Consider the following 72,089-nt stretch of genomic DNA (forward strand, 5'->3'; position numbering starts at 1 on the left):
ACAGTGTTATGCCTGCATTTCATAATTAGTCTTGCATTTACAAGCACAGACTATATTGTTAAGTGTTTGGAAGTAATTTGGGTTTTCCCCCTGTAGAAAATTGTCCTAAGAACAATGTTTAGTGGCTCAATGTATTACAACAGTATTTTTAAAAGACTAAACACTTTATTGATGTAGTATACAACCAAGCACATGAGGTCAAAACACAAATGAGTCGCAGGTAATGAAGTATTAAGCATTTCTCCCAAAGAAAAGCCCATCTAAGCAAAATGCTAGCAGGCGTCTGTAGCTTCGCTAACGCTCTCTGCCTCTTTGCCCTTGTTTGGTATCCCTCAGTCGGTGCAATGACACGCGAACAAAATGGCGACGGTTGGTCGCACCAACTTGTTCCTTCTATTGCGTTGTTCAGAAACCTATGGTTGATGTCACGGATACTACGTTCATAACTTTTACACTCTATGATTTTCACCCAGAATCAGTAGAGACTCACTTAATGTTTCATCTCATCCAACATAACAACTTAAACACATAACACTTTATTTTTGATTACACAATTAGTTTTTTAAGTTTTAACAAAATGATTTTGAAAAAAAAGGAAAAAAAATGTGTATTGGACCCTTACATATATTTTTTTTTAATGTTAAACTATTATAAAAACAAGTTTTAAGATTTAACTACTAAAACAGAATCCAGAACTATTAAACACCTGAGTAAATGATTTCATAAGGCCCTACAAACCTAGACACAAGTTTCAAGGGACGGCAGGTGAATTACGCCAAGAGTGTTGGTCTGTTTTCCATGAAAACATATTGTATGGCTTCAGAAGTCAGACCCACTTTAATGGCAGTTTTTATATCACTATAAACCGTATGGAAAAATAGATTTAAGATTACTTTTTTAATAGCTTCTACTCTAAAAGGTGTAAAAATGCTATTAGTACTAGATTAAAGCACCAAATAAATTACTAAATAATCACATAAAAAAGTTCACAAGAAGAAAACGCCCTGTAAAAATGGGAATGCTACGATGTTTCATTTGTACGTCCAGCGAACACTTTTAAAGCAGTTGGATCATAGATATACTAGCAGTGCATTTGGCAGGATGTTCACATACCATGGGCGAATCGATGGAACCAGTAGTATCCCATGTCCACACCAAGAAACGCAAGCCACCAAGTCCAAGCCGAATCCCAGGGAAGCTCCAAAAAATGGAAGTTGTCCCAGATATAAATATAAGCAGACAGCTCCACACTTCTCATCATGAGCCTTGAGAAAAACAATTAAGTTATATGAAAGGAGCTCACCAGCAGATAAACATGTCATGAAATCTGTTTAACGGAAAACACATTGGTAAAACATGAAATAACATCAGTTTTGTACTTTAAAAAAATTACTTCTTTGCAACGTCAGGTTTAGGATTATCTTCTCTTTTGTTACCAACAAAATATGTTTTTTAAGACATGTCTATTTTTTTGCGATTCCGCTGTACAAATAATTGAAAGAAATTTGAGGTAAATCTGACATTTGGAAAGTTATTTCCAAATTATTTTAATTTATTAATTATTAATTTATTAATTTTCATTTTACTTTATTTAAAACTATTTTTAATGACATTTTATTGACATTTTTAATTTTATTATATTTTTTTATTTAATTTAATTGTATTTTATTTTATTTAAATGTATTTGTATTTAACTATTAATTTTATTTTATTTTATTAAACTAATTAATGTATTTTAAATTAAATATTAATTTAAATATTTTAGTTAAATATTTTTTTTAATTTTGTTTAATTTAATTGTATTTTATTTTAACAATTATTAATTTTATTTAATTTATTTAACTATGTTTATTTAACTATTTGTATTTAACTTTATTTTAGTTACCTTTATTTTATTTAAATATGTTTAATTTGATTTAATTGTACTTTTTTTTACTTATTTTTTATTCAACTTTACTTTTATTTAACTATTTCAATTTTATTTTATAATTGAATTACATTTTTATTTAACTTTACTTAGCAACACTGGCTATATTAAAATTATATAAACCTTTTTGTCCTGAAAATAGTCAACATAAAATACACACAGACACATAAAAATAAATAAATAACAAAATACAATTTTGATAATATTAACAACTTTCAAATTATAAATTACTATTAACATATTATTAAAAAAAATACTACTCCGGGATTTTCCAACAATTTTAATAATTCGATTTTGTATGAGATTGGGAAGTTGTTGTGAACTCACTGAGGCAGACGGGACATCATCCCTGCGGACAAAGACGTAATGAAGTCGTTGATCTTAATGTGAGGGCCATCTGTCTTTAACCAGCCCAACACAATCTCCAATAATATCAAGCCAATGAAATATGGCGTGGCCTACAGCACAAAAAACATGAATTCAGCAGTGAGTAAACACCAACATAACACAATTACAGTAATTTAAATAAACATTATGGTAAAACTGTACACTTTAGTATATCAGACAGAAAGTGAAGCATTACATTATAAAACATTAAGCTTTATAAGTTTTACACATGACCTTCTGTAAGAGCCCTACAATGCATGTCAAACTAAGCATAAAAATCTAATATACTAAGCGTCTGTCAGCAAATGAAGTGATTCTTTGTTTGCATAAGGATATGCATTGGTTCTGTAGCAAAGTCATGGGATAAATTCCTAGCAATGCAAGGTATACAAGCACGCATACTGTAGATGTTTACCAGAATTTTAATAGCGATCAGCTGATCTTTTATTTATGTAATGGAAGAAAATGAATGAATGTCCCGGTAATATTGTAGGACTGAGAAGTACACTGACATATGCATATTGCACCCATACACTAACATGTATACACTTTTAAACATAGTTCAAGTGCCGGTGTTGTGCAGAGAAACACACCACTGCCGTAAAATGCACCCCCTTTATGGAATTGAGATAAAGTAGGTTGTATATTCACACATTCAGACTTTCTCCTTCATAATATCATTTCAGAAAAGTATTATTTTAAAATTCTAAATAGGGAAATCATATTAGCTGCCAACAACTATCAAAGTACCACAGCAGGCACACAACATCCTAAGACATTAATATTAGGTTAGATTTATGTCAGGTAACCAAAGTCAGAGCCTAGCCAGCATCTAAGGACATGTCCAATAGCGACATCAAATTACGTTGATATTTGGTTGATTTTAGGTTGTGTTGGAAAGTGACCGAAATCCAACATCTAATAGATGTCATAGTGGTAACGTCCACACAACGTCAAGGTGTAACAGGATTAGACATTGATATTTGGTTGCTTTTAGGTTGGACTGACGACAACCTTATTTTCATTTCCAAACAAAATCTAACATTCCCACGGTGTTGGGGTATGTTGTGGTACATGTTGATGCCCTGTGCCTGCAGGGACAACATTGCTTAGAGTCAATTAAATGATGCTAATGTTGTTTTGAAGACATGGTTGCATGTGATTTCAGACCGAATATTCAATGTAGCGTGGTAAACAATATAGGGAGCATGTCACAAGTTGTAACTAAACAAATGTTCTAACGTAAACCAACTTTACCTCAATCTTTATAGACTTTCATTAGAATTCTTAGTCGACATTTAAAAGAAAATAGGGCCATAATTGATTAAAGCGTAATGATTATTATTTTGATGGATAAAGCAAAAACAAGAAATGAAACGCATTTTAAAACGCACTAGGTTTCAAAACATATTTATTATAAGAATATTAATGTAGTGTAGACTGATGTAATGAGCCGGTTAATTAGGCTTTTTGGTGGGTTTTAAACAAAAGGAAAACATAAAATTGTTGTTGTTTTCCATAAATATATACACTACATATCACATACAGACCCTGAGCATGCGTCAATATGGCCTCCATATTTGTACAGTGCTCCCAGGAGAAATGTTATTCAAACACACTAGTCAAGACTAAAGCCAATCTGTAGATGCTGGATTTTTGCGTTGCGTACAGATGTAGCAACGAGCCAACAAAAACAAACAAAAAAACAAAGCTCAAAGGCAGAACATTATCCTAGGGAAGATTTAGTTTAAGTTTTTGTTACAAATTTTTGTGCTAAACAAGTAACGTCATTGATGATAATACAGTCACTTACTGCACTGACCATAAGGCAAGAAGGCACCAACTTGCACTAAATTCTAGGCTCATGCTAGTTTTGTGGAATAAAATCAGCAAACAACGCAAACGAAATCTGATGCTGCGGTGCCGGAAACGTGCATCATTGTCAGCTAAGTGAACGAGTTGTTCATAAGAGATTCATTCACAAACGAATTGCTCCCTTCGTTTGAATTAGAAGTGAAAGTGGGAGAGGAGGTGTGTTTCTGGAGTTGGATAATACATTTCCATACTCACAAGCACTCGCTCTTTGTCAGCAATGCCTGTGTGGTCACTTATCCATCAATGTAGAAAAGTGATGTCAAATAATAATTTTCATAATTTAGTTAAAATACTTGCATACTAATCACCGGGAAATCTCCAATAATATATATATATACATATCTCTGGCTCTGGATGGCCAGTCCTCCACTGCACCTTGGTCCGGCATTCATTTCAAAGAAGCACTACCCTGTATTAAAATGACAGCTCTATTGACGCATTCCTTCCAATAGACAACAACACGGTAGGCGACATCAAATGTAAATATCTATAGTTGTTTTCAACTAAACCACACATTAAACAATTCACTTCACTTAATCACATGGTTATTGTATTTAAAGTCAATTTATTTATTTATTTAAATATACATCTTCTGTAAGGGTAGGGTTCCATTCATGAAGTTCACCTCAGTCGCTCTCATTATTTGTTTTATCAATTTAAGTTAATAGATGCACATTTCAGAGGGGGTGCATTTTAAGGCAGGAGTGCGTTTACAACACCATCACAACTAATGAGAGTGACTAAGGTGAACTTCATTATTGGAACACTACCCTTACAGAAGATATAGATTTAAATAAATAAATTGATAGACTTTAAATACAATAACAATCAATGGGATTAAGTTAAGTGAATTGTTAAATGTGATTTTTAGTTGAAAACAACAATTTTTTGCTTTCCGTTTGTTTAAAACCCACTAAAAGGCCTAATTTTAGAAACCGGCTCATTACATCAGTCTACACTTATTTATTTGTAAACCTAGTGCATTTGCAAATGTGTTTCACTTCTTGTTCTTGCTTGATCTATCAAAATAATAATGTTAGTTAGTTTATATATATATAGCACATTTTTTATAAGACACCGATGCCCAAAGTGCTGAACACTAATAATAAACAAAACAAGCCCTACATCACATACATAACAATTAAAACACAAGGCAAACCCCTCAACATTAAAAAGGCTCAAATGCTAAGAAAGAACAGAGATGCAGTTTCAGAAGCTTTTAAAAAACAGATAGAGTTGGAGCGCGTCTAATGTGGGGTGACCATTCAAAAAAAAAAAAAAAAACTAATACTACTAATACTTCCCTTCTTAGACTTTACAGACCTGAAACTTGCCTTTAGTACTTATTCATTGTTGCTCTTAGTTGTGTAAATTGCTTCCTTGTCCTCATTTGTAAGTCGCTTTGGATAAAAGCGTCTGCTAAATGACTAAATGTAAATGTAAATGTCATGTGTGGGGTTGCTTCTCATGCAAGGGAGTAGGCTCACTCACATCTTTGCCCAAAAACACAGCCATGAATAAAGAATGGTACCAGAACATCTCCAACAGCAACTTCTTCCAACAATCCAACAACAGTTTGGTTAAGAACAATGCATTTTCCAGCATGATGGAGCACCGTGTCATAAGGCAAAAGTGATATCTAAGTGGTTTGGGACCAAAATGTTGAAATTTGGGGTCCATGGCCTGGAAACTCCCCAGATCTTAATCCCATTGAGAACTTGTGGTCAATCCTCAAAAGGCAGTTGAACTATCAAAAACCCGCTAATTCTGACAAACTCCAAGAACTGATTATGAAAGAATGGAGTGCTATCAGTCAGGATTTGGCCCAGAAGTTGATTGAGAGCATGTCCAGTCGAATTGCAGAGGTCCTGAAAAAGAAGGGCCAATACTGCAAATACTGACTCTTTGCATAAATGTCATGTAATTGTTGATAAAAGCCTTTGAAACGTATGAAGTGCTTGTAATTATATTTCAGTACATCATAGAAACAACTGAAACAAGGATCTAAAAGCAGTTTAGCAGCAAACTTTGTGAAAACTAATATTTGTGTCATTCTCAAAACTTTTGGCCACGACTGTATTGTGCATGTGTATTTGTTTAATGTCAATAAGTTTTTATTTCTTTTGTCTACTGTCTAAGGTTATCAGGGTGTGTATGTACCATTTCAATTCAAAACCAACTCAAACAATATCCTATATCATCTTTCCATACACCCTGAAATAACCACAGACCCATGCTCCTTTAAACATCATTTATTAATAAAAATAAACCATACAAAGTTTACATACACTCACCAGTATCCACTCCTCAGAACCAAACCTGTTCTTAATGAAACCTAGGACATTTAACCAGTGTTTCACACCATCCATTCAGAGCGGCCATTTTGGGGTGACATCATCAGGGTCACGACCTCATGGCTGGTGATAAAACTCATTGTCTGTTGTTTATATATAAATTAGTTGCTGGTTGTGTTGTATTTTGAGTTAAGTGTGCATACGTATTTACTCCGTTAATTTATATTTTGTTTAATGTCTTTTATATGTATATTCGTCTACCTATTCCCACACCAAACTATTAAATGGTATAGTCCATGGGCGGAGCCAGTTATATTAAATGGCTCCCAAACACTCACTCTGAGTGGGTAGTTGCAGGAGTAGTCTGGAGAAAGTCTGTTTTGGCAGATTGTGGTCAAAGCTGCTGATTTAGTGGGACATGCCTGTAAATATTGAATACTTTATTTTTCTTTTTTCTTATTATGTCACTTTCACCCTATTCAGTGGCTTCTGTGTCACATTTGCCTATCATCCCTGGTGTTCAATTCTAACAGTCCCATATTCTGTATTCTAGGTATAATTACAGTATGTGTCTTACATATAATATTTAACTACAAAAATACTTAACTAAATCTATAAATGCCTAAATAACTAAAAATGCAATGTATTGGGTCAAAATTATTGACTTCTATGTCTAAAATCTTATTTGATTTATTTATTTCGAAACAGAAAAATCAAACACCAAACAATTCTTTAAACAAAATACATTTAAACATGTTTGAAATGAAGTGGGATGAAGCACAAGCTTAAAATCCTCATAATGATGAAGTAAAGATCATGTTCCATAGAGATATTTTCTACATTTTCTACCATTTATATGTCAAAGCTTAATTTCAAAGAGTTTTTTTTTTTCATCATTTAGATGTTTTTTTAAACAGTCGATTTGTCCTACCTTGTCAGAATGTCCTAGCTGATTTTCAAAACCTAGGTAGCAAATTTTGATGATGAAATACACTACCCATCAGATTGTGCTACCTGCATAAATTTTGATGTGGATTGGTGTGATATGAGGTCGTAAAATCACCCTAAACCACCCCAATTTCTAACCCCAACCTCAGAACCAGTCGGTCAGTGCAATACAGTGATGGTAGCATAATCTGACAGGTAGAATAAAATATTAGGACACCCCACATATTGCAGATTTTCAAACAGTCATTTCTCTGCTAAATATTCACTTGTCCTGCACAAACAATACATCACTGGAAAGTTAATTTATTCAGCTTTTATGTCTTGTATAAATCTTAATATAAAACAAAAATTACACTTATAACGGGTTTAGTGGTCCAGGGTCACATGTTGTACAAATTCTATAAAGCCTAAATAAATTACACATACAGTATATATTTGAAGTAGGCATGGCACGATAACCGTTTTTCAAGGTTTACCGCGGTTTGAAAAAGTCAAGGTTTTAAAACCGCCAAAATATTCTACAATACCATTCCTAAGGTATGTGTAAGAGTTTTTATTTACTTTTTGTTGTTGTTGTTTTAGGACAACAGTATCTCCAGCAGAAAAGATATCCAAAGAGGCTGTTTTAAATAGTACAGAAATCTATATTTTTGAAAAAAATGAAGACAGCAGAAGTTTTATTTTGATTATTCAGCCTGACATTTACTGTTCCAAAATATTACAAATGTATTTCTAAACATTTTAATGTAAAAATCACGTTTAACAAAAAGACATGTGGTACAGGTGAATTGGGTAGGCTAAATTTGTCCGTAGTATATAAGTGTGTGCGTGTGTGTGTGTGAATGTGTGGATGTTTCCCAGAGATGAGTTGCAGCTGGAAGGGCATCCGCTGCGTAAAAACTTGCTGGATAAGTTGGCGGTTCATTCCGCTGTGGCGACCCCAGATTATAGTTATAAGTTATATAGTATATATATATATTTTGACTGTCTACAGAACAAATCACTGTTATACAATGACATTCCTACAGTAATTACCCTAACCTGCCGAGTTAACCTAATTAATCTAGTTAAGCCTTTAAAAATATGTAGTAAAATACTATGTCATGTCATCTTGGCAAAGATATAATAAATCAGTTATTAGAAATAAGTTATTAAAATTATTATGTTTAGAAATATGTTGGAAAAATCTTCTTTCTGTTATACAGAAATCGGGGGGAAAATATCCCTTGGGTATAAATAATTTTGGCCTAACTGTATATACTGTATTCGTACTGTATACTGTCTATGAATAGATTGCATTTTGCATAAAAAAATGTCTGTAAAATGCATAAACTTCAATGCAAAACATATGATGTATTTGGACTATATATGAAATGTATTCAAGCTGGATTCTCTAAGCAGTCAATGAACATGGCTGTTGACTAATCATCCCGTAATCGTGGATATCATAACTCAAATGCGGCATTTAACTTTGGAGGTTAAAGAGGGATTTTCAGGATTTCTTACTCTTGGATTAGCCATCAAAACCTAGAGCAAATCACAAAAGGCCAATTAAAAACTTAACAGACGTGGTGCTGGCAGTGCTCTGGGTCACTCTTTGCAGTGTGAAACCCGAGAATCACTTTCTCAAATGCAAACACACACGCACACACACTCTCACACACATGCGTACACTGAACTGAACAACAGAGTAGATCTACAGGTGGAATGGGACACGTGTGTTTGAGTGTTTAAGTGTGTGCGAGTGTGTGTGTGTGTGTGTGTGTGTGTATACACATGTGTGAACTGAGGCACGGGTGACCACTAGGGAACTCCTATCACACGCAAACCTGGACACATCTGGCTGCCGAATACAGTAAACCACGATCTGCCAGTGCTATGAAAACATTTAAAACCTACAAGCTAGCATTAATGTATAAGAAATTCAACCTGATTAGATAATTAATGACAGTACTTTCAATAACAAGTGTGCATCAATTTTAAAATAAAGCTTGAAAAATACTTTATCACCACGTTTTAACTATACAAACGCAAAAACAAAATGAAAACGACACTATTAGCCTATGGAGTAACATATTTCAAGCTCACTAAAAATGCTGAAGGGCTCTTTAATAGTTGTATATAAAAGCTGTGATTGTGGACTCAGATCTCACCATGGAAGAGAAAAAATACATTTGTGAAGCAGATGTGGGTATTTGGGGGTTTTTTCAACAGCTTTCTTGGGCACATTCTGGACGGTTCATGTAACTTTACACAGAAAACACAAAACAATCAAATCCCTTTATTACAAATCTACTGTCGACTAGACTGTTGTCATAAACATTTCTATACAGTAAAATGAGTGTGTGTTTGTTACATTCGTTTTCTTTCGGCTTTGTCCCTTATTTATCAGAAATCACCACAGCGGAATGAACCCCCAACTATTCCAGCATATGTTTCAAGCAGCAGATGCCCTCCCAGACACAACCCAGCTGCCATTGTTAGTTACATGTATCTCTTAATATGTTTTTAGGGGGGTCTGAATTCAAAAAGTAGGCAACCATTTTAGTTTCACATTTTAGTGTCATGTTTATGGACACACATTCATATTACATACAGTACAATGAAGTTTAAGTGGTTGCAATATCATTTTTAAAGGATATGTCTCCCAAAAATGAACATTTCCTCAAGTTACTAAACTTTTATGAATTCTTTTCTTCTGTTAAACCCAAAACAAGATATTCTAAAGAACGCAAAAAAAAAAAAAAATGCTGCCACTGACATCTAATACCAAGCTTTACAAGACAATGGCACTTTTTTCAACATTTTTAAAAATATCTAAAAATATATTCAGTATATTAATTCATTTTCCTGCAGCGTAGAACCTTATTTATCAGGGGTCACCACAGCAGAATGAACCGCCGATTATTCCAGCATATGTATTATGCAGCGGATGCCCTTTCAGCCTCAACTCTTACTGAAACAACCATACACTCTCACATTCATTTCCACAGGATACAGCCAATTTAGTTTCTCCAATTTCCCTATACCGCATGTTTTTGGACTGTGGGAGAAACCAGAGAACCCGGAGGAAACCCACGCGAACACAGAAAGAACATGCAAACTTCAAACAGATATGCCACCGGAGCCAGCCGGGACTCGAACCTGCAACCTGCTTTGAGACGATAGTATTTATCACTGTGTGGAGTCTGCATGTTCTCCCTGCGTTCGCGTGGGTTTCCTCTGGGTGCTCCAAAGACTGGAAGTCCAAAAGACATGTGGTACAAATGTATTGTGTAAGCTAAATTTTCCATAGTGTATCAGTGTGAATGAGTGTGTGTGGATGTTTCCCAGAGATGGGTTATGGCTGGAAGGTCATCCGCTGTGTAAAAACATGCTGGATAAGTTTGCGGTTCATTCCACTGTGGCGACCCTGGATTAATAGAGGGTTAAGCCGATATGAAAATAAATAAATGAATGAACTTAAAAGATTTATTCAAAAACAAATGAATACGTTTGTTTATTTTAAAAATATTATTATCTTATATAATACCCCCCAAAAAAACACTGCAATATTTTTGGCTTCCATGACACATTTTAGCGAGTTAAGTTAAGTTAAGTTAAGTTAAGTTAAGTTAAGTTAAAATACTCATTGGCCATAGTGAGTTCGTGTGTATGGGTGTTTCCCAGTACTGAGTTGCAGCTGGAAGGACATCTGCCGCATAAAACATGCTGGAATAGTTGGCAGTGAAGATTTAATTTAATTTAATTTAATTTAATTTAATTTAATTTAATTTAATTTAATTTAATTTAATTTAATTTAATTTAATTTTATTTTATTTTATTTTCAAACTGAGCAACTCAATAGTCAGTTTACTTATTGTTCAAAGCAACTTCGAAATAGTATATAATCACAGGATACAATTTTAAATTGAAGAAAATTCTGAAAATATTGAACTGAAATTTTAAATTAATGCCTAATCAGAAAAGTTATTGTTTTAATAAACTTTTAATCAACACACACCACGATGACAGTTTTAATTATGGCAAATTCAAAAAAACTATTTCTAAAATGCTGAAACACAAATCTGTATACTGTGCGAGACCAGAAAGCACTGAGAATTTCTATTGTCTGCTGCACCCACACACACATCAAGCGACAGAAACTTCAAATAAACTTGCGCAGAATGTTAAGGGAGGCAATTTAACAAGTGTGTGTTTGTGACAGAATTACAACAATTAGGATTCCTGCTGTGTGGTTAATTGCTATTTCTCTATTCATGTGTTTATGGAGGCCTGTAAAAATGTGAGTGTTTTACCTCAAATAACAAACATGTGTTGATTTGAGTGCAGCCAAACCCAAAAGAACACACATGGGTCTGTTAAAACGAGAGGAGTGAGCACCGCGCTGCAGGGCATAAAAACCTGAGCAGGTGGCAGACTTATTTACTTAATGTTTTCAGGCATGGTGTTCACTGTTTTTACACCTCTATGAAAATTAAGAAAACCACACAATTAAAGGTGAAAAATGCACTTACTTAAATGCTTAGATTTAGACTTGTTAGAAAACATGGGAGGAGTCACCATTAAAGTCAGAAAAAAGAGCATCATGTCAGAGTATATTAAAAACATGTATAATGAGTATTATCAATACTGAAGAAGCCCTGAAGATTACAAAATTATGCCTTATAAATGGCATAAAATAATAATATTATCCATATTTTCATAAATATAATTAATAGACTATATAATGTATATAGTATTCAATGTGTAATTCTATTCATTTTATTGTCTAACATATAAGTTAGGTGTATTTACATATTTATGTAGTGTACGGTTTAAGTAAAAGTGCTTGTCTTGTGGTATATACATTGTAAAAAAAAATATGATCAATTAGTCATGACATCATAAGCTTTTAGTTAATTGTAACATATTAAACTAAGTTAATCATGTTCTAACTTAATTTTATAAGTTACGCAAGCCATTAAGTAAGTTTAATACAAGTTCAAATGACTTAAAAGGTTCATTTGATTCGGCTTATAAATTTAAGGCGACCAGTATTTGTTTACAGTGTACTGGCTTAATATACAGTAGTGTGCAAAAGTCTTTAGCACTATAGCAGCATTGTTGACCTAAGACTTTTGCACAATATAAAACCAATCAGTCTCTGTATTAAAAACAAACAGAAAATATAGAAAATTTGTACGAAAAAACAAAAACAGCACATTATTTCCTCTTCAAACTAAGTCTACAGTATGCTTAATGTGGCTTCCCTTGGCACCAAGCACAGCTTGAACTGTTTTGTTCTAATCGTCCTGACATTTTCTGAAATAATGTGCTGTGTAATACTAGGCTTGTTTTAGCACTTTCCAGAGTTTTTCTTTAAGGCTTAGAGTGTCATATCTTTGTTTTTCTGTACATGTGATCCTTATAATATTCAGGTCCGGACCCTGTGGAAGCCATTTCATGACTGTCTTTATTTCATCAGCTGTATTCTTTCTCCAAATAGAATTTCACTGCAATTAGCAGATCATTATCATGCAGAAAATAAAAACTATTACCACTGAAGTCCTTTCCAGAAGGAATACAATTTATGGTTTAAATGGTTAAAAACCTATCTGTGCTTTTTTTGCATTTACAATTCCATCAATTCAGACAACAACAACACTGGCAGAAATGCAGCTCAAACCAGGACAAACAGCCTCTCTTCAACATTGTCTTTCACATGTCTTAAACAATTACACCAAAATAATTCAAACTCTAACCGAACCTAACTCTTATCCTAACCAACCATACATCAGCCAGTATAAATCTAATATTTGTTTTTAAATTGATAAAAAAATTACACTTATGGCTGGTTTCGTGGTTAATGGTCACACATATCCATTATACCATCAGTAAAACAACAGATCTAATGTTGGCCTAAAACTCGTGTATTATACAGTAATATACAGTACTTTTCTTTATAATTCATTTATTCAGTCATTTCACTTTTTGACTTTATTAATCTGGGGTCGCCACAGCGGAATGAACCAATAACTTATCCATCATATGTTTTACGCAGCAGATGCCCTTCCACCTGCAACCCATCTCTGGGAAACATCCATACACTTCCATTCACCACACATACACTACAGAAAATTTAGCCTACCCAAGTCACCTATACCACATGTCTTTGGACCTGAGGGGGAAACCAGAGCACCTGAAGGAAACCCACGCGAACATGAGTAGAACATGCAAATTCCACATAGAAACGCCAACTGACCCAGCCTAGGCTCAAACCAGCGATCTTCTTGCAGTGAGGCGAACTCGTTACCCACTGTGCAACTGTGCAGCCTTTTCTTTTTAATGCAATGAGATATTACATAACAGAAGGTGTTTTTACAGAAGTTGATTTTAACAATTTCAACACAAAGAAAACTGCCACAGGCATTAAAACAGCAGTTATGGTGAAGCTTATAATAATATACAATGGTTTAAATATCAATTTTAATAGAATCGTCTAAATTTATCTGTGCGTGTACTTGCTTAGTTTTTATTTTCTGCAGTAAACAAAGGTCTAAAGATCGACTTGGAATCCTTTTGTGAAACAAAAATGTATGAACCTATCATCTTGTGTCTATTATCAATATATAATATCTAGATTTATCTGTGTAATTGATTAGTATATCATTTATTTTCTGCAATGAAAGAAAACAGGCCTATAGATCTGTATTGTATAACCATCAAATGACTTGTGCTTACATGTACTGCTCATATAACACAGAGATCTGTACTTTGCACTGCAAAATGTCACATTATACTTTTTGCAAGTCATGCATGCATGATACATGTGCTTTTAACAGTCATTTTAGCAAACAAAAAAAGTGGCATGTATGAATTAATTGTATAAGGATTCAAGCTTCAACACTAAATGTTCTTCTTAGAGAAATTATTGTTTTTTAATGTTGACAACACATTGATGATCATGTTTTATAGTGTGTGATCTGTTGGTAAGGGAATGTTTCTGAGGCTCATAGGAGGTCACTGGGGAAGGTGGTAACAACAGCCAATAAGTTGTAGGGAATAAAACTAAGTAGGATTGATAGTATATACAAACCAAAAATCTTAAATAAGGCTATCATGATTGTCAATGATGAGAGGCATCCTTTATCACATGCCTTCAGGTTGTTACCATCAGGTAGTCGATATTGTGTTGCCAGATGTGTAAGAAATGGGACAAAAGTATCATTTATACCTCAAGCTATATAGTTTTTTAATTCCTCCAGTAGCAGTTGATGGCCACTATAGTGGATATTTATTTACAGCAGGGGTTCCAAGAAACTGTCAGATGTCTCTCTGAGTGTATTCTGCAAATGAAATTTCTCTACGGGGACAGATAAAGTATACTTGTCACCTTAAAATTATAAGGTTCTATCTGACATTTCTGTCAAAATTGAGTTGTTGACATTTTCTTATTAAATGACAACTTATTTACATTATGGAATGTTTTTTTTATAAGTTGTTTACATTTTAAGACTTTTTATTTTAAAATAAATGTTACACATACTGTTTGCTAAAAGGAATTCAAAAACTTTGAAGCTCAATATCTCAAAATTATTCAGAACGCAGATAGAAATTATTATTCCAAGGTGACGACTAACGAACTAACTAACTTAAAAACTATGAATATCTAATTTAATTGTGTTTGTTACTGATGTAATGTCGATACCATATTTATTGGTTTTATTTTTCAGCAATAACAAAGGCCTTTGGATCAGTATTGCATAATTTTAGCAAGCGAACGTGCTTGTCATCATGCGTATCCAGTTTATGGAGCACAGAATTAAAGGGATAGTTCTTCAGCCAAAAATGAAAATTACCTCATCATTACCTCATTTACTCTTCCTCATGTGGTTTTAAACCTGTATGACCTTTCTTTATTCTGTTGAGCACAAAAGAAGATATTTTTAAGAATGTTGGCTGACCCAGTTAATTTGCATAGTAGGGGAAAAAATACTATGGAAGTCAATGGGTACAATCAACCAGCATTCTTCAAAATATCTTCTTTTGTGCTTAACAGAAGTTAAATCAAATGTGGTAAATCATGTGAGGGTGAGTAAATGATAACAGATTTTTGTTCTTTTAGGTGGACTATGCCTTTAACAGTTTATTTTTTGTTACTGTATAATGTAATACAGTATACAACTGCATTTCTTAAAGGATAATCATTTTTACACAATGTCTGCTGGATTAGGAGTCATGGATTATTTTTTTGTGAAATTAGGCTATACTATGAGTGTAAATAATTGAATTGTGCTTATTATCAGCATATTATTCGTGTAAAACGGCTGTGATTTTCTGCAACAAAACGAAACAAGCTATCAATGGATGCTGTATGTGAGTGACAGTTGTGATGCCGCCCAACAGTACAATACATACAGTACAGATCATATAACACAAACTTTCACTGTATAAAGACATGGCATATTGCGTTGTAAGGCATTGTTTGTGTTTTTAACAATGAATCTAACAGTTTTTGGAGCTGCTGCGCGTGATAAAACAGAAAAAGGAGGACATATGTGGTCGATAAAAAGACGTAAACATCCCATAAAGCTCTGCGTGTGTGAGCACTTCAGCTAAACAAACAAACACTTGTGTTGCTGTCATGAATCCTAAACTTTCCTAAGCTCTGCAATGACGTCACGCTTACCTGATTGACATATTTCGGCACCTCTTCTACAGTCGCGAATGACGATTCCTCAGGCGTCATCAGACTGAACAGCATCCGAAAGCCCTGAGAAACAGTCACATTGTTTGCTTCCACTTGCGCCATTGTGTTTGTTTGTGAAGCTGGAGCTACTCTCAGCATTACTTGGATGTTGTTTATGAACACCTACAAGCGCTCGGACCTTTGAACTTCACCATGACGAGGAGAGCGTATGAAGATGGATGACGGGATCACGTGACGCCAGACGAGCACTTTTACTTACTGAGATTATACAACTTTAACTATTGGCCTGCGTCTGGCTTACTGCACAAAGTTGGAGAGTTTACAGATACACATAGTAGATAATAGCTATATTGATAAGAGACGCAAGGAAAATATTACAACTACAGTCGCACGTTTTGCTTAATATTACAAAATTACGTCACTTCAAAGGATTTTATTTATGTTAGATTTTTGTTCACCATTTACCCCAAATGAATCACTAAATCGTTTATCTTGGAAGTGCACTTACTGTAAAGTGTTTTGGGTTGACATTTCCAATTTTATTACCAGATTCGTATTTGCAAACTTGTGTGTAGGCATATCCCTTGAACTTTTAATCTTCATTACTCTCTAAACGTAGACCCCTCTCATTGTAAATATATTATCAATTTATTGATTTTTATGGCTAAATTTTACACCCATAAATGTACATTTTCAAAGAAACAACCTAACTTTTTATTTTTAGAAAGGGTTTTTATTTGTACGTGAACTCCTTAAAAGACTCTCTATAATGATTATATTGCATGTAAAACTCTTTCTTGATGTAAGTCTTTTAAAATTGTATAATTTGCTGGGATATATTTATGTAACCTTTTTGTCTTTTTGTTCATATTGTGTCTTTGGCATTTTTTTCTTGCATATTTACAAAAAAAGTTGGATTTTTAGTCGTTTTTACCCTTATTTTTGATACCTCATATATTTTAATCTTCTTGATACCTTATACATTGTAATCTCAATATTTCTTATCAGTTATGACAGAAGTCAAAACTTTTTGTTTTACTTTTCAAAAGTTGTGTTTAGTTTGTTAATAACAGGCTTGTTCTAATTTGTTTTATTAAAAAATGAGTCAACATGCCTTTATGAACATGCGTACTTAGTTTTATATAAAGAAGTTAAATTAATTAGTAAAGCTACAGTCAATAGGCTTATTAAATGAACAAAGACATGAATCTACATTCGTTTTTTTTACTCATATTCGGGTAATGTGTTGTACCACTCAATGTTTAAGTATTTGTTTATTTTTATTGAATCTTAACCTAACCTTTGACATTTATTTATTCATAAATGTTTTTTTTTTTTTTCGGCTCAGTCCCTTTATTAATCTGGCGTCACCACAGCGGAATGAACCGCCAACTTATTCAGCACGTTTTTATGCAGCGGATTCCCTTCCAGCCACAAACCATCTCTAGGAAACATCCACATACACACTCATTCACATACACTGCGGAAAATTTAGCCTACCCAATTCACCTGTACCGCATGTCTTTGGAATGTGGGGGAAACCGGAGCACCCGGAGGAAACCCACGCAAACTTGGGGAGAACACACAAACTCCACACAGAAATGCCAACTGACCCAGCCGAGGCTCGAACCAGCGACCTTCTTGCTGTGAGGCGACAGCACTACTGCGCCATTGGGTTGCCGTACCTTTGACATAAACAACTTTTTTTCATTCTTCGGTTAAAACTATCCAGCATTTTTAGATCAATGCTTAATTATTTTCATATTTTCTGTGTTTGTATCATTTTAAATTATAAAGTATCCTCTAGACAGAAAATGCTGAATAGTTTCAACCCAAATTTTTGGGTTATTAAAAACAAAGAGTTTTTAATAAAGGAAATTCAATTAATTAGTATATTTCTACAGAGAATAGGCTTATTACAAAAACAAAGACATGACTAAATTTATTTTAACTCAAGCTTGGGTGAAATGTGGTACCATTCATTGTTTAGTTTTTTGTTTTTTTAAATTGAATCTTAACCTGACCTTTGACTTAGTCCATATTTTTCACGTTTAGGTTAAAACAACCCTGCATTTTTAGATCAATACTTAATTATATTCGTCTTTTCTATGTTTGTAACATTTTACATTATAAAGAATCCTCTGCAAAATATTTTTTAATAAAGGAAATTCAATTAATAAGTAAAGCTACAGAGAATAGGCTTATTAAATGAACAAATACATGAATCTACGTTTGTTTTGTTGTTTTTTTTACTTAAATTCGGGTTATGTGGTACCACTCAAAATTTGAGTATTTATTTTTTTTATTGAATATTAACCCAACCTTTGATATATACAACTTTTTTATACTTTGGTTAAAACAACCCAGCATTTTTAGATCAACATTTAATTATTTTTGTATTTTATGTGTATGTATCCACTTACATTATAAAGCATCCTCTAGAAAATACCAGAGAGTCTCAAGCCGAATTTTTTAACCCCCAAGCGTGTTAGTGTCATAATAAGTAAGTAATGTGTATTTATATAGCGCATTTATTGTGTATGGCCATACACCCAAAGCGCTTCACAATCATGAGGGGGGGGGTCTCTCCACACCACCACCAGTGTGCAGCATCCACTTGGATGATGCGACGGCAGCCACAGAACAACAACGCCAGTGCGCTCACCACACACCAGCTATAGGTGAAGTGGAGAGACAGTGATAGAGCCAATTCGGTGGATGGGGATGACCGTAAGGGCCGATAAAGAGAATTTGGCCAGGACACCGGGGTTACACCCCTACTATTTTACGAAAATGCCATGGGATTTTTAATGACCACAGAGAGTAAGAGCCTCGGTTTAACATCTCATCTGAAAGTCATAGAGTATTAGATCATTCTGGTGGTGGTGGTGTAAGGATGTTGGGGATATTTTCTTGGCACACTTTGGGCCCATTAGTACCAATTAAGCATTGTGTCAAAGCCACAGCCTACCTGAGTATTGTTGCCGACCATGTCCATCCCTTAATGACTACAGTGTATCCTTCTTCTGATGGCTACTTTCAGGAGGATCACACACCATGTCATAAATTGCAAATCATCTCAGACTGGTTTCTTAAACATAACAATGAGTTCACTGTACTCAAATGGCCTTCACAGTCACCAGATCTCAATCCAACAGAGCACCTTTGGGATGTGGTGGAACAGGAGATTCGCATCATGGATGTGCAGCCAATAAATCTGCTGCAACTGCATGATGCTATCATGTCAATGTGGAGCAAAATCTCAGAGGAATCTATCCCACAAAGGATTAAGGCAGTTGTAAAGGCAAAAGGGGGTCCATCCCGGTACTAGTAAGCTGTACCCAATAAAGTGGCCAGAGAGAGTATATTTTAAATTACTTAAAGAAACAGACAAGCTCTTCAGATGGAAAAAGCTGCACCAACTCAACTGTAAATGTAACAATATGTTGGAAAAAGCTTGTAGTAACTGCTTTTGTTTTTGTGTCTCCGACTACATCTAAAACAATGTAGCTTTTCCTGTCCAGCAGAAGGAACCCAAGGAGTCAAAGTGCAGAGAAAGTCTCAGATGTGAAGCCGAGAGTAGCATGACTTTGTGTGTGACCTCTCTATTCCATTGTGCAGCAAGTCTCCTTGGTGATACGAAAACATTCAAACAAAATATCTTTTTGCGGTTTCTTCCGTCAAAAGTAGTTGAAGCGAAGACTGACTCTTTTGGCAGGACCCTCAGAATCGCAGGTCCTGGTGGGCAAACGTGTCTCCATTCTGCTGGCTTGCGTTACGAATTAGCATGCAGGCTCACTCTGTGGCGACACGAGACAATCTTTCAGACCTGATTTTGTAATATAATATGATCCCTTTCCTCAGCCACCTCTCAGACTTAAGGTAGAAGTCCTGACCCTGCCTGGAGGAGAAACTGAATTTTAATATATTCCCCTGCTTCTTCCTTAATAACGTATTCATGTAAGCTTCTCGCTCGGCCTTAGCATACGTTTGGCCTCATAATCACGGTGATGAGTCGCAGACCCTCGCTGGGTTTCTCTATAGGAACATTCAGCTTAAGGCATTTGAAGTTGCTGAGGGTTAGAAAAATGTTCTTGACAAATTAGAGCCACAGCTGAATACACAACAACGCCTGTGTATCGGTACATAAGGTCCAGGCCAGTTGTGTGCAATTAAGACGCACAATTTCAGCTTCTGTAAGGAGGTCACTATTGGTCAATGTCAGTTATTACGGGGCCACAATTTGCTGGCTTTTGTGCTGTTTCTGTATGAAAAAAATTGCAAAAATAAAATTATTTAATAAACATATTAAGAGTTTGGATGCAAAAACCTCAAAATGTCATCTGGAATTTTTTTCTAAAATGAGCATTTTTCACAAGATCCTGTATGTATGTTCAGTAAACCCACTTTTATGGCAAACAATAAGTTATTTTTTGTTGCCTTTAAAGTGAAATAACTGAAAAAAAAACATTGGAGGCTAAGAAAAATGTTTATTTTCAAAGACAATTTCAGAGGTTTTTGCATATTAACTCTTTATACGTAGATTTATGGTTGTTTTGAGAGTATATAAGGTGAAAACTTTACAAATAAATGTAACCCACCGGTTCCTAGGAGGCTAAAGACCATGGCCTCTAACGTCTGTCACTAGAGCACCTTTAGAGGCCAGAGGCGTGAGGTTTACCTGCATAGCACTTCACTAGCTGGCCTCCGTTACACTCACCCCCTAAACCTCACTCCCATCCCGGATGAGCCCCCACATGTAACCCACCGGTCCAACTGCACACAGCCCAGTCTGAGCTGGAATCGAACCAGCGATTCTTTGCATGGGAGTCGGTTGCTCTAACAAGGAAGTTAAAGACCATTGTCACTAGCATCTGTCACTAGAGCACCTTTTAAGGTAAGAGGAGTGAGATTTACCTGGATAGCACTTCACTAGCTGGCCTGTGTTACATAAAAATAAACTTTCATTTCAAGAGTTCACACTTAGCTGATGATTGATAGTAAAGCCAGTTTGGCGTGCTGTCCCGGGAGAGAGCCCTGAGCTTATAAGATCCTCGAGCCCTGGGCTCCCTCCCGTTGCAAGGCGAGAGGGGAGTTTGAGCTCAGGTAGATCTCGATGACTCCCCTTCTTGCTTATTGTAGCTAAGTGTCGGATATGTATGCTGAAAGGTGTACTCAGAGTTTAGCTAATGTATTTTGATTAATTGTTTAGAGTGCTTGTTTTTGAACTGTGGGAGGAAACAGGAGGACCCGGGGAAAACCCACGCGACCACGGGGAGAACGAGCAAACTCCGCACAGAAATGCCGTCTGGTTTGGAAAGGAATTAAACCAGGGGCATTCTTGCTGTGAGGCAAAAGCGCTAATCGCTGGCCACCGTGACGCCCGTTTGAAAGGAGGGAAAGTAGGGTTGGGTGGGGGGGTTTCTTCAAGACGAAGATATTGAGATGAGAAAAGTCTGGTTATTTATAGTGAGTTAAGAATCGTCTGATAGGATAATCAGTCATTAGCTAAAGTTGGAACAGCTGTGAACAATCATAAGCACATGATCCTCTCGAAATTTGTTTATGAATAAACTTCACTTAAGGTTTACAATAAAAATCCAATTAGATTTACAGTTCTTTAGTTAACAAAGCTACAGTAGATCTGTCATATAATACATTCAATAAGACATGTAGGGATATAATGCTTTACAAACTGTATTGTATGCATTGTACATATTGTAACATTTGAATATTTTTCATAATATAACAAAATATAACGAATAAATATATACAGTTGAAGTCTGTTTCAAGTCTTGTCAGTTTAACTTCTGATATAAGATTTGCTGAGTACACAAACACAGAACATAACAGAAAGACGGTCCATGTCGTGCGAGTATAAAAACTTTTAAATTATTTCAGTATTAAAGTATTACATTTACGGATTAAAGTAAGTTCTCTGCTATATACCTCTAATTATACAGAAACTTACTGTATGTGAAGTACATGATCTAAACAGTATACATGTTTTTAATATTTTTTAGATTTTATTAAAAAACTAAAAAGCCTGTTAGATGGGAAGATTTTAGTATAGCATAAAATAGAAATAGAAAATGTAATAAAGGTTAAGTCATAAATGGGAAAAGCTAACCACTGGGTTAAAAAGAGTTATTTAATTTTAATTAAAACACAAAATTACCTGTGCATTGGGTTTGTCATTGTTTATTAATTTAGCTTTTCCTAGTACTGAGTTGCGACTGCGTATATGAGGAGTAGTTAGTTCATTCCTTAGCTCTCGGCGAAGGTGGTCACACTTTTTTCCTCTCCCTCCCATATCTCTCCTGGCTGGCTCCTCTTGCCTCATCTTATTCTATCTCCGAGGCTCTCATTGCCCTGCTCTCCAAATGAATAAGGAATTATGGACTTGATCAACTGGTCTCTGAACGCAATTGACACCATCTTCTCAATGAGAAGTTTGGGTTCGGAAGAACCCAACTGTCCTGTGGAGATGTTTGCAGCTGGATACGTGATGGACGGCTGCGAGAAGTGGCCATCATGTGCCTGGCTGCTCTGTCCCTTGGAGGATATTGAAGATATCTATCTATTCAGAACTGAATGGAAAATCATACAAGGCAACATATGAAAGTTTATTGTTGAAGCATGTGTTATTGTGTGCACATGATACAGCTGTCGAGATTTATATGTACATGACATAATGTTTGACTCTCCTGCATGCTTAATTGATCGTCATTTACGATCACAAATTGAAATTGTACAAAAACATCAGTATCAATAAAGGCACAATCAGTGCAAAACTAAAACATACAGTTTTTCAATCCAACGGAATGTCATTAGGCCAGATTTGACCAATCGTTTTTTGTTTTTTAAGACTGCTACATTTTATTTTCAAGTAAAAGAGCAGAAAAATACTACTTTGAAGGTGCTGCGGGTGACTTTTTTATGGAACTGCATGCAGGAAATACCCATAAGACCTGACCAGAAGCCCCAGACCCTAGGAAAAATTGGCTTTGCTGGCATGTCAGATTTTGAAAACACCTCTAATGCTTTTAAAGGGAGTTCTACCAACAGTCTACCAGTATCCAAAATGCTTTAAAGGTGACATCGGATAAAAAAAAAAAGTGTTTTGTATTTAATTAGGTTTCTGTCTTGTCTTCCAGCTCAGACAAGTTGAAATGAAAGTATGTTTTTCATTACTTGTTTTTTTATTCATAAACTGTATGAGTGTATTTATGTATCATAACTGACCTTCTTAAATTTCGTACTGGTTTTCCCAATGCTATTTGGAATTTGTACAATTTTATCCGTACATTTGATTACGATTTGCTCCTTGATGATGGCTGGGTTTAGGTATGGGGTTTAGTGACATGCCTCATATTTAAAGTCCAACATTTTTATACGTCTGAACTGAATTTGTATGAATTAGCCACGAAAGTGACAAAATTGAATATAGTAATATTTCATCGTGAGATCAGACTACACTCAGAAAAGAAAAAAATTGCCACTTGTTCAAACTACATATTTAATATGAGCTAAACAACACAATTTTTAAGTCTTTTTGGGGGGGACAACTTAATTGTTTTATGTTCAATCCACTAAAATTTATAAAACCGAATTAGATAACTTAATTTTTTCATGTTGTCCCAACACAAATCAGCGATGGAACCCCACATGTTTTTACACTGTTGTTTAACTGTTACTTCCCATCAACAAAACTACGGACTATGTGTCCTCCTCCACTCCTCTTTTTGCAAACAGACAGCAAAGCGATTAACGTTAATGCCTTTTGTTTCTTTGCTTTTGCGATTCTGACATTTAAAATATATAAATTATGTTTGGTTCATTCTGTCATTATCAAACCCCAGCTTCAGTTCACTCGTGTTTAAAATCCTATCATTATTCTTCATGTGCAGAGCTGTGATGTCAGTGTGTGGTGCTGTACTTTTCACATTGACCAGCTGAGCGTTAGTGATGGGAAGTTGGATCGTTTTACAGACTCAGATCTTTGAGTCTTGTTCATTTTGTTCAATTTGCCAAAATATTGAAAAATGTTACGAGTTGCTTGCAAACTCATCTACAACTACACCAAATGTTGATCACACTACAAGCAAGTCATAACCAGAATGCTATAAGAAAGAGAAAATCATTTATTGTTTACCTGGTCTTTTGTCTTTGATTATGTTAGCTCACCTCTTCTGACAGGTTTTCAAATTTGAGTGGTTCGTTCACGTGACACTGACAGTCCCATATAACCTTAACCAATACACACAGTCACAGCCGAAAACACAGATGATTAGTCCACCTTTCAAGTCTTCTGGTTTTTGAGTCATTCCTTCATCATGTGACAGCATGTAAAGAGAGATGACTCAAACCCAAGGACTCGAGAAATGAACGGATCAAATCTTTTTCCGGCTCTGCCTGTATATGATTGACTTCTGTCTTTCACTTGATGAATGAAGGACTCTAACCGAGGACTCGAGAAACGAACGCATCAAATCTTTTTCTAGCTCTGACTGTATATGATTGACTTCTGTCTTTTACTTGATGAACGAACGACTCAACCCGAGGACTCGAAAGATGAACGAATCAAATTTTTTTCCAGCTCTGACTGTACATGATTGACTTCTGTCTTTCACTTGATGAACGAACGACTCAACCCGAGGACTCGAAAGATGAACGAATCAAATTTTTTTCCAGCTCTGACTGTACATGATTGACTTCTGTCTTTCACTTGATGAACGAACGACTCAACCCGAGGACTCGAGAGATGAACGAATCAAATTTTTTTCCAGCTCTGACTGTACATGATTGACTTCTGTCTTTCACTTGATGAATGAAGGACTCAAACTGAGAACTCGAGAGATGAACGAATCTTATCTTTTTTTTAGGCTCTGACCGTATATGATTGGCTTCTGTCTTTCATAAAACCAAAGAATGACTCAAACCGAGGACTCAAGAAATGAACGGATCAAATCTTTTTCCAGCTCTGACTGCATATGACTGACTTCTGTCTTTCATGTGATGAACGAACGACTCAAAAAAAGAAACTAATATTCTACTCCACCTAAACGATGAAAAATAAACAAATTAATCTCTGAGAGGACTCATCGTTCTTGAGTCATACAAAAGATTTGTTCAAAATGAACGAATTGTTCAAGAATGACCCATCACTACTGAGCATTTGTTAAATACAGTTGCGTCATTTTTCATATGTACAGATGTTTGTTTGAATACATTTTACATGGATAACGGCTGGCTGCAATGTCAAGCACTTATAAATTATACACGAGGAAGAAAACGCCAGTGTGGGGTTCTCACATTTTGTCAATCATACAGACAAAAGTCAGCAGAAGCTCAAGGTTTGGTGAACAGCAGCTCATTAGCATTTAATGAGCCACGAAGTGAAACGACTCACTGTGGACCAAGGTAAGTTTTGACTGTGTAAAAAGTGTTTATTTACTCTACCATTGAGAAATTTTTTACCAAAGTTATAGATTTTCATTAAGACATATCAACTTTTGTAAAATGGGTATCTGTTGTCACCTTTAAAGGAACACGATTATTTTACAAATCACCTAGAGATAAACAGTAAAATTGTACCATTTTTGCATGCATTCAAGCCAATCTCCGAACTTTGCAATCGTACTATGGTTGCAGCAGGCACAATGATATTATGCCGGACCAAAAAATAATACTAGTGTAATATGATTGTGCTTGCTACAGCAGCAAATTCCTTCATTATTACACCGGAATGAGAGAATACTGTAGTTCCTAGCCATAGCCTGAAAAAACCGTCGGTCTGTACACAATGTAACTACAGAGGAGTCAAGGTTTAAATAGGAAAACTATCGAAATTATTTTTTTAATTTTTTAAGTGAGACGCTAACGGTCTAATCAGATACAATGTATAGGCTAAGCTAAGCTAAAAGTGCTTCTTCTAGACCCAAAGATTGGCTGAATGGATTCACAAATGGTCAAACTCAACATCTCTAACTCTAGGGGAGTGGTAAAATGAGCCTATTCTCAAAATAAAGTGGGGTGTTGCTTTAAAATACAAACTTTCAAGATGATTTCAAACCATTTAAGGGCGAGCAAATGAGTAAATGTTTTGGTTGAACCTTCCCTTTAACGATATTTTCGAACGTGTAAACATTTCCATCAAACTAGCAAAACATCTTTACATTGTAAATTGACACCTAAGTATGAGAAAGACGCTGCATCATTCAAAGGCACAACAGTATATCAGTCGTGTATAGATTTTTTTACAAGTTTAGCGAGGACTGACACTATTTGCGGCGCAACAGGAACTGTCCTCATTGGCACCTGTTGTGCAGTATTCGTGTACTTTCAGTCTGTACTTTCAGTCTGTACTTAACTTGATCTTGACCTCAGATAAGTTGTTAGTATCATAAGTGAGCGTGTTCAGAGCTCTGGTCGCTGTCTTGACTGTCCTCGTTGTTGAGAAGTGAGTCTGGCGTATGGAGTCCAGCAATGCCCGAAAACTCTGAGGGAAGCAACGTTCCCTTCTTTACATTGACAAGCTCTTTTTCTCGGGCTACTGCCCCCTGCTGACCTCCTTTAACCCGCTTCCACTTCATCCGTCTGTTCTGAAACCACACTTTCACCTGGTGGGACAGAAAGATACACAAGTTATTTGCTGCAGTCCTAAAAATGATGTTTATGCTTCTGTGAGGTTTAATCAGCCAAAAAATCTTTCCACTGCGCAAGTGGAAAATGGACTTCAGATTATTACTCATTATTGTTCAGATTCTTCACACTGTAAAAAGTGTTTTTATTTTTGAGGAACACAAAATGGTGTGTGTTTCACCTTAACATAAAATAAATAAAATGGTGGTTGGGAATTGCAATTACAATTGAGGCTGACAATTTGACAATTGACAATTCTCATCCTTATTATTGTTTCTCACAATTTCTCAAAAAAAAATTCAGAAAATGGAGATCATTTTCTGAGGAAAAAAGACAACGTAAAAGTTAACCATTTCTAATTCCAACACTCCTTTATAAGGAAAACTAGCCTTATTATATTACATATTTTAAATTATATTACCTTTTTTACATGTAAACTCTGGATTAAAAAAACATTAAAAGAGATGTAAACTTCTAGTAACATTAAATGAATGGCATTAGAATGCTGAGATGAAAAGTTGCAATTGCCTTATTTTATTCAATAAGAGAAAAAAAACAGATTTATAATCGACTGATACTTTTTAAAAAATTCCATGGCAGAAAAATCAATCTGGATGGCGAGATAAATAAATAAATAAATAAATAAAATAAAAATGTAACAGTAAGACATACTGTAAACTCAAAATTTCAAGATATAAACAATTGTAAAAAAAAAAAAAAAAAAAAAACTTAAAATTCAGAGTTCCCCTTACAGCTCCAAAATGGAAGAGGAATTTTATTATTTGGAGTTGTAAGGGGAACTCTCACAATATTTTTTTTCTTTTTTTTACTACAAATTAATATTACAGTTCAGAAAAAAATGTAGTAGGGTTAAAAAAGTCAAAGTTGTACCATTTAGGCTCCAAATTGTAAGAGGAATTTTTTTTAAGTTAATTATTTTTAAGAATGACAACTTTCATTTTTCATAGCCCATGAGTAAAATAAAAAATTACTCAAGCAATTGTGAGTTTTTATTTTTACAATTGCAAACTCACAATTAGATCTTATTATTTCCAGACGCATCATACAATTCAGAAAAAGAAATGTGGCAGAGTAAAAAAGTCAAAGTTGCAATGTTTAAACTCAAAATTAAGGAGAATTGTTTAAAGTAATTTTTTATAATGACAATTTTTATTTTTCATATACCATAAACTAAACATTTTAAAAAGACTCAAGCAATTGTGAGTTTTTGTTTTACAACTGCAAGTTGTAGACTCAACAGTTCATCTTATAATTCAGAAAAAAAGAAATGTAGTAGGGTAAAAAAAAGTCAGTTGTGAGGTGAATTATTTTTTAAGCTAATTATATTTAGCATTCCAGTTTTCATTTTTCATATCCCATAACCAAAATAAAAAAGACTCTAGCAATTAGAAAACTAATTAGTAAACTCACACAATTAGATATTTTTTTCTTCTCAAATTGTAAGGGGAGTTGTATTATTTTTCATATCCCATGACCAAATAAAAAAAAAAGTCTAGCAATTTTGAGTTTTTATTTTGCAAATGCAAGTTGTAAACTCTCACAATTACATCCTTTTTTCTCCAAATTCATCTTACAGTTCTGAAAAAGAAATGCGTTAAATTCAAAATGCGGTAAAAAAAAAGTTGTAATGTTTAAACTCTACAATTAGGTATTTTTTTCTTTAAATTTATCTTACAATTCAGAAAAAATATATAGAATTGCTAGTTTACAACTTCTAAAATGTGAACTCACAATTTTGAGTGGAAAAAAGTCAGAATTGTGAGACAAGAATTACATCTTTTATTTTTTGCAGCCTTTCTTTTTAAGCAGGTAATTTGTCTTCATCAAAGTTTGCTTGTTGGCCCGCTGGTGCAGATGATCTGTTTACTGTGTGTGTGTTGGCAGAGTGATTGGAGAGCTGGATCAACCCATGACTCACCAAACTCCAGTAAACCAATATGCCTCCATCAGGTGCAAATGTGCTATTCTGAGGCCTGAGCCGCAAACTTTGGAATTATGTTTCTCTGACCAAGTCTGAAAAATAACATGCGCATATTTGCCAGTTATTTCAAGATCGGCAATAATAAGAGCCCATCTGTAATGTGGCATCAGACAATTTCTGTCTTTTCCCTTTGCAAGTCAGAGCCCGCTTTTACGTTTCCCAGAATGATGATTTAGCTGTTTCTTAAACGGTCACCAGTGAGGCTCGCTGAGGGACCGGGCCACCATACACTAACATTTATTTCTGGCGAGGCATAATGTTAGAGATGGTCACGTGGAATAGACGCTAATTCTTCATATGCAATCAGACTTGACGAACACCAGGCCCAAATCAGCTAAATGATGTCATTTGAAGTATGTTTTTCCCCTCTAAACGGCTATCAAACGTGATGGTTAAGATCAAAAGCACATTTGACATTCTAATTAGAGACACAATGATTCGTTTGGCTTATGTTTCAAGGAATATTTTGGGGATTTTAAGACGCTGCAGGCAAAACAGGCTTGCCATAAAGTGACTTTTAATTCAGTCTAATGTAAAGAAAATATCCAAAACACACGTTAAGCATTTTTTTTGTCAGACTTTAGCAATTTGTGTCTGTACATTTCCATTACAGTATCTATATTCAAAGGCCATTTTCTCTAAATACCATGGTGTAGTCCTTACTATACGCATGTATACTCAGTATACCTACTTTTTTCCACTGTGTGTATTACCACTTCTGAGGATCGATAATTGCGTATACTCACTTGTTTTGGGGATTAGACTTCCCTAATTTATGTATTCAATTTCACGTCTCCTTTAACTGTATACCAAATGTTTTTTTTTAACTTGCATCTTTGCAATTGGTGCATTTTTGTTTAATTTGCAGCATTCCCCACCCCTGACGAGCGCAGCAGCTGCGAGAACATTTCGTGAGTTATTCGAAGATCACAACAAATTAACTGAATGATGTCAAGCATCGTCGTCGCTTTAGCCCTCATATATTTCCATTCAGCCCCCTAAAACGTTTGCGATTACCTCATGAAGTGTGTACTGTACTTATCTGCATACATCTGAGTGACATCAGAGTGAAACATCATTTGTTGTATCGTGTTTAAAATGATTTCCTATTATGACTTATATTACGATAGGGAAATATGTAAATTAGCCTGTACGTTTTTAATTAGTTTATATTTATGCCATTATGAATTTAAAAAATGGTGGTTTTATTTAATACATGGAAAGTACATGTACTTGAGTATAGGCTAGTATTTGGGGTTTTGAAGAAGTGTGCTTTGCTTTTGTTTTCTAGATTAAAAATAATAATTAAAAAAATAATAATAATAATAATATATGCTCATATACATTTAAATACAGCTCAATATACTCAGCCAGTCTCCAGGTCAGCTGGGGTCACTATTAGCTAAGCATAAATCATTGAATTAGGATAAAAATGAATAAATTTGTTTTTATATTTTTCCTTTTTAAATGGATAGTTCACACAAAAAAAAAAAGAAAATTTGTATCAATTACTCAACCTTTACTTGTTCTAAACTGGTTTGTCTTTTTTTATTCTCTTGAACACAAAAGAAGATATTTCCAAAAAAGCTAGACACCTGTAACCATTGACTTCCATAGTATTTGTTTTTTCTTTTGTGGAAGTCAATAGTTACAGGTAACTGATATTTAGTGTATATATATATTATCTAATAAATCAAAGAAACATTGACTTTCATCGTTTTTTTTTTCTTTTTTTTTTTTGCCTACTTTTAAAATTTGGATTAGGTGGGTAATAGTACACCACCTTTTTTAGCACTACACCACTGCTAAATACATTTTTTTTTTTTTGCACTGAGCCATAAATCTCCACTTCAGCAGCTCTTTCATACACTAACCTTCACATATTAATTTATATTTACTGTATATTTTGATGATTTTTAAAGAGGTATTTGTTCGTAAATAATATGCCTAAGTACAGTATGTACAATGTTTTATTCTATAAAAAAATCCTGGCTCTTCATAGTTTTTTCTGAATTATAGAGTGAACAGGCTCATTTTTGGCTTGTCATGAAGTGACTTTTAATTCAGTCTAATGTACAGAAATTACAAAAAACACACTTTAAGCATTTTTCGCTGTACTTTAGCAATTTGCGTCCATACATTCCCATTACAGTACCTATTTTTAAAGGCCATTTTCTCTAAATTACTTTTTTTTTTCTTGGATAACCCATAAATCTCCACTTTAGCAGCTCTTTCATACACCAACCTTCACAGTTTTATTCATATCTACTGTATATTTTTGTAGATTTTTAAAGAGGAATTTGTTCATAAAAATATGCCTGAGTACAGTGTGTGCAACATTTTATTCTATAAAAATACTGGCTCTTAATAGTATTTTCTATATTTTAGAGTGAACAGGTCCATTTTTGTTTTGTCTTTTTAATTCAGTTTAATGTACAGAAAATATACAAAACACACTTTAAGCATTTTTTTGTCATACTTTAGCAATTTGTGTCCATAAATTCCCATTACAGTACCTATTTTTAAAGGCCATTTTCTCTTCTTTTACTGAGCCATACATCTCTATTTTACTCTTTCATACTGTACACCAACCTTCACGGTTTTATTCACATCTACTGTATATTTTTGAAGATTTGTAAAGAGGGATTTGTTTGTACACAATGTGCCTAATTATATACAACAATTTATTTTAAAAATAAAATAAAATTCATAGTCTCTTCATAGTATTTTCTGAATTATGGAGTGATAAAAAAGATTCCCCAAATGCCCTTTGTAAAAACGCTGTCTTTAACATGTCAAAAATATTATTTTAATATGTGAAAAATAAATAAATAATAAATTAATTAATTAAAAATTAAACCTGACCCAATCCAATGTTCAGATTTTTGTTTAGACATGTACGCAAATTAGCTCATATATATTGAAATTATGCCTCATTTGCATATTTAAATGTGATATTTTTGAAATCCTGTAATCAGTGTTGGGGAAAGTGACTTTTAAAAGTATTTTTTCTAATGTAACTTAGGGCTCATACACCCGTCGCAATAAGGTGCAAGACGTGTTTGGCACGATGTCTTGCTATTTTCAGACCAGCGCAACCCTAATTTTCCCGTTTTGCACCACGTTGTTTAAATAGCAAATCCATTTGCACCACTTTGTGGACTCATGAGTATTACAGTCTAGAAAAGAGGTGTGTTAAAGTGCAAATGGCGTGTTGCTATTTTGAAGAATTAAAATAAACTGTGCAATAGACCAGCTTAAAGTCCAGTGTAGTTGTGTGCTTTAAACGCTCACACATTGTTTAATACACAAAGGTTGTACAGCCATTCACAAATATCTTTACAAATGGAAAAAAATAATAAAGGATTAAAATGTTACCAAAATTATTATTTCCTACATAAATATAAAAACCACTGGCTGCATGCCTTCTTCATCTCGGCGGGCTTTCCTCAGTTTATTCATGACAACCTGCATTTGTATAATGTCATTATTGTTGTTATTATTATTATTATTATTATTATTATTATCATCATCATTATTTATATACATATTTATATTTGTTTTATTAAAAACAAGCTTATAGATTTGTCCACCTGTCAGGTTTTGGACCATATGGGGCATAGGACGTGTGTTTGGATATACAGTAACTCAGTTTTTTGACCACACTTCATTATTATTGTTCATTTATTCATTTGCTGGAAATTAGAACTGAATGTAGAAACAAAATTAAATATATAGGCTGATGGATGTCTTTATTGGAGTGCGTACAACACTGTTTACTTATCCACGAAAGAGAGAAAGAGAACGTAAACAGGCCGAATGGAGGAGGCTCTTTTTTCTCGCTAGTGAAGCGTTCAGTTTTTCCACTTACAAAGTCGCCATGTAAATACACAATGCGCCATGGCAAGACACAACTGGCATAAAGGGAATGGGAGATGAGACTCCCATCTCATAACTTGTTTAATGCACCTCATGCTCAAAACACACCCATAAATCATTAAGAGAATAAGCACAAGCCTGTTAGACCATACGTCATGGCGCAATGCATATTTTTACGTTTTTAAAATAGTAAAAGTGAATTTGGACACATCCTTAATGCTTTTGCACCCTGCGCTTTAGACTCTGCGCCTAGATCGTTAAAATAGAGCACTAAGTGTGTTACTTAGTTACTTTTCATCTAAAGAAATTTGTTTTTTTGTGTGTGTGTGTGTGTGTGTGTGTGTGTGTGTGTGTGTGTGTGTGTGTGTGTGTGTGTGTGTGTTTATGTATGTTTGTTTGTTTGTTTCTTTCTTTCTTTGTTTAATCTCAGCTGATTTTAAGATTTTGTAAAAATATGATTTCAATATGTTAAAAAAATATATTTTTAAAACTTGACCCAATTTAATGTTCAGATTTTTGTTCTAGAAATGTATTCAAATTAGCTTATATTGATTGAAATTAAGCCTCATGTTATTATTGTTATTGTTATTATGCCTTATGATATTATTGAAACCCTTTAATCAGTGTTGGGGAAAGTTACTTCTAAAGTAATATATCATCCAAAAATGTGTTACTTATTTACTTTTTAACGAAAGTAATGTGTTGTTTGTGTGTTTGTTTGTTTGTTTGTTTGTTTGTTTGTTTGTTTGTTTGTTTGTTTGTGTGTTTGTTTGTTTGTTTGTTTGTTTGTTTGTTTGTTTGTTTGTTTGTTTGTTTGTTTGTTTGTTTGTTTGTGTGTTTGTTTGTTTGTTTGTTTGTTTAATCTTGGCTGGGTTTAAGATTATGTTAAAATATGATTTCAATATGTAAAAAGAAAAAAAAAAATTAAACTTGACCAAATCCAATGTTAAGATTTTTGTTCAAGAAATGTATGCACATTTACTCATATTTATTAAAATCATTCCTCATATGAAATATGTAAATGTGAGAATTTAGAAATCCTGTAATCAGTGTTAAGGAAAGTTATTTAAAAAAATAATATATTACTAATAAATTACTAATATATTTTTTAAGTAACTAACTGTTACTTAGTTACTTCTTAAGGAAATTACTGCCGTTTTTGTGTTTGTGTTGTGTTTTTTGTGTTTTCATTTTCCTTATTCACCTGCAGTGTCTTGCCTTCAGGTCTTCTATCAACAACATACTGAATCAGCCACCCAAGTTCATTACTGTCAGCACTGTAAGACTGACACTCTTAAAATATATCTGCAGCGTTTGCAATTCTCCTCTTAACTTGAAAACGTCCTGTAAGATACTGTGTGCGCCGGTTCGTGCACGTCATTATACAGAAAATAGGCAAAATATAAAAAGGGCACATGTATTTCATAAAAATATCATCACTCGCATGGCGCCGTTGGGATAAATTTGAAGCTGAAGACTGGTTGTGTGTAAATGAAATCAGAGCCACGTTGCAGTTGTCATAAAACTCAGCACACATCTTGATTCCTTCAGGTTGGTAGATTACTTTTGGTTGCGTTTTTAATGGAAAAAAATTAATGAGAAATTCTAATGTTAATTTTTTTTGTCTTGAATGGAGTTTGTATGTTAAAAGGCTAAATAAACTGCTTCTAAACCGTTTGAGCTTTAAATTGTCCGTGCTAAACAATATTTTATGGGAGACGTTCTCGAAATTTTCAGCCCACGACGACTCCTAAAATAACATCTCCAGTGACTAGCGACCCCAACTATGCTCGGAGGTGGATATAAACATACAAATATTGCACACAATGGTGCACACACCAATAGGAACTGTATAAACATGAGCATATTCACAACACAAAAAAGTTGCACAGTTTAACAACCATATCATTTTTTATAATCATTATTCACCTGATTAATTTACTATCAACCTCATGAGAATGGTGGGCACAATGTTTACAGCACAAGACTCTTCTTGGTTTAATTTTGACACCCTCACTTGGAGATTATCCTGAATGTTCAGTCGTGGGCTTTATTTTTAATATATGTGAGTGCCATAAAGGTGTCAAAGTTTAACATTGTGCTGTAAAATCAATCTTCTGCAACTAACGCTATTGCTGTGACATTAATCTAGCATGATAACCCTAGGGGTCACAATCTAATGGAAAAAATATTTGAAAGGCTGATGAATTTTTATTTGCATGTTGTTGTTGTTTTATGTAACTATTAAGTATATATTAAATATATTATAAGTTAAAACTATTTGTATCTTCTGTAGGTTATGGATAAAATATGATAATTCTAATGGTTTAATAACATATATGAGGTTTTTGGAAATCACCAAGCGACCCCCACTTTAAAAAAACACTGTTTTATGGATAAACTGTGAGTTGGTAAAATGTTTACACTTAAAATTTCTTAAAACGATCACATTTAGAAACAAACCATTTTAAATTCTATATCAAATTGTATTTAAATAAATAAATAATAGTTGTTACATATTTGGACAAATTTAAATTAAACATTATATATGAATATTAGATAATAAATGGGAGAATTAATTTACCAAATGAAATATAAAAATAAGAAAAAAAGTAAAGTTCAGACTGACTTTAGGAATAATATTAAGCCCTTGAATATTGAAGAATAAAACATTTTGAAAGCAACGTTCATTTAAAGTTTGATGTTTATTATTTAAAAAAAATGAATGTGATATTTTTTTTTGTTTTTAAGATGCTGCTCGGACTGCCTTTAGAAATAGCTAGTTTTTTAGCCATTAATAATTGAATTATTGAATCAATTAAATATTTTTTTTACTATTTATATTTTCTTTATATAAAATAAATAGATAGAAAAATATATAAATAAATAAACATATAAAATGTGCAATAAACTATTAAAAACAGAAATATATATAATTAACATTATATATAGAAATAAATGGCAACATATACAGTTGAACAAAAAATTGGCCTCCTGTGAAATATAAATTATTTTTTAAATATTTACCAAGTGATGTTTAAGATTTTTTCAAGACATTTTAAAGATAATAATTTTGAAAACCGATTTCAAATAACAAATTTTTTTGTCTTTGCCTAGATGGCAGCACATATTTTTTTGTTATTTTGTAAGACACTAATAATCAGATTAAAGTTCTAATTTAAAGGCCTAACTAGGTTAATTAGTGTAACCAGGCAAGTTATGTTAATTAAGCAAGTGAATTCCAGTGAATGCAAATAATTATTTTTCATGAGTCTAACATCCATGTGTAAGAAAACATACAATATGACAAAAGTCATCTGACAAAAGTCAGAAAGATGAAGTCATCAGAAAAAAATAGCAATAAAAAAATTTGAAGCACCAAAAGCAGCCCATAATAACGTCAATTTGAATACTAATTAGGCTATTTTTGCTATCCATGAACTTTAAAAATGTTTTGTTTGTTTTTTTATAACAAAAACTTTAATTTCTTATGTATTTTTTAAATAAGTATTTTTTCATATTATTCTACATATTTAGCAAATCTTTTTGGTACCTCAAAAAGTGTGGTTATGATGACCATCCGACAAGCTAATCCAGCTAAAAATAGAGCTTTAAATGTCACTAAAATGCAGTATTTACAACTGCAAAAAGGTTCACTCTTTAAGACAAAGAACCACCCTTATAAGTAGAAAACTAATATAATAGGAAACACTGTGAAAAAATTCCATGCTCTGTGAAACATAACTTGGGAAATATTTTAAAAAGAAGGAGCTATAATACCAATAATAATTATGACTTCAACTGTACACCCCTAAAAACATTTAGCGTTATCAATAGAATGCTGCGCTAAACTCAATCAAAGATAGTTTTAATTAGCCAGTGCAACATTATCATTAGTATTCATTTATCATGTGCAGAGCAGCGGTGGCCCTTCAGTCACAGTCAAGAGCTCCAGCAGGTTCACACAGAGATCACGTTGCAGGAGACGGATCTGTTTACTTGTCGTGTGGCAAGGTTTTTAATTCTAAGCCTTGGGAATGAATCCCCAGAGAATAAAGCATAATTTCAGGCCACAGATGCCACTTGCTTATCTAAAAGGCAAAATACTGCAACGTGTTGAGGTCAGAATTATTAGCCCTCCTGGTAACTTTGAGTTCTTTTAGATTTATTCCTCAATTTCTGTTTAATGGAGAGAAGATTGTTATCAACACATTTCTGAACATGATAGTTTTAATAACTCATTTCCAGAGTTGGGTCTAATGCATTCCACGGTAACATGTTACTGTATTCTAAATACATTTTTGAGGAACACAGTAATGTAATGAATTATATTTTAAATTTGTCTAATCTGATTACTGTTACTAAAGTCAACGTAGTTGCGTTACTTAAGATACATATATAGATATATAGTTTTTGGAAGAAAAAACATGCTTCTTTTAGATAACTTTTTCTCCTGCAACATCAGTTAATAAGCATGCGCTTTTAAATAGCTGAAGAACGCGAGCTGCTGCTGTTGAGAGTGATTGCTTCTTCAAGTGGAAATACAGACATTACTTTGATTTCATTGAGCGTAAAAATACAAATATTGCTGTGAAATGCTGTCTAAAGAACTTTTGACTGCTTTTCAAGAGTTCACACTTAGCTGATGACTGATTATTAAGCTTGTTTGCTGTCCCGGTAGAGAGCCCGTTTGCAGGGCGAGAGTGAAGTTTGAGCTCAGGTAGATCTCGAGAACTAATGAACAGATAGTGATTGCTCTTAAAGGATAACTATTAATTAGAAGCATGTCTATAGTGCCGATTTGGATTAGTCAATTAACTTAGGTTGCATGTTTTTTGACGGTGGGAGGAAACCGGAGAACCCGGGGGAAAACCATGTGAGCACGAGGAGAACATGTAAACTCCGCACAGAAACGTTGGCTGGCCTGGTAAAGTCTAGAACCAGTGATGTTTTTGCTGTGAGGCAACAGTGCTAACCACTGGGCAACCGTGCCATCTAGGAAAGGAAAGGAGGAAAAGTAGGGGTGGAAGGAGGGATTCTTCAAAACGAAGATGGCTGTCATATGGAACTTAGGGTATTTATAGTGGCTTAGGAATCGTTTGGTAAATCATAAATTGAATAATGCAGGGCCAACTGCAAGCAATCGTAAGCCCGTGATCCTCTCGAAATTAGTTAATAAATAAACTTCACTTAACCAGCAACTTGTTCAAGCACTTGAACAGAAAGCATTCTACGAAATACTCATAACCAAGGAGGACATCGGCGCCCAAAAACATGGCGGCCCAACTCAGCCTAAATTCAATTTATGTGCAGGACACGTTTTCTGAAGAGTTGCATGTAATTTTAGATGACTTTAACTGCAGTTCGGCAGCTTCACTTTCACTTATGAACATATCAGTCATGCCCCTGTGACAAACTGGGCAATTAGACACAAATAAGGAGTTAGGACTGGTGGAAGAGTGTTGTTTGAATGGAATTTAATAACGCACGCCTAATGGAAAGAAAAAAACTTCAGCATTTCGCGATGTATGTGTGTGCGGTCTTTTACTGACAGCCACGTGTGTGGATCTTGTCGAGAAATATGGCGGAAAGTCCTACATGGCAGTAATAGTTTGACTGCGATGTTTACTTCAATAATGCCACTAATAAAGGCATACTCCACATGTCCTAATTCCATTTCTGTTTAGTTCAGCTATGACTTTAGTGGGATTAATCAAAAATCGCTATTTACATGGTGACTCTTAATCAAAGTATTGTCTTAATTGTATTAAAATATATCAAAGTATTAGCGTCCCATGTATATGTACTCAATGTTCGACTCAACCACACCGTCAGGGCTCTGCGAACTTGGCTTTGTGAAGCAGCATTTTCTGTATGCACGTACATCAAAAGCAATTATGCTATGGCCAGTGTTGCCAGACGTACGATAATTATGGTATTGGTACGATAATTTCGACATCAGTAAGATGTACGGTCAGTAATGAAAAAAAAATCCAATAGTGTACAATAATTAAAAAATTTCATGGCATTTAAAATGAATTTCATTGTAATCTTAGGACTTATTTACTTATTGATCTAGCTGCATCTTTTGTCTACTCTCTGTGAAGAGAATGTGGGTTTACGCACGTTTTCTTTCTCACTTATGTTTCATTTTATCAGCCAATCAACGTGGAGAATGGCTCTCTCTCGTAAGTTAACGTTTCTGCCGTGCGCGTCCGTGCTTAAGTCAGTCATTTTTAGGTTGAGGTTGATCGTTTACGCAATAAAGTTTTAAAAAGTAGTGCTGAAAAGGAAGGTGAGAAGGACAGGAGAGTTTGCACTTGGTGTTCTTGTTTTTCCCCCATTCTAATTCCTCATGTGAACGTGTTTTTCCAAAGTTAATCTCATCAGAACAAAGCCACGAAATCGGCTCATTAGAGATACTCTGAATAGGCTCGTGCACACCTCAGAGTGCGTTAAAAAATCGGGAAGGTGCACTGCTATCATGCCAACCAGCACTATGTTGGGGTCCCTGACGGCATCCGATTTGTACCCCAAAACAAATCCCTTAACATCCGGTTGTTGTTGGGTTGGGGGCTTAAGTGAAATTAGCCAATCTTTGGGGGGGGTCCTAAAAGGTTGAAAACCCCTAATCATAAGGCTAATCATTTTGACCTTAAAATTGTTTTAAACAGTTTAAAAACTGATCTTATTTGAGCCGAAATAAAACAAATAAGACTTTCTCCAGAAGAAAAAATATTATTCGCAAATACTGTGAAAAATTCCTTTCTCTGTTAAACATCATTTAGGAAACATTCGGAAAAACAAAACAATTCACAGAAGGGCTCATAATGTTGACTTCAACTGTATATAACGCACTCGCATGGCTCATTGAGCAGTTAAAAATGCTATGAATGACCTGCCAATGATGTCATTTCCAAAACAGCAGGCATTATGTCATCTTATTTATGTCTGCGAGAGTCAATAAACTTCAATGGTTTAATAAGATTACATCGCTGTTTGGTTAAAACATCAAATAACTACAACAAGCCATATTTCTCGGGCTCCAAATAAAGCGTCATGTGCTATTTATTTCACATGTGGCCGCAGGAAGCGACTTCCCACGCACAGACCAATTTGTTAGATGGAACGGCAAGGGCGGAAGTGGACAAAAACTTCCTTCGCCTCTCCTGTTACTTCACTGCAGCCAGAAAAACAGAGCTTGCAGAAACATCTGGAATACAATAGTCCCACTCCATAGCCACAGCTGGACAGAAAACCACCGAACACAGGAGGGGAAAAAGCAGCGGTAGCTTCTGACAGAATGATTGATGAACAGGTAGGAGGTCGCGGTCGGTCTTCTCACCTGCCTTTCCGTGAGATCCAGGTTTACTGCGATTTCGTAACGCCTCAATCTGGTCAAATAGTTGTGATGGGCGAATTCGGCCTCCAGTTCCCGAATCTGCTCTTTGGTGAAGGCCGTGCGCTCTTTCCTTGGCTTGCTGCTCACGTCCGATTTGTAATTCCCATCTTGGGACTCTTAAAAGAAACAACAAGAAGAGAACAGTTGATGGATGCCGATGGCTTTGAAATACCATCAGTTCATGTCTACTAGGGGTGAAGGATATTCGGGAAAAACTGACATTGCGATAATTTGTATATTTATATAGTTAAAGTCAGAATTATTAGCCCTCCTGTATATTTTTCCCCAATTTCTGTTTAACGAAGAGAAGATTTTTTCAACACATTTCTAAACATAATAGTTTTATTAACTCATTTCTAATAACTGATTTATTTTATCTTTGCCATGAAGACAGTAAATAATAATAATAATTTAATATTTTCATGATACTAGTATACAACTTAAAGTGCATTTTAAAGGCTTAACTAGGTTAATTAGGTTAACTAGGCAAGTTAGGGTAATTAGGCAAGTCATTGTATAACTGCGGTTTGTTCTGTAGACAATCGAAAACAAATATTGCTTAAGGGGGCTAATAATTTTGTTCTTAAAATGGTTTTAAAAAAAAATATAAAACTTCTTTTATTCTAGACGAAATAAAACAAATAAGACTTTCTCCAGAAGGAAAAAATATTATAGTAATTACTGTAGAAAAACTTGCTCTGTTAAACATCATTTGAGAAATATATTTTTAAAAAAATCACAGAGACAAATAATTTTGACTTCAACTGTACATTGCAATATGAATATACTATTACAAGATGACTTAAGTAAGTCTATTTGGAAAGAATTCATCATTTTACATTGACTGGGATGATTTTGTAGGGGAAATGCATGTGCATAAAATACGTAATATTACACAAAAATATACATGATATAATAAATTAAAGCAGAGCATTGGGAGCAGAAAGAGGGGAAGGATCGGTAGGGGAGTGCAGGGCACAAAGTAACCTGGGGTCAATGTAACAGATTTTAAGGTGTTTGCTCAGGGTTAACCATGGCATTCTTCCAAGGTTTTCACCACAGTGTCAGCAGACGTCTTCCTGCCAATTATTGAAAAAGTTTGGCGAAATTCGGATGGGGAACACAGAAGAAACCATTTATACAGCATAAAAGTTTTTATTATAGTAAATATTTTTTTTTATTTAAAAAAAATCTGTGAAAGTATGAACATAATATCTTATATTGTTGTGATCACCGTCTTCAAGGCTAAAAGATGAAACCATTTTGAAAGATGTAAAAAACACACAGTGACTGCTAGCCTGTTTTGAGGAAAACACGACACAGCGGGGTTAGTTCTAACAGGGTGTTACAATTATGCCACACACTGTTGGACACCAATAAACAAAATAATTGTTTGAATTTTGAGTGTAATGCCGAGAAATTTTGAAATAAAATGTTTTTAACAGAAAATATTTTATTGCTAATAATGCAAACAAATGCATTGTATAATAATGGATAATAATGCAAATAGACTCAAATGTGTTTATCCAATAAACAAATGAATAAACATACTGTGCTATGTATAATAAAAAAGAAATAAGCCAGTATACTGAGGAAATATAGCTGCTATTTAAAGTAAACTGAATTTAAATTAATTGTGTGAAATCTGCCTTTGTAAGCATGTGTTACAACTAACCCCCTGTCTGTTACAACTTGCCCCACAGGTAGGGTAAATAGTAACATTTTTACTCCTGGCACTTTTGGCAATACTGCACAGAACCCATAGGTCTGGTGATCATAATTTCTGTGCTCATTTGTAGGAGAGGCTTGTGTGTTATTGGTAAAAATATGGTTTGTCTATTACTTTGTTTATTATTTGACCAAAACCAAAAAGTGTTACTTTGTGACCCGCTCTCCCCTATAGGGAATTTAGCAGGTTGATTTAGCAGGTTGGCATGAGCAACATAGTGCCATATGTTGGCACACTTAACCCCTTTGGTTTCATTTGTTCATCTTCTTTTCTGCTTAGTGCCTTTATTATTCTAAGATCGCCACAGCAGAATAAACCGCCACTCATTCGCCATTCAGTGCCCTTCCAGCCACTGGGAAACATCCATACACTTTTATTCACACTCATACACTACAGACAATTTAGCTTGCCCAATTCACCTGTACCACATGTTTTTTGACCGTGGAGGAAACCGGAGCACCTAGAGGAAACCCACATGAACACGAGGAGAAACATGCAAACTCCACACAGAAACGCCAACTGACCCAGCTGAGGCTCGAACCAGCGACCTTCTTGCTGTGAGGCAATTGTGTTACCCACTGCGCCACCGCATCACCCCCACTTTAGTTTAATAGTTTCAATTTGCTTAAAATCTTACAGTCAAAGGCCTTAAAAGCACATCCAAAGCAAAATCTTTCAAACTATTTGATTGGAGTTCAACTGTGACACCACAGACCACATGTTTTGAACTAGCTCCTGGTTAATCATAATCCCAGCTTGACATTTCAGATCCTGCGATATGACTATTGCAGGTTTGCACATTTTACATTCAAATTTGATTTGTCACATAAACAGTCATATACTGTAGATTATGCTATATGCTTACACGACCACTCGTGACATTAAAATAATAACAATGACAAAAACAATAATAATAATAATAATAATAATAATACCTATCTTAATCATGGAGAAATCGAAGTTACACAATATAAAACAAATGCAAGTATAAAATATTTAAAGACTTTAGATATAGAGCCATGTTTCTCAACCATGTTCCTGGAGGACCACCAACACTACATGTTTTGGATGTCTCATTTGTCACTGCCAGCCATTACAGGTCTAGTCTCTGCTAATGAGTTGATGATCTGAATCAGGTGAGTTTAGTTAAGGAGACATGGAAAATATGCAGAGCTAGTGGTCCTCCAGGAACGTGGTTGAGAAACACTCATGTAAAATATGTGTCAGTAGAAAAAAAGTACAAAGTATAAAAATATAAAAGAGCTTTCTGTACAAGTGTAAACATAGAAGTGTTTCTAACAAAGTGCCTAGTGCATTAGCAAGGATGGAGTGTATCCTTCGATATCATACAACCCGATAGCAATGCTGAAAGGATAAGCCCAAATTTCAACGCAACCCATTCATTTTTCTTCATCTTAGTCCCTTTGTTCATCAGGGGTCGCCACAGAGGAGTGAACCACCAACTTATCCAATATATATTTTACACAGCAGATGTCCTTCTAGCTGCAACCCAGTACTGGGAAACACCCATACACACTCATTCACACACATACACTACGGCAATACACATTTAGTTTATTCAGTTAACCTATACTGAATGTCTTTGGACTGTGGAGAAAGCCAGAGGACCCGGAGAAAACCCATGTGAACATGCAAACTCCACATAGAAATGCTAACTGATCCAGCCAGAACTTGAACCAGCAACCTTCTTGCTGTGAGGCAACAGTGCTAACCACTGAGCCACCATTCCGCCCTCAACGCAACCCAATTAAAACCAATCACTGTAGGGTTGACATGGCAGAAATGTCAGATATAATACAGGAGAATGAGGAATACCGCCAGTCATATTTTGTTTTTACGATGGCGCGATCGTTCATGCCAGCTGTTTGTAAAAGCCAGCCCCAGCCGTGAGTTTTCATAAACCGCCACATCGATTCTCACAATGAGCTCTTTCCAAAGGCTTCGTTTTGACTCACTGTTAATGGAATCCGCTGCCCTTGTAGTTTTAATATGGAACAAAACAGCACCGGAGGATGTGTAAAAATATATTTCCTTAGTTTTTATTTACCTCAAAATTTTTACGAGCGTCTTCCACTCGCGGCTCGCGGGCTGCCAACTCGCTTACAATTTTCAGTGGACTGTTTCTTATTCCCTTCCTCGCTCTTTTGCTGTCAATTACAGTCAATTGCTTTCCCAAGTTTCAGATGTTTTTTTTTTTTTTTTTGGAGTGACAGAACATGAGCGCATAAAAGCACATAAATATACAATTACATGTGGTTCTTGCAAGAGCTCAATTACGTCAAGTCTAATCTCAAATGGGAAACACAAAAGGTCAGCGAGGAAATGTCAGATTACACCGGCAATCAATCCTAGCAAAGACACATGAAGTTCTGTTGCTTTGATGCAGAAGAAATGAAATTTTCTTCTTTTTTTTCTTAATGTAGGTTTTTTATGGTAACTGCAAGCTGCTGTGACTCACTTGCGAAGCTTTCTGCTTCACTTACAGTATCTATGGGTGTGGAGTGAGCGCTAATCCAACTAGCAATCCAAAACCAAAGCTGTAAATAGAGTCTGTTTAATGAAATCTTATCAGCGAGTGGTAAGGCCTGTTATGCCACTTCAACAGATATTTCAAATACATTTCATCTTAGTTGACTCAAAAATTTAAATTCACAGTGCTCACTGTAAAGCTGTCATAAAATTCTGTCACTCATTAGACAAAAAACATCTTATTATCTTTTTTCTTTCTTGTATAGATGAAGCAAATCAACAGATTTGTAATTTCCAATCAACTTCCATTGGTCAGCAAAAAATACAGCCCCGCCTCCAAGCCTACACCATTGGTTAAGACAGTGTTCATGTGTCAGGCTGGTTGAATTCTCAAGCAAATCTAACAATGTCACTGTGACTCATTTGGGGTTGTTGCTAGATGAGATACGGTTGCGGCCAGAAATTAACCAGAATTATTTATATCATTTATTAAATTAAACATTAATTATATTTTATTAAAGTCTCCCTAAACCCCACGTCACAGTAGTTATTTATAAATTTACCCATTAAATTACATTTTATTAACATCTACCCAATACCCCAACCCTAAACCCAACCCCCACAGTACTGTAAAAACTACTTCCCGAGCATTATTTATATTATTTATTAAATTACCCATTAAATTGTAATTTATTAGCATCTACCCTATACCCCAAACCCTAAACCCAACCCCCACAGTACTGTAAAAACTACTTCCCGAGCATTATTCATATAAGTATTTATTAAATTACCCATTAAATTGTAATTTATTAACGTATACCCTACCCCAAGCCTAAACCCAACCCCCACAGTACTGTAAAAACCGAAATTACACAGAATATTTTCCATGTTATTTATTGAATGACCAATCAAATAGTACTTTATTAATGTCTACCCAAACCCTAAACCCCACCTTCACAATAATATAAAAACCATAATTGTACCAGATATTTTTGTTATTTAATAAATTACCCAAAAATGGTATTTTATTAACATCTACTCCTACCCAAACCTAAATCCAACCATCACAGTACTGTAAAAACAGTAGTTCCAGAGTATTATTTATTAAATTTCCCATTAAATTGTATTTTATTAACGTCTACCCCAACCCAAACCCTATACCCAACCATCACAGTACTTTAAAACAGCAATTATACAGAGCATTTATTATATTATTTATTAAATTACCTATTAAATTGTATTTTATTAATGTCTACCCCTACCCAAACCCTAAACCCCACCTTCACAATAATATAAAAACCATAATTGCACCAAATATTTTTGTTATTTGATAAATTACCTAATAATTTGTATTTTTTTAACATCTACCCCTACCCAAACCCTAAATCCAATCATCACAGTACTGTAAAAACAGTAATTCCTAAGTATTATTTATTAAATTACTCAAAAAATTGTATTTTATCAACGTCTACCCCTACCCCAACCCTGAACCCAATCATCACAGTACTGTAAAACAGTAATTATACAGAGTATTTATCATATTATTTATTAAATTACCCATTAAATTGTAATTGATTAATGTTCACCCCTACCCAAACCCTAAACCCCACCTTCACAATAATATAAAAACCATAATTGCACCAAATATTTTTGTTATTTGATAAATTACCTAATAAATTGTATTTTATCAACGTCTACCCCTACCCAAACCCTAACAGTAATGTAAAAATATTAATTATTGTTGTACAGTTCACGAAAATGATGCAATATTGATATGAGTTGTATCCCATCTATACTTTACACTCATTTTGGAAAGGACATCTCAAGCTTTTTTTGATAGAGAAAGTACATTATCAGACTTTTATTTTTAATTTCAAACTGATTTTTACAAAAGTTCCTGTCAACCGCCATTGGTCTGCCAGATGGGATGCAGCTGTGGATACTCACTTCAATATTTCATTATTTTTGCGACACTTTACCACAGTAATTATAATTTTTACATTACCGTGAGGGTTGGGTTTAGGATTTAGGTAGGGGTATATGTTAATAAAATACAATTTAATTGTTAAATTAATAAATAATATGGGTAACACTTGGTATAATGACTGTTTTTACAGTAATGGTTGGGTTTAGTGTTTGGGTAGGGGTATTTTAATAAAAGACAATTTAATTGAGTAATTTAATAAATATTATAAATAATACTCTGTATAATTACTGTTTTGACAGTACTGTGAGGGTTGGGTTTAGTGTTGTGGTAGGGGTAGATGTTAATAAAAGACAATTTAATGGGTAATTTAATAAATAATTTGAATAATACTCTGTTTAATTAATGTTTCTACAGTACTGTGATGGTTGGGTTTAGGGTTGGAATTGGGGTAGACGTTAATTAAATACAATTAATGGGTAATTTGATAGATAATATAAATAATTCTCGTTAACTTACGGCAACAGCTGTATCCCTTCTAGCAACAACCCCATGTCAGGCTGGTCGATTTATCAAACATAACAATGTTGTCATGACTGAACTGGAAAAGGCAAAGCTGCTCTCATTTATTCATTTTCTCAACAGTTTTAACAACAATCACTGAAAACATGTTGTTTTGACTCAAAAGGAAGGCAATTTAATCATTATTTCCACCTTTTCTTTCTTTCTTTTTTTTAAGAAATGTGCATTTATTGTGACCACAAGTTGCTGTGACTCACTTGCAAAGCTTTTTGCTTTATTTACAGTATCTATGGGTGTGGAGTGAGCACTAATCCAACTAGCAATCCAAAACCAAAGTTGTAAAGCAAACAGAGTATACTTTAATGAGATACTATTCGCAAGTGGAGAGACCTGCTCTGACATTAGGGCACAAATTGCATTGTTTTTCAATGTACTTTTGTACCTTGTATCTTAAAGGGCCAGTTCATCCAATAGTAAAAATTGAGAAATATTTACTCACCCTTCATACGGATATGAAACTTGACAAAAAGGACATTTTTTGGTCCATTCAATGTAAGAAAATAGCTGCAATTCCACCTAAAGTAATTAAATGCACTTGTATAAAGTGTGAGAGAATAAAATTATAAAATCGTCACTTCTGAGGAAATGAATGTGATATAATTAATAATAAAATTAAAGTTTATGCAATTAGGGAAACCCCTGTTACTTTTTTCCCTTTCAAAATAAATGAGTCACCATCATAGATAATGCACATATATTCTGAATCAAATTAAGAAGTGAATCACAACATTATACACTTTGTTTTGAAGCAAATACAATATGAATATTAAAAAATTTACTAAAAAATAAAGGTATACGATAGTATATCTTTAATGAGACAAAGAACTACAATCCCATGAATCACCGTCAATGACAATCATGTCAACCGAGAAACATTAAAATGTAAACCTTTAAGTAAAGTTGTTATTTTCATTATTTTATAGTAACAATATAGCTAAATATTATTTGTTTGCATCAGTTACAGTGATGTAAAGTAGTGGGCGGAGCTAAACATATATTTTGGCACACGTTGCAAATTACGGCTCTCTGATTGGTGGAATTTTTTATACCTGGCATTACGGGTGATGTAGTTTTTCTGCATATACTCCAGTTTAATTTACATTAATGCAAGCAGATGGATTCAACAAGGACAAATACAACTCATAACATTAATGAATGAATTCCCCTATAGAGAAAATGAATGCGGTTTTCTCCATTCTATGGGTTGCCATGTCAGGTCAGACTCTCAAACAACCAATGAACAAAATACTTTCACTATCTCTGCATGACAAACTGGCATAGAGCGAAGCATTTAAAACGATTATAGTTTTAATATACCCATCGCCTGCAAGGTCTCAATGTGTGTGAATGTTCAGATGAAGTGTCAAATCTCTGCTGCGTCACGACGGCTATAAACACATGCCAGACGTGTTATTTACAGGTCGAGAACTGCAGAGGCTAAAGAATCAGGAATGCTTTGAGCGATGATGATTTTGCAGTTTAGTGACTCATTCTGAAGAATTCATTAAAAAAATGGTAATGGTGTAAATTCTAGCAACCCCATACATAAATCTGATACATGGAAAATATGCAAATTACATATATGACATAGAGGATGATATTTGGAATTTATTGGAATATTGTAAAAATTTTGCTTCATATTTATTTTTTCAACCATTGGGAGTTTAAATATGTACATATATGTTCAAATATATTAGATTTCACATGAACACATTTAGTAAAGTCCTAAATTATTCATACCCCTAGCAAAATCTGACTTGTTTTGTTTAAATGTAGATTTTTCCACAATGATCCCTCTAGTACATCGTCTTAGTAAGCCTGTGTCAAAAAAAAATATGTTGAATAAAAACTGAATAAAAGCTTGAATACAAGTAATTTTAAGTCTGAATTTGCCAGGGGTATGAATAATTTTGATCTTGACTGTATAAAACATTAAAGCTAGTGTGCTTTATTTTAACGACCTAGATGCAAAGTCTAAAGCACATGATGCAAAAGCATTAAAGGTGTGTCCGAATCCACCTTTGCTATTTTAAGAAGGTAAAAATACGCATGGCGCCCCGCGCATGGTCTAACACGGCTGTGCTAATGTACATTAAACAAATCAGAGTCTCATCTCACATTCCCTTTAAGAGTCGGGCCATAGCGCATGTGCTTTTTACATTGCAGACTTTGTAAGTGTTCAAATTGAATGCTTTAATAGTGAGAAAACAGTTAAACAGACCATCTGCAGCGTGATGATAAAGAACGAGCCATTTCCGTTCAGCCTCTTTACTTTCGCTTTACTTTTACTCCTTTACTTTTGTGGATAGGGAAACAGTGTTGTACGCACTCCACTGAAGACATCCAGTAGTCTACATAATTAATTTTGTTTGTTAGGCACAAAGATTTGTTTCAAAACTATTTTTAAATTCAGTTCTAATTTCCAACAAATTAATAAATGAACAGTAATAACAAAAGGTGGTCAAAAAACTTCCAAACACACGTTATATCCAAACACACGCCCTATTCTTATGCCCTAAATGGTAACACAGACGTCTCCTAACTCAAAACTTGTTTTTATTAAAACAAATACAAATATGCATATAATAAATAATACTGCTAATAATTATAACATTATATAAAAGCAAACTGTCATTAATAAACAAAAAAAAAAGTTTTATATTTATTTGAAATCTAAAGATTTTTGTGTATTGCTGTACATATTGTGTGTACTAAGCAATGTGTAAGTGTTTGGACCAGCATAGGTGCATATCTAACATGCTCTGCACTGAACTTTAGAGCTGCTTTTACTTGGTCAATGGCGTGGGTTTATTTCAGTTCTTTAAAATAGCAACGTATTATGTGCTTTAACACGCCACCTTTTTAGACCAGAACACCCATGAGTCCACAAAGTAACGCAAATGGATTTGCCATTTAAACGACGAGGCACAAATTGTGAAAATTAGGGTTGCGCTGGTCTGAAAATAGCAACAAATCGCAAAAAAAAAACATCTTTTGCCTTATTGCACTGGGTGTATGATTGAGTCCTACATATTTAAACATTTATGTTTAAATGATTTTTTCCAATATTCCAAAATATATGTTGTATATATGAAACACACAAATGTACAATTCACATGTAAGTTTGTATGTCCAACTATGCAATTTGCATAAATTGTCAGACATCATATTTCTATGTGGGACAGTTCATCAAACTGGCAATGACTGAACCAGTTTTTGGTGATTTCACCAGATGTTTCTTAAAGAGTTTGGCTGAATGTGGCTCTGATTAAAACAAGCGCAGAAAGGCACATTTACAGCGGCCATAGTGGAGTGAGAAAAACCAACATGAGCTGTGTTTTGCGAATTGAGCTGCTCCGAGTTAAAGCAACTTTTCCCGGCTTCCCGACAAGGCGGTTACACCACAGCAATTAGGCCTGCGCCTTAACTTTTATCTCTTCTTTAAAAAAAGAAAAAGCACTGGGGAAAAAGCTGAAGGCCTGAGCTTTCAAGGATGATTTTAAAAACTACAGCTACAATGAAAATGTAGACATCTCCTTTAATATTCTAGCTGGGACTGAGCTTTATTGGTGGAAAAAAAAGAGAACCCAAAATGAATATCATGCAAAGCCACATGACAAAATACACGCTAGACTGCTGTCCTGCATCCAAACCAGGCATGTGCTGTTTTATTACAACAGCCACACATGTTTTGAATAAATCAAACAATATATCCTAAAACGAACATGTGTTTAAATTCATTTTAAAATACGCTGACATTTTGATTATTAAATCAGCCCTTGTTGCACTGATTGGTGCTCATTATAAAGATTCTATAAAGCAAATGTGCTTTTAGCATTTGCCTGCAAATGAGGAAGTTATTAAGATGAGTCCTAAAAAAAACATTAAAATATTTAAAAACAACACAAAGACATCTTCACCTGAGATGCCCAAACTAGGGATCGTGGGCCAAAGTTGGCCCTGGTAATCTTTGATTTGGCCCGCTATCCCATCTGAGAAAAACGAATGCTGGGTTTGCTTTAGAGATTGTCATTTAAAATTTAATGTAACCTTTGGTTTGCTTGTTTTATTGTTAAGCTACAAAATAAAACTGATATTAAACGTTTAATTCAATTTAAATACTGTAATTTAGATTAAAATTTACAATCTGTCACCTGACGGATTGGGCTTTGGTGAGCAAATCAAGGCAAAGGCAGATTCTGCTTGACTGGTGTATTCAGCATTACAATCCTCTGTGCTATAAATGTAATTGTTTTTATTGCAATAAGTTGTCATTTATATAGTCATTTTAAATATTATGAAATAAATTAGTAATTTACAAATGGAACCTTTAATTTTTGTATGGTACAGTATATTTAATTTTGGTAGTTTGGTATATTTATCTTTGGCCCATGGCTCTCAATGATATTTGGGTTTTGGTTCTTCATATGAAAACGTTTGGGTACCCCTGATTTAAACACTTCAATAAGAATTACTAAATAACTTTTGTGTGTCGATTAAAAAAAAGTTACACACCATGAAGGACCAAAGAGTAATTAATGATGATAAAAAACATCATCAATGTAGACTTGTGGCCTTCCTTTTGACAAATTTTTTACAAAGCCAAATGTAAATGTACGTGGACGAAATGATGCAGATGCTGTCAGGTTTTATTTATGTTCTACTGAAGTTTTTTTTATTGTCTTTGTTTATATGTACACATTGTTTGTTTGTTTGTATGTTGTGTTGTTAGGTATGTTGATTAGTAAATGTATGTTTTACTATTTAAATAAATACAAAAGGGAAAAACATCATCAATGTAATGTATAATATTAAAAAGTATTTTAGACGTTTTTTAGATTTGAACAAAACAGATTTATTAAACATAAATGTTTATAAAAATTATATTTTAGTCACAGAACATCTTCAGAAATGTAAGGATAATACAATTAAATTCATGAAAAATGTTGCAAACAAAATTACAAACTACAACATTCCAACAAAATGTTATAGATTTTTTGTTTCTCTTGATTTTTGCTGTTTTTGAAATTTTTATTTAATATTTTTTCCTAACATATAAATTTAGGCTAAAAAATTTTAAAGCTTTATTGTAAGTTATTTTGTTAGATTAGCTCAGCCCAGATTTGGCATTACTGATTAAACTAATACATATGCACAAATATAATATTGTAAAGCATCCTATAGAAAATATTCATTTAAATGAGAGATTTGTGTGGGTGTACTCATATATGCTGAGCACTGTATATAATACCGTTGTCTTTCAAAAATATAACATTATTTTCCATATACTAAAAATAAAGCAGCTTTTTCTTTAATAAAAAAGTAGAAAATAAAAAAAATAATGTTACACATTTAAATAAAAAAAATAATAACAATTTTGAAGTCTTGCAAACCAAAATGAATGTATGGCTTAGAAAATTGTCCAAATGTGTTTCAGTTTTTGTCTTGATTGTCCTGGAAGAAACTAGCTTTTAAACAAGATATGAGGGTGAAATAAATGTTATAAGTTTAATGAAACACCTTTACGCTAAAAATAAACTTCCAATAATTCCAATATTGTTTAATTGTTTATTAGTAAATGTCATTTGCAACTTAAAAATAACCCACAACTGACAGCATTTGTGCGAGTTTGTATTTGTGCTCAATCATTTTCCATATTTCCTATTCTAGAAGATACACACAATCATTTTTATAGATATAACCAGTGCAGTTGTTCACTTTGTATAGAGATTTCCAGTAGTGGAGCAAGTGTATTTATATTCTGTTAATTTATAACTATTCCAGCATATGTTTTACACAGCGGATGCCCTTCCAGCCGCAACCCAGTACTGGGAAACATCCATACACACTCATTCACAAACACTATGGACAATTTAGTTTATTTTATTCATTGATTGCGCATGTCTTAGGACTGTTGGGGAAACCGAAGCACCCGGAGAAAACCCATGTGAACACAGGGAGAACATGCAAACTGCACATTGAAATGCCAACTGACCCAGCCAGAACTCAAACCAGCAACTTTCTTGTTTTGAGGCGACAGTGCTAACCACTGAGCCACTGTGCCACCTTACTCCAGTTTAATTTAAATTAATTCAAACATATGGGCTTAAGACACCGTTTTGCCAAAATACATTTCCGATAATTCAGATAATTAATTGTTTATTAGTAAATCTCATTTACATTGCATCTGAAAAAAACAACAACAACCCATGTCTGAGCTGTTGTGTGAGTTTGTATTTGTGCTCAAGCAAATGTCATGCATATATAAAATTTTATTCATATTTCATATTCTAGAACACACACACACACACACACACACACACACACACACACACACACACACACACACACACACACACACACACACACACACACACACACACACACACACACACACACACACACACAGTAGTGGAACAAGTGTATTTATATTATGTTAATTTCGGGTTGGCGTAATTGCGAAGAAATCTCCATCTGCAGGGCTTTGCCTCTTGTGCGTCGACCTGAACTTTGTTTTAAAGGGCAGAAAGTAGTTAAAACTCCCTTTGAAGTGACAAGATTGTAAAAAAAATAGATTTTATGATCTATTTTATGCAGTGTTAAATTGTTTTTTGTTTTTTTTAACTGGAGCACCGACTATTCCAGACAAACCAATGATGCTCATGAACGTCTTTCGCAAAGTCCTCAATTTCCTTCATATCGTTTTACCCATCAGCAAATCTAAAAATAAAGTAACAGTATATTCCCGTTCTGATTGCAATGTGCGAACGAATTATATTGAAAGAGAAAGCTGCTTAAAACACTCCTGTCATCTAGCGCTCGGTTTGGAGTGTTAAATGCCAGCACAGGCGTCCCTGTTCTCTTTCTCAGACTATGGCATTAGTTGCTTTACCACAAGCCTTATTTTCTGCTTGCCAAGAAAGTGAGGAGATGAAACAGATGAGACTGAACGTGAATCATGCGTGCCGTTAAATGCCCACACAAGACTTACAATCTGCCCTCTGCTAGCCGAAATAATTGCTTCTGTGCGTGTCAGCCAAATCCTAAAAAACCCTCGCGCACAAAAAACACGGCTCCACGAGTCCAAAGCTTTCTTAACAACACACGCACTACTGCAGCAACAATCAAACACACTAACTATATTAACTTCATGACAAAAGAAGTGATACTCTTGAAAATAATACTGATTTGATCAAAGGGCATGGTGGGATAGTTTATTTCAATATGCAATAAGAATAAAATGTCAGGCTTCTATATACGAACAACAGCCTATATATATATATATATATATATATATATATATATATATATATATATATATATATATATATATATATATATATATATATATAGCCTATATATATATATATATATAGCCTATATATATATATATATATATATATATATATATATATATATATATATATATATATATATATATATATATATTTCTAATTAGATATTAAAATTATATATATATATATATATATATATATATATATATATATATATATATATATATATATATATATATATATATATATATATATATATATTCACAGTTGAAGTATTACCGCCCTTTTTCCCTAATTTCTGATTTTTTAAGACATTTATAACCATAATAGTTTTGTTAACTCATTTCTAATAACTGATTTATTTTATAATTGCCATGATGACAGTAAATAATATTTGACTAGATTTTTTCAAGACACTTTTATACAGCTTAAAGTGACATTTAAGATTGAAAATAATTCATATATCTGTTGCTCTCGCGTTCCTGTTTGTTTGTTTGTTTGTTTGTTTGAATGCCTTTTATTTTGCTATTCTAAAAAATGTTGATTACAAAAAAATGAATAAATACTACACAGAAATGTACATAGAAACAACGCAGTTGAAATCGGAATTATTAAACCCCCTTTGATTTTTTTCTTTTTTAAATATTTCCCAAATTATGTTTAACAGAGCAAGGAAATGTTCACAGTATGACTGATAATATTTTTTTCTTCTGGAGAAAGTCTTATTTGTTTTATTACGGCTAGAATAAAAACTTTTTTTTACTTTTTGTTTTTAATTTTTTAGAAAACATTTTAAATTAGTATCCCCTTTAAGCTATTTTATTTTTGATAGTCTACAGAACAAACTATTATGTTTAGAAATGTGTTGAAAAAAATCTTCTCTCCGTTAAACAGAAATTGGGAGAAAAAATAAACAGGTGGGCTAATAATTCTGACTTCAGCTGTATATAATGTTATATAATATATAAATAATTCAGTATTATGGTGGTTTAAATTAGGGTTTGTCAATGTATCAATATTAAATTAATAACATCAATTAACAACATTTTATATACTAGAATACCAAATAAATTAGCAATTTTGCAAGAATAAAAAAAACAATTGCAAGACACAATCAGAATATTACTTGCATTAACTTACTTAAAAAAAAAAAAAACTTTAATTTTTTAATTTAAGAACAAGTTAAAAAAGTTACAAACAAATAAAAAAGAGCTTCATTCCTACCAGAGCTGTCGCTTCTCCTTTTACTATTCCTTTTCTCAGCCTCAGCCGGGGACATCGTATGCCGTCCGAAATCTCCTCCAGGGACACAAGAGGCACCTGAGGGCACTCCTGCACCGAGACTCGGGGTGCTCGCGCAGAGACTGGGGCCTCCGGGACCCACATCTGAAGAGCCCGAATCAGGGCCTGAGATGCCCAATCCCAGACGAACGCCTGCAGCAGATGGTGAAGCGCTGGATGACTGTGGTAAATGCCATCCGCCCTGCTGCGCCAAATGATGATGATGATGATGGTGATGATGCTGCTGCTGGGACACAGACAGCCCTCGCTGGTGCCCTCCAAAAAGACCACCATCCTCTCCGGGATACCCGCTTACGATGCAAGTGGATGGAGGAGAGGAGCTGGAGAGATCCGGGTATGAGGAGAGGTGCTCGGGACGTCCATGAAGAGCGAATGCGGGGTGCACGGCCTGTGGAGGAGCATGAGGGCTGCGCAAACAGCCGAAAAGAGTGTGATCCATCACACACACCTAATAAAAAAAAGACTAAAAAGTTAAGAAACACCAAAAAATCCTTTGCTTCTCCTTGGAAAAATACACAAGAAGTGTGTCCGTATGCATGTGTTTGTGTGGTAATCCCATGCAGGAACTGTTAAATCTGATTTAAAATGGACTGGTGATGATGATAATGATGAGAGATGAAGCTCGGCTGACAGTCGGGCAAATACTGCGGGCCGGCTGAGAGGGAAAGGTGCTTCCTAACAGTGGTTTTTTGGGTTGGGACTGAAGGAGGGGTGGGAGATGTTATAAATAGGGTTGTAATCTGAGAGGGAGGCTGGGTCACTGAAACACCCATCGCCACACACACACACACCCACTGTCCACTCACTGCAGCCTGTCCAGCTCTCAGATCTGGGAGTTTGCTGGTGATTTGTGTTTTTAATGATGAGTTTGTGGAGGTCGGAGCAGGTCAGAGGGGTTACGAGTGTTAACAGGATGTTGATCTTTCTGCTTCTCTTCTTTTAAGGGGATGATTTAGAGTACGGTGGTTCAGTGCTGAATCGCTGTTAAGAAGAAGATCTTGTCCTGTTGCAGGGGTGGCTACTGTACGGGAACAGTTTGTGTTGGTACAGTTTGGTTTTTGTTACAGTTCTTCTTCAAAAATAAATAAAATAAATAAAGCCACAACGCCAACATACAAAAGCAGGACATTTCCAGTAATATATATATATATATATATATATATATATATATATATATATATATATATATATATATATATATATATATATATATATATATATATATTTTATATATATATATATATATAATTTTAATATCTAATTAAAAATTGTATTATTAGAATATAATATTTTTCAATAAATATTTAGAAAGATATATTTAGCATTTTTGTAATTTTATATCTTTGTTTATAATTTATTTTATATTTATTATATATATTGTGGTCAGAATTATTAGCCCCCCTTTGATTTTTTTTTCTCTTTTTTAAATATTTCCCAAATTATGTTTTATAGAGCCAGGACATTTTCACAGTATGTCTGATAATATTTTCTCTTCTGGAGAAAGTCTTAATTGTTTTATCTGGCGAGAATAAAAGCAGTTCTTAATTTTTTAAACACCATTTTAAGGTCAAAATTATTAGCCCCTTTAGGCTATTTTTTTTTTTTTTGATAGTCTACAGAACAAACAATGGTTATACAATAACTTGCCTAATTACCCTAACCTGCCTAGTTAACCTAATTAACCTAGTTACGCCTTAATTATCATTTTTGGCTGTTTAGAAGTGTCTAGAAAAATATCTAGTCAAATATTATTTACTGTCATCATGGCAAAGATAAAATAAATCGATTATTAGAAATATGTTATTAAAAATATTATGTTTAGAAATGTGTTGAAGAAATCTTCTCTCTGTTAAACAGGGGGACTGATAATTCAGGGGGGCTAATAATTCTGACTGTATATACGTGTACATACACACAACTCACACAAATGATTTCTAAATGGATGAATTACTGGCACTGTATATATAAATAAATATGATGAACTGAAGAATGAAGATTTAAAATTAAAATACAGAAATTGTAATTATTTCTAAATGTTTGAAGTAGAAGCTGTACAGTACTGTTTGTTAAGTGTGAAGTTAGTATAAAGTCTGTTTCTGCATTTAAAAATTGTGTCAAACATGAAGAATAATGTAAACTATTATAATTAACATTACTGTATGTATAATCATATAATATTCGTTCATTCATTTTCCTTCCGTTTAGTCCCTTTATTCATCAGGAGTCGCCACAGCAAAAGGAACTTATCCAGCATATGTTTTAAACAGCTAATGCCTCTCAAGCTGCAACTCAGTACTAGGAAACGTCCACACACACTCATACACTACGGCCAGTTTAGCTTATTCAATTCACCTATAGCACATGTCTTTGGACTGTGGGGGAAACCAGAGAACCCGGAGGGTTATATTACATTATATTATATTATATTATATTATATTATATCATATTATATTATATTATATTATATTATATTATATTATATTATATTATATTATATTATATTATATCGTATTATATCATATCATATCATATTATATTATATTATATTATATTATATTATATTATATTATATTATATTATATTATATTATATTATATTATATTGTATTGTATTGTATTGTATTGTATTGAATTGTATTATATTACTCTTAATTTGTTTATTATTAAAAATGCTAAAAACTTTGGTGCCTAATATTTTAGTGAAAACGACACATTTTTTTGATAAACCAAAAGTTAAAAAATAACATTAATTTAAAGCTAAAATCTTTTTCAACATAACAAACGTCTTTGGAGTTACTTAAATTTTATAGCCACTAAGAATTATAAACTAATTCCTGCACAATAAAAGTAATTATTTTATATTTTATTATATTTTTATATTTTATTTTATTTAAAATACATTTCATTTTTACCACACCAAATGTTATTATATTTTAAAAGATTAAAAACTTCTTTAAAAGCAGGTACAGCTTGACAATTTTGAACAAGAGTGCCACAGTATGAAGACATACAGTAAATGGACAATTTATTATTAATTTAATCCCATTTTGACAGCGTCTTTCAAAACACCATCAACTGATTATTAAATATGGCTAACAAGACTTTTAGTACATAACTACATTTTAATGAATGTCTTCTGTAAATCCTGGTAAAAACTAATAGTTATTATTTCCAGCTTATTTAAACAGAACACACTCTAATGCACTGAAAAAATAAAGCTAAATTACACTTATAGTCTAAATCCTTGAAAACCCCTTTATCGTCTTACATACACACTTACAGTCTACAATACCAGTTATCTGGTATATTGTATAATCATTTTAATACAATGATTTCTGACGGATTATGTGATACTAAAGACCTAGATAAGAGAGTTAAGGTAATTAATAACCTTAAATTTTCCTAAATTTTATTGTAATGCAATAATGTGCACCTTTTGCAAAGCTGCTTTGAAACAATAATTTTGTAAAAAGCACTACACAAATAAACTTGAATTGAATTAAGACTGTGGTAGTAATGATGTTGAAAATTCAGCACTAAATCACAGGAAAAATAAATAAATTTTAAACTATATTTATTAAGAAAAGCTTGATTAAATTGTAAAAAAAAATCTGCATTTAACTGTATTTTAACTAAATTTGGAAATGCGTGCTGATCCCAATCTTTTGACCACAGATATTCAGTATATATATCATACATAAATTCTATGTAATAAAATCTGTAAATATCTCACTTAAATTCTATGCAAAAAAATTTTCAGTAAATATCCCCATAAATTCTATGTAAACACAAAAATATTCAGTAAGTATCCCACTTAAACTATATATAAAATACTAAGGTAATATCCCCGCAAATTCTATGTAAAAAAAAAAAAATATATATATATATATATATATATATATATATACAGTAAATATCCCCCTGTAAATTCCTCATAAACCGCTATCCACTAAAAAGGAATAAAGGATATTTCATGGAATATCCATCAGCTGCAATTTGCGTTGGTGACCGTGTATCATGGTTTTAATCAGAAAAAGCAGTGCTCATCGCCGGCCTGCAGAAATAACAGCACCACCATTCAACACGTCCCAAAGGCTTCAGATACAGACGCACAACAAGACCTTTCTCAGCTCACGGGGAAGAGACGCAGAGGAAATCAGATGCCTTGTTGAGGGAAATCACTTTAGCAGATGGAGAAAAAAAAAAAGATTCGAGGCCTTATTTAGTGAGAAGGGAAGACGAGCGACGATCAGATTCAACTCTACAATCGCAGAGACTCGGTGAGTAGCACTTCCTCTCTGTTTGTTGTTAATTAACACGCCGTTAATTGTAGCATTTAAATAATTAATAAATTGTTTGTCCATTTGTACCATTTAAAGTCAATTTGCTAGTTTTTTCCCACTTGAGTAGTGAAACTGATCTGTGAACTGAAAAAAGCATTGAAAAAATATTTTGAACTTAAATACAAGCATAGGAATAAACAACATGTGTTATATGACTGTCGATTTGTACAGATTGACTTTATTAAATATCTTAAATTTCCCAAATAACTTAATTTAAACGTTTATCCGGTTTGTTTGCAGTGAAATCAACTGTTTATTTCCTCCCTTGGCTTGTGAAACTCAGATTAAAGCTGGTCTGTGCCATTTTTAATTCTTAGTTTGTAAAATTCAGCTTTAAAAAGGAGATAAAACTAAAAAAAATTTTTTTTTACTTAAATTGAAATGACTATTAGGTTTGTTTTTCACCAAAATCGCTGTAATTTTTTTTGGATGGGGGGGGGGGGATTCATCTTTAACCTAAATAAAAGCATTGACACTAAATGTAAACTTAAATACACGCATATGAATAAATGTGTTATTTAACTGTCGATTTTGTACAAATTGACTTTTTGAAAAACCTTCATTTAAATGTCTATTTGTTTTTAGTGAAATTAACTTTCTCCCTTGGGTTGTGAAATATTGTGCCACTTTTAATTCTTGGTTTGTAAAATTCAGCTTCTAAAGGGTGATAAACTTCATTTAATTTTTTTTTTACTCAACTTAAAATGATTATCTGTTTTTTTCAAAATCTGTATTTTTTGTTTTGTTTTAATCTTTGAATCATCTTTAACCTATAAAAGCATTGACACTAAATGTAAACTAAAATACAAGGATACAAATGAACAATATGTGTTATTTCACTGTCGATTTGTACAGATTGACTTCATTGCATATTTAAACTTTCTGAAATAACTTTATTTGGTTTGGTGTAAGTGAAACTAACTATTTTATTCCCTCCCTTGGCTCATGAAACTCAGATTAAAGCTGGTCTGTGCCACTTTTAATGCTTGGTTTGTAAAATTCAGCTTTAAAAGGGTTTGAACTAATTGAAAAACTTGAATTATTATATGGTTTGTTTTTAGTAAAAACTAATAATAATAATAAAAGACTTTTTAATGTCCCAATCGTTAATTAACGTTGAAAGAGCAAACGTTAAAGATTTAAATTTAAATGTTTTAATTAAACAATATATATTGTATTATACATCTATATGTAATTCGAGTTAACCTTTTTTTATCATTGATTTCGAAAATTAACTTTGAAAACCTTTGAACATTTGAACTTAAAGTGTTAAGCTGTTGACTTGAACTAAATAAATAAATAAATACGTACATTTCATCTTCTGTAATTCAGCTGTAGAAATGATTTGGAAAAGCCTCCATCTGATATACACTATAAAGCGTGGCTCATATTATGCAAAAGACAGAAGCTCACTGTGAGCTTTATGAGCCTTTTTATAAGAATAATTTCCCCACAGGGCACAGAAGATTTACAAACAGCTGAAAAGCAAGAATGAGTTTGTATACAGTCAACGCTAATGTCAGCAGCTGTTGAGCAAACACACGCTCAAAAGTAGATTTTGAAAGCATGTCAAAATCATATGGACATATAGACATTCTTTTAAGATTTATCTGATTTCTTAGAGATGACAGTAGATTCACACAATTAATTACGATGACTTTAATTTAAATTGATTTAAGAATGAGCAGAATGCAACTATTATGGTATTTTTGTAGCTTTAGCTTTTGTTGAAAAATCAAACATATATTTTTGAATATAATTTAAATCTAAACTGCAATTTTGTATTTTATTTTTCTAAATGAGTACATAAATATGTAATTAAGTATTTAATTTATTAAAAAATATTTAGGGATTTATAAATGCAATTAATAATTGTTCTCTTGTCACTCTTTAAAAATCATTTTTTTAACATCAAATCTCACAAACTTTTGAACCTGCTGCTTTTGGTTAAACATGCAATTATTTGTTATTGTAATGTAGTTTAAGTGTAATAAAAAGCTAATTTAAATAACTCTTAAGATATTAAATATAGATAATATTGCAAAAAGTGAATTAAATTATTAAATCATTTTAGTTTAATACAGTTTTTCTCTATTGGTTTGGATCATTCCTAAAACAGGAATTACATTCTCAAAACAACATGGACAAACCTCCAAACTACTTGGCAATTGTTCACAACAGATTTGAGTTTCTCATTCATTTCATCAAATTGCAAATGTCTAAGTAAATCTTTGCAAATGATTAAGAACAGGTAGCCGACATTTAGCACAATTTTCAAGTGAATAGATCTAGTTGATCTGAACTGACTGATGATTCTCAGTTCAATGGTTGTTCTCTTCAAAATATGACAGCGTCATTTCATTGTATAAGTCATCACATGCGCAATAGTCTGTTCAATTGTCAAAATTAGTCAAGAACTGACAGTCAGGTGAAACTAGAACTTGACTAAAAAAGGAGGAATTTCATACATCTCAGATGATCAATCAAGCACTGTAGGCTGCATATCATTTTCATTGTTTTTTGTTTGTGTGTTTTTATGACAGTATATTTTGTTTTATTCTGATGTATGGAAATTACTTTATGTGTGTAATTGATAAGGGTTACAATTTCCTTGGCAGTATGAGTGCAATGTGAGATGTCAAACCTTAGAGGCTACTTATTTTATTTAGGTTTTTACACAATTGCATTCTGTCAAAAGACAAAAAAAACAGTAGAGTAACCATTTTCAAAAACTGGGCTAAGACTGAAAGGTGGACATGAGGGATATTTCAATGGTCCTCTGCGATAGTGACAAAACAACTAAACATTTTGACTTGCAGTGCTTACGCAATGCCAATGGAACAAATGATTTTGGGGGCACTGACTGTTTAAAGGAGAAGGAAATTTAGTTTTGACACGAGTGAACAGTTTTGGGAAAAATAGGAGCTTTTGCAAGTGAGCTATAGTGTTGTGCTGAACTGTAAGACTGTTTTACACAACAATCTTATAGTGTTGGGAATGTAACTCCTGTTTCAGGAAATGAGCCAAACCAAATGAGAAAAACTGTTACATAATTGACATAATTGAATAATCTAAATATTATTATGAAATATTAGACTACATATTATGTTTATTTTCACATTTTACATTTACATTTATGTATTAATAATAATTAGACATTTTAATACAGCTTTATTTTGATATATATATATATATATATATATATATATATATATATATATATATATATATATATATATATATATATATATATTTATTAATATATATATATATATATATATAAACAGACAGACAGACAGACAGACAGACAGACAGAGAGAGAGACAGATAGATAGATAGATAGATAGATAGATAGATAGATAGATAGATAGATAGATAGATAGATAGATAGATAGATAGATAGATAGATAGATAGATAGATAGATAGATAGATAGATAGATAGATAGATAGATAGATAGAAAAATAAACAGTGATATTGAAAAATAAATAATATTTATTAAAATAAAGATATTATTATATTTCTGAAAGCTCTGCCTAATTGCTTTTTGTGAACCTCTTTAAAATAACAAAATGTTAGGGAATGGAAAACTGGTATTTTTTGAGGATATTAAGAAGTGAATATTTTAGTTTTAGTATTTAATATTTTAGTATTTTAATGTAATATAATTAAATATCTATGCATAATCAAATAAAAATATAATCTTTACAAACTTTTACTTAAAACAAAAAACAACAACACTTAAATTAGCTTTAGAAATAGCAGATCCAATAAAGCATTAGTAACTATCTAGTTAGATCCAGTCACTGGAAAAAAAAAAAAAAATTAATAATAAAGCAATAATTAGTAATAATGAAAAATGAGCGCAATAAAATGACAAAAAATAATCAATAATAATCAAACCATTTAATAATAATCAATAAAATTATATAATGGTCATATGATTAATAAAATAATTAAATGAAGAATAAATGAATAGAAACAAATGAAAATAAAACACTACCAGACACTAATCTCCCCTGCAGCATTAAAATTAATCATAGCCTGAGAGATGATCTGAGATTTGCGGTTAACAAACGTTCGTCCTCTTTCACCGACCAAACACAATAAAACCCTTCCAGCATGTTCCTTCTGTTGGTGGTACAATTAGCCTCTAATAAATCATAACAAAATATTTGACTCTTTCTGCTGTTTGTCACACGCTTCAATTAGTTTCGTCGCACCACAAATGCGTTCCAACTCTCTGACAGCCAAAAGCATCACATTAAAAAAAAGTCTTTTGTACCCCCTAGCCCACCATACTGTTTTAATAAATCCCTTCATTTCTAAAAGCAAAGTCAAGATTTTATGATTTAATGGCTTCCTTCTCGCTGTCGGTGCCAATGACGAAGGCCAAATCCCTGAGAGCCGGAGACTCCCTGTCCTTAATAGGGAGCTTGGGAGGTTTCTTCCTATAGCAGACTAATGGATTCTCAATGTGAGGCAGAACTTCATCAGGACAAAAAAACCCACAGGCCATGCTGGACTCTGTCTTTAGACACTGTGGCAGTCGAGTTGAAGAATGACGCACATTAAAGGGGATATATTATCTCATTATGATGTCAAATAAATCCCTGCGAAGTTTCCATACACATATCATTTAATACAGCCTGTTAAATTTGCCAATATTTCAGTCTGAAAACAAATAAAAAAGCATGCAGGTCCCTTTAAATGCAAATGAGCTGCTGCTTTCCAGAAAAGGGGCGGGGACTTTAAGCTATTCTGACACTCCAGAAACAACAAAACAAGTGAATCTCTTGCATACAAAGATATTTGCCTATTGCTCTCTTGTGTGTATTAAGCAGTGTGTAAGCGAGGCGCAACTCTGCGCTGCAGTTTAGACCGGGTTTGTTTTGGTCTAATGAAAAATCTATTTTAGTTTCCCAAAATAGCAACGCGCCAGCAGTGCGCCTCAGAACGCCTTCTTTTTTAGACCAGAACGCCTAAACTACCAAAAGACTATTGCGCTGCGCCCTGCGCCACATTGCGCCGGGTGTATGATAGGGCCCAAAGTGTGGCCTTAACAAATAAACATTACACTATTAGAGCGGATCTCTTAGCTTTACAGAAAATGTGAAGAAAATGTCACCTGATGATACATATTGTGCGAATACAGCCAGAGACAATGATAACATTATCATTATCACAAACCTCCTCGATTATATTGTGAAATATCTGATATTCTGGCTCTCAAATGTGTGTAAGAACATGTCGTTTAAACTGTTAAATGAATCATATTATTTGATATATGAAGACACCATTTTAGTGATAAATGCTGCTTGATTTACATGTTATTTCGTCAAATTTCCTGGAAATATTGACAAATGTCCTAATAATATTGTAAAATATCTGAATTCTGACTCTCAAATATGTGTAAGAACATGTACTGCGCCTTTTAAACTGTTAAATGGATCATATTATATGATATATAATAATGACATTTTAGTAAATAGATTAAAGCTGCTGGATATACAATATGTTAGTTTGTCAGCTTCCATCAAACTTCAAGCAAATACTGACAAACCTCAGAACTATATTGTGAAATATTTAAATTCTGACTCTCAAATATGTGTAAGAACATGTACTGCGTTTTTTGAAATGCTTACAAAATATCCTAATATTTGATACATGATGATGCTATTTTAGTGGAGAGAAGAAATCTGCTGGACTTACAACATGTTAATTTATTCTCTTCTCACAAACATACTGCAAATATTGACAAACGGTCTAATTATATTGTAAAATATCTGATATTCTGACTCTCAAATATAGAACATGTACTGTGTCTTTTAAACCACTTACAATAGATCATTTTGTTTGACATACAGTATGATAACGGCATTTCAGTGAATAGATAAAAGCTGCTGGATTTGCTATTAAATATGTATTTCTAATGGTAGAGCTAAATTAAATACGTGTAAAAAAAATATTCAGAATTTATAAATGACCATAAAATACACGTTTGAGAATTATTTTGGATATTTATTTTTTAATTATTTATATTTATGTTATTATTTATAATTATTTATATATTTTTTCTAGTTTATACTTAAATAATAAAAAAACAAATATTGTAACAAATATTAAATATATTATATAGTTTATATATAATAATAATAATACATAACATATAATTTAAATATTTCATAAATATATTAAAGGATATTTTATTTTATAATAAACACATAATAAATATAATTTCTATTGTTTATATAATTAATATAATTGCATTAGCTTGTTTATAACTTATGATTTCATGTACAATAATGTACAATAACTTATTAGAATTGATTTTATTTTGATTTACTTTTAAGGCACTAAACAATATATATAAAAAAACCACTATGATATAAATTGACAACATAATGATGTTTGTCCCGAGTGGCAGCAATGGTACCACTAAATGCCTATTTTGGTAAGGCGAACATAATTTCCATTAAACAGACAAGAATCACCCGTCAGAAGAGAGCCAAGCTAAAATAGCAGGTTTACCTCTTTATGCTGTCAGTCATGCTGTGATCCAGGCGAGCGAAACTCACTGACCCCTGAATATTTCTCCTTGCTAAAACACACACACATGAACATACAAACAAAAACACAAACACACTCAATTTCTCGAGGGAGGCATTACTGCATTATTTTGGCTGTTCTTTGGAAGTGGAGCTCTTGAGCATTTCCCCATTTTGCTGCAGGACAATCCCATCATCCTCTAATCAAGCCTGTGGTTTAATCTCAATCCCGTCTCCATCCTCGTGACGCAGACTCTGGACAATTGAAGGATGTTCAAACACTTCGGCATCCACTTGAAAGTCCCGACCGCTCCTGCCAGATCTAAGTGCCGTCTTAAGACTGTAAAGACATTGATGGAATAGTTTTTATACACACATAAATAATAAAAAAATATTCTATTATCATATGTATATTCACTCTGATTCAAACCTGGATGCTATACATTTTTATGGAAAGCAAGCTAAAACTATTTGAGCCCCCAAAAGTATACAAAATTTCCACTAAAATGAAAGAAATAACGCTTAGTTAATCAGATTAAGAGTTATGCAAATTTATGCAAATTTGGGGGGGGGGGGGGTAACCTGCAGTTTTATATGTCTGTGTGTGTGTTGTCAAATTAATAAAGAAGTTTTCTCCGTTTGTTAGTGTTTTTCTATTTGCATGTGCTTTTTTTAACCTGCAGTGTGTTTGAGCTCTCAGCCACAGTATAGTGACTGATTCACCATTGTGTTAATGTGCTCGACATAAATGTGTGATTGGTTACAAGGTTTATCAAAGTAAAATTAATCAGCCTCAGTTTCCATTTCCTCATTCATTTACTCTTTCTTTCATTTTAATCACAAAAATCACAGTATAGTTTAGTTTAGTTTAGTTTAGTTTAGTTTAGTTTAGTTTAGTTTAGTTTAGTTTAGTCTAGTTTAGTTTAGTTTAGTTTAGTTTAGTTTAGTTTAGTTTAGTTTAGTTTAGTTTAGTTTAGTTTAGTGTGAACACCATGTTGAATTTGAGGAGTTTTTTAAATTTTTTTTAAACAACCCCATTTAAATGTCTGACCCTGTTTTTTTATTTCAGGATTCTACAGGATTCTAATACAAAGCTGTACCACATTCTTATCCTAATTTCTATCGTATTTTGGAACCATTCCTATAGAACAAGCCATAAATAGCTAGGATCTTAGTGGGACCCACATGGGTTCCAAAATAGGTCTACAGTAAGTTGGAAATCAATGTTACATTTTTAAGAACCTCAGATGTACACTTTTCCACTGTACACTAAACAATTGGAACTGTTTAGATTTTTGTTGTGGAGCTTGAATTCAACAATGTAAACATTGAAAAAAATAATAAGATCATTAAATAAATGAAATGGTTACAATGTTTTATTTTACTCCATGGTATGTTGAAATTCTTGCTTTTGATTGATAGGAAAGCATGCAATAAAATCGTTTAATGCAGAGGTAGTTCCAGCAAAGAGCATAGAATCACAAGGAGGTGACACTCTAGTGTCATTTGGGAAACAGCCACTAAATGGTGCGGCGGCTATTTTGGAATGAAAATTCCAATAGAAGAACAGCAAAAGTCTGTAAAATAAACTATCAAAAGTGCTGATGATTGTGATAGTAAGTGTTGTATGGTTTACATAAATAAAAAACAGGCGATGCAGTGGCGCAGTGGGTAGCACGTTCGCCTCACAGCAAGAAGGTCGCTGGTTCGAGCCTCGGCTCAGTTGGCGTTTCTGTATGGAGTTTGCATGTTCTCCCTGCGTTCGCGTGGGTTTCCTCCGGGTGCTCCGGTTTCCCCCACACTCCAAAGACATGTGGTACAGGTAAATTGGGTAGGCTAAATAGTCTGTGATCTCAAGAACACATCGAGGCGATGGGAACAACCAACTCACAAATATGCTCAAAAATATTTACAAAGGGATAGCTAACACATGTTACTATGAGCTATTAGATATGCATGTGTCATTTACGCAAAGACACATGATCTCCTCTCTCAGTTTTAAAGCAGAGAGATCTAATATGTTGTGACTGGTGAATATTTGCTCAAATATTGGGTCACACTTTATTTTGATGGTCCGTTTGTTTAATTTAAGTGACATTAGATTAACAGGTCAACTAATTCTCATTAGAGTATAAGTAGACTGTTAGTTGGGGTTAGGGTTGGAGTTAAGGTTAGTGTAAGTTGACATGTACTTGCATGTTTCTTATAGTCAGTTAATGTCTGTTTAGCATCAGTATCAACAGATATTAAGCAGGCAGTCTACTAATACTGAAATGGACCCTCAAAATAAAGTGTTAGCAAATATTGTGCTGCAACACGCATTGATACTTTTAACCAATCTAAACCTTGGAATAAGTGGGATAATCAATGGCTTGCAATGAGTTAAATGATTTAAAAGCAAAGTTGAATCCACAATTTTTTTTACCTGAAAAACTGCACAAATCTTGTGCTTATATTTAATTGTCAGTCTTTGTCGGCCTTGTTATTGTTGAAACATTACTTATGCTCTCATTTGCCTTGTACCATGAATACATACATTGTATTGGAATGAATAATAAGATTATAAGACACAATTAAAATCTTCAAGAACCAACTAAAACTCACAAAGTCCAATAGGATTCCAATAAGATTCTACAGGATAAACTAAGGGTGCTTTCACACCTAGATTTTTGTTTCAGAACCTGGCACGTTTTCTTAGTTAGCGCGGTTCGTTTGGCATATGTAAATCCAGCAATCACGCTCAGATCTGCGCCAAAGTAATCGGTCCGAGATCGCTAGAATGAGGTGGTCTCAGCTCGATTGTAATGAACTCTGGAGCGGATCGATTGTGGTGAGAAAGCAAAACAATCCGAGCCTGGCTAAGTTAAATCCCAGTGTATAATGGATATGTAATAGGCATATATACAGCTATATGAAGAGAGAGTCATAAGCAGGGAGGGATGTCATTCCTATCGATAAATGTGCGTTTCATGTCAATCACGAAAGTGAAAGCATCCTAACTATTAACGAAAGCTGGTTATCCGTTTTGATTGAAATTGACTGAACGGCAGTCATGGTTTATCTGTTATTTCTCCCTATAATGTAAAGCCTATAATGCAAAATTTTAGCCAACGGCTCTGTATGAGAAAGTCTTACCTCTGATTTATATTTGGTGACGATGTCTGTGGGTGTCACCATTAAAAATTAAAGCTTAGCTTTCCGCTTATAATGTCTTATTGCTAATCATCATAAATTAAAATAAAGACGCATGACAGAGGAGAAACTCTGACCAATGTGAGGAGAGTTAACTCATATGTTTCTGTTGTAGCTATTTTGGTCCGTTTAGAAACTTTGCCTTGTGAAAGCGAACCGCACCTAGAACAAAAAGCAACACTGTAGCAATTTTAATCCCTGTTTCAGAACAAAACAGGATTGAAGGCACCCTAAAACTCCTATTGAGATTTCTTTTAACAAGGGGTAGAAGCAGTCTTAACATGTTGACACCAAATTCCAATTACAAGTTCCCATACCAAAAAAACTTTGTACGTGCAAATAATCACAACCCCTAAAGATAGTGATTTCAACACCCTTTCGTTTCATATTAGCATCAAAACGATCACTCAGACTTTTTTATATGCATACATGATGAATCTCAGGCGAGTTTTACTGAGCGTATGAGGGTTACATAAGCAGGAGCGTAAGGTTTAAGCTGAACAGACAGATCCAGGTCCAGCCTCCATCCAAAACCTCTCCTGAGATTCATTACGGACAAAGAAACTTCCTGTCTGACCAACATCTGCCCGTCTAAAAAGACACACTGAGATTTTGGGGGGACAAAGTGAAAAGTCTTCATGAAACTTTCTGATAACTGGTCATTTCCTCAGCATGTTGCAGATGTGGATGACCATAAAAACGCAGCTCTTCACTGAGACATCCTTCATTGTCAGCTCGCTTGGCCGAGTTTTAACACAATAGATGATTTAGGGAACAATAGGGAGGTTTGTCAGACAGACGGGGGTGTATAGTAACTTCTCGCCGGAAAGCCAAGCGTAGGACGATCTCAAAGGTATACGCGAGCGCTTCATTAGAATTGCATTATGAAACAATGAAATGAGATTCTCCACTTTCTCTGGAATCTGGAAATTCGAAGAGGCATTTGCCAAGCATGTGTTATAGTCCTCTTTCCACCGCAGAACAAAGCGAAAGAAATCAAAACTCTAGATATTTTGACAGGAAATAAAGCCGACCGCATGTGGATGTAGCGGAAACGCCAGGGATCACAAAGCGTGTGTAAAAACGTTCACTCAAAAAGTAAAAAGAAGCCATAAAGAGACTCCTGGCAAACACAGGGTGTAAATTTGAGCCTGCAAGGACAGATTGGTGTAATTTGTTGAGACACAGCCATGATAACATCTACTAGTACTTTTTTTTAAAAGAAATTATTAGCCTACTATTATTCAAAAGGGGCGAGGCAGTGGCGCAATAGGTAGTGCTGTCGCCTCACAGCAAGAAGGTTGCTGGTTCGAACCTCGGCTCAGTTGGCATTTCTGTGTGGAGTTTGCATGTTCTCCCTGCCTTCGCGTGGGTTTCCTCCGGGTGCTCCGGTTTACCCCACAGTCCAAAGACATGCGGTATAGGTGAATTGGGTAGGCTAAATTGTCCGTATGAGTGTGTGTTTGGATGTTTCCCAGAGATGGGTTGTGGCTGGAAGGGCATCTGCTGTGTAAAAACTTGCTGGATAAGTTGGCGGTTCAGTCCGCTGTGGTGATCCCGGATTAATAAAGGGACTAAGCTGACAAGAAAATAAATGAATGTATTATTCAAAAAAGGATTTTAGTAGCTAACTAAAGTTAGCTTTACATTACATAATTTCAAACAAAAATATGGACCTTTTTGTGTTACTTTGGGCTGTTCATTCACTAAACATAGAGGCCGTGTCTGAAATTGCCTACTTCCATACTATATAGTAAGCTAAAAGTAGTATGCGAGGCAAGTAGTACTACAGTATGTCTGAATTCATAGTATTTAAAAACAGTATGTGAAGTACCCGGATGATCTACTACTTATGGCAAGACTCCTCAGTGCACATCCGATGGACGCTACGCTATCCCATTATGCCCCGCGAGAGAGTTCATGAATGGGAGTGAAGTGACGCAACTGATGTGGGTAGGTCACACGATCATGACAAAATGACAGATGTAATATGTCTGAGTTGCATTAATACTGCTCACTTTTATACCGTATAGAACGTACTTTTCTAATGGACGAGTAGTACAATCAAATTCAAATGCAGTACTTATTGAGTAATAGGTGGTTTCGAACGCAGCCCTGAATTTTGGGCCTGGGAATGCAAGTAGTGCAGGGTTGACAGGTTCCTGCAACAAAAACTAGCCCAATAACAATATGACGGCACATTTGTAAAATACATGTTACTGTCCATCATGCATTATAAATAGTTTCTTTCTTGGAAATAACCATATATTGGTAACATTAAGATAATAATTAGTAATTATAAAGATTGTGTTATCATTAAAAAATACACATAAAAATGTAAGGGCAAATACAACTCTGGCGGAAGTGAACTTAGTCTGTTTGCTCATCCTAGCAAAGCTTTTTTTTATTTTTTATTATTCATTCATTCGCTTCGGCTTAGTATGTTTATTCATCAGGGGTCACCACAGTGGAATGAACCGCCAATTTATCCAGCATATGTTTTACACAGCAAATTTAGAGTTCCAAAAGAAATATTGTAATAATGTCTTTTACAATACTTCAAATTTCAAACAGGAGGCCTACTGTATCATGTTTTATTTTGTGTTACTGTCCTCCTCAACTTGAAACTATCATCA

At 33.8% G+C, this 72,089-nt stretch overlaps 2 protein-coding genes and 2 long non-coding RNA genes across 8 annotated transcripts in view; 1 reads left to right on the forward strand and 3 right to left on the reverse strand.

The window, feature by feature from the left end:
- agmo (alkylglycerol monooxygenase) overlaps positions 1 to 16,339 on the reverse strand; it is an 83,811-nt gene extending 67,472 nt beyond the window's left edge. The window contains exons 1-3 of one of the 3 annotated variants that reach the window (XR_015508442.1): positions 16,103 to 16,339; positions 2,255 to 2,385; positions 1,114 to 1,265 (exon numbers count right to left, since the gene is read on the reverse strand). Coding sequence is in view for 2 of the 3 variants with exons in the window: in NM_212883.2 (NP_998048.2) it covers positions 1,114 to 1,265; positions 2,255 to 2,385; positions 16,103 to 16,225 (406 nt within the window). In the remaining variant the exon portion in view is untranslated. Of the gene's footprint in view, positions 1 to 1,113; positions 1,266 to 2,254; positions 2,386 to 6,483; positions 6,589 to 16,102 lie in introns of those variants that run through there. The other 2 variants (XM_087282646.2, NM_212883.2) reach the window with 2 other exon arrangements.
- On the forward strand, positions 6,945 to 15,323 carry LOC141377885 (uncharacterized). Its single transcript, XR_015509756.1, has 4 exons — positions 6,945 to 8,205; positions 8,481 to 8,595; positions 10,545 to 10,691; positions 13,597 to 15,323. It is a non-coding gene; the product is annotated as an uncharacterized LOC141377885 (long non-coding RNA).
- Positions 16,340 to 22,728: 6,389 nt separating the features above from the next.
- meox2a (mesenchyme homeobox 2a) lies at positions 22,729 to 56,018 on the reverse strand. Of its 3 annotated transcripts, none has more exons than XR_015509705.1 (4): positions 55,295 to 56,018; positions 39,994 to 40,166; positions 24,757 to 26,745; positions 22,729 to 24,660 (listed from the first exon to the last, which is right to left on the reverse strand). XR_015509705.1 is itself a non-coding variant. In XM_087284483.1 (3 exons), exons 1-3 carry the CDS (start codon positions 55,809 to 55,811, stop codon positions 26,527 to 26,529), a joined length of 909 nt encoding a protein of 302 aa, XP_087140609.1. In that variant the 5' UTR covers positions 55,812 to 56,018; the 3' UTR covers positions 22,729 to 26,526. The 3 variants fall into 3 exon arrangements, 1 of the variants encoding a protein (XP_087140609.1); XR_015509706.1 differs by having other exon boundaries at positions 22,729 to 24,650; positions 24,744 to 26,745; XM_087284483.1 differs by having other exon boundaries at positions 22,729 to 26,745.
- Positions 44,004 to 45,984, reverse strand: LOC141377886 (uncharacterized). The gene is made up of 3 exons (XR_015510082.1): positions 45,713 to 45,984; positions 45,455 to 45,608; positions 44,004 to 44,905 (listed from the first exon to the last, which is right to left on the reverse strand). It is a non-coding gene; the product is annotated as an uncharacterized LOC141377886 (long non-coding RNA).
- Positions 56,019 to 72,089: the final 16,071 nt, after the last annotated feature.

This window comes from Danio rerio, chromosome 15 (assembly GCF_052040795.2).
Source record: "Danio rerio strain M-AB ecotype USA chromosome 15, GRCz13ab, whole genome shotgun sequence".
NCBI lineage: Eukaryota > Metazoa > Chordata > Actinopteri > Cypriniformes > Danionidae > Danio > Danio rerio.

Bases quoted from the DNA above. Each gene is read 5' to 3' on its own strand.
- meox2a (XM_087284483.1), bottom strand. From the start codon at position 55,811: ATGGATCACACTCTTTTCGGCTGTTTGCGCAGCCCTCATGCTCCTCCA. The intron at 40,167-55,294 runs GTAGGAATGAAG...GTTTCTTTTAAG, and splicing joins AAGGAGAAGCGACAGCTCTG to AGTCCCAAGATGGGAATTAC. The intron at 26,746-39,993 runs GTGAGAAGACCG...CTGTCCCACCAG, and splicing joins TGGATCTCACGGAAAGGCAG to GTGAAAGTGTGGTTTCAGAA.